The sequence below is a fragment of the Calonectris borealis genome, chromosome 7, assembly GCF_964195595.1.
Source record: "Calonectris borealis chromosome 7, bCalBor7.hap1.2, whole genome shotgun sequence".
NCBI classification, from domain to species: Eukaryota; Metazoa; Chordata; class Aves; order Procellariiformes; family Procellariidae; genus Calonectris; species Calonectris borealis.
The window spans coordinates 10,610,367-10,671,726 of NC_134318.1; the positions used below are offsets into that span (position 1 = coordinate 10,610,367).

Sequence of the window (61,360 nt, forward strand, 5' to 3'; positions counted from 1 at the left end):
CACCTCACCTGAGCGGCGGCGCGCGGCACCACAGAGCGCAGCACCGCCCCGCCCCCGCCCCCTCCCTCCCCTCTTCCCGCCGTCGCCGCGCGCGGCTGTAACGGCTGCAACCGCCGCAACGGCACCGCGTGCTCGAGCGCGCTCACGTGACGGCCCGGCGCAGCCCGCCCCGGGGGGCTGGTTGGCTGGCTGGGGCGCGCCGGCTGCTCCGCTCCCCGCCGGCCGGGCCGGGCCGGGCAGGGCAGGGCGGGCCGCACACCACCGCACCGCACTGCTGAGGAGGCGGGCCGCGCCGGGCAGAGGGCTGCGCGCGGCGGCGGCGGCGGCTGGCACTTCCACCTCCACCCTGTCCCCGGCGGGTCCCGCTCCGCGCTCAGGTGAGACGCGCGGCCCCGGGCGCGCTCCCGCGGGGCGGGCGGGCGGGCAGGCTAGGAGGCGGGCGCCGCCGCCGCCGCTGTCGGGCGCTGCCTGAGTCTCTTCGGGGCGCTTGCCGGGCCGGCGCGTCGGGGCGCGGGTGACCCAGCGGGGCCGGACGGGGCGGCAAGCTCCGCTGGACCCGAGGGGAGCGGGAAGCTGCCATGGGAGAAGTTGCGGCGGGCGGCTGAGGCACCGCGGGGCTCGGGGCGGCGCTGCGCAGCGGGCTTGGGGGCGCTGGCCGCCGCCACCCCTCTTCGGGGACAGATCCTGACAGGAGCCCCCGGCCCCTCTGGGCCGCTGAGCGGGGCCGCCGCCTCCCGCCCGTGGGGGAGACCCGGCACCTGCTCGGCCCGACCTGGTGTCCTGTTCCCTTCCCCGGTAAGGCTAAAAATGCTGACAGCTCCCTTGGGTGTGCAGGCGGTCACGCTGCAACACTATTGAGCTATTAAATACCGTTAGACATATTTATTATTTCTCTGGTTAAACACGCTGTAAATAGTGCACTGGGGTATTTATCACTACACCTGATGCGACTTTTACTTGCAGAGGGCTTCTTTATACGATTTATTCTGGCTACCCCCTCTTTTTGAAAACTCAATGGACAAAACTAAAATCTGTTTGTGTTTCTCTTTCTGGATATTGATCTGGCACATTTGCCATAAAAATTAAACTTTCCTCTCATATAGATTCTCCAGGTGCATTCTGAATGCACTTTGTTTGAAAAGCAATTTACTGAATTAACGTAGCATGTACAAAGATAACTTGAGTTGACGTACTAGCAAAGTAACATCTATCGCATGAGCAAAAATGGAATATTCCTGTCCTTAGGTTCCTTTTTAATCTTAAATTATTAATGGGTCTCTGCATTACATAAATGAAATTTGTAGTCGGTACAGAGTGCAAATGCATGTAGAGAACTGGATACAAGAGGAGCTGGTTATGAAGAAGGATGTGTCTCCAAAAAGACTAGCAGGAGGGTGAAGTTAGAGAGCCGCTTCTGTTCCTTACAGTTGTTGAGGACCTCTGGGGGAGAAGCAGTGGGCTGTACCCTGCCCAGCTCTTTTGTAGCTCTCAGAAAAGAGGAATGAGAAAAGAGCAAAACTTGTCCCTATTTGGGGAGCATAGGAAATTAGAGCTTTAGTACATACACTTTTGTTTAGCAGCTGTTTAACTGAGTCATTGTGGGTGCTCCTAAGCTAGGGTTAGCAGCAATCGTAGTATCCCGTCTTCTTTTAGAACCTGATTGTCAACTTCTCACCAAATGCCGTCATTTGTACTTAGTTAAATGAAAGTATTTACATCACGTCATCATTTACTTTTGTCTATGTTATCTATACAGGAAAAAATTCCTTTATCTCTAAGGGAGACCCCAGAAAAAAGCACACTTGTCTAAACTGAAGTAGGAAGGGCAAAACACTTGCATTTACTATGGATTCTGGAATATTAAAGGTTTGAAAATATGTTGAGAGCAAATGTTGGTTTAGGTGTCAATGGGAAGTAAAATTTCTACTGTCTGTTCAACCATGTAATGTACAGTAAGTGAGGTGTGTCGTAGTAAAGATTACAACAGTGAACTAAAGTTCTGCTTTCTTTTACTTGAACTTCTTCTAGTATTTGAACTTTTAAAGGCAAAAGTTTGAAGTAAGACCATATTAAACAAAGCAGTAACCTCATGCTTATAAGCAATCACTTTTCTTCCACATAATCCCTCAAAGTTTGTTGAAGAGATTTTGGGCAGATGTACTGAAAATGTGTTATGTTACAGAAACACGAAACCAATACGTAGAGGTGATAAGCTAGTAAAAGGAAGCTCTTAAGTAGATTGAAAGGATAAAATTCTGCAAAATTGTTAGTTTGGTAATAATCTTAAAAAAAAAACCAAAAAAAAACACCAAAAAACTGCAGGATAAAAAAAGACTGGATCAACTTAGGCTACTGAACAACCCAAAGGTGAAGCTGGCATGGATTTGAGGAGAAAATTGGGCTGTGTTTTCCTTGAGTTTTCTCTAGTGTCATTGTCTTAGAGGAGTGACTTGTCCGTAGCAGAAGAGGCTCCTAAGCCAGATCACACATGACCGGTTATGTGTTGGCTCTGAGGAGCCGTCTAGGGAGCCCAGCGTTCCACATGGTCTCATTTGCATTCCTTCTGGGCCTGGTTTGCCCTGCGATTGTATCGCCTGCCAACCTGCAGCAACAACCACCTGCTCCTTCCCTTCCCACCCGTTTAAAGGAAGTTCCCCACCTTGGAGAATTAGACCATATAAGTACATCCCCCACTGAATTACTCTTTGTTCCAGCTGGCTTTAGTTTCCCTCAGCTTACGGTGACCTTACTGCATGTCCTGCAGACAGCACTATAGTGCGCTTGCTGTGGTAGGTTAGCATTAGTTCAGGTAATACCTGCCTGGGTGAGGAGCGGATGGGGGAGAGAAGGAATTTTACTGCCACAGCCAGAACTGATGCTCTCTAGTGCAGGCACACAGGGTAAGAGTTGCATAAAGTCAGTTCTTTTTTCAGCTGTGAGCTTCTCAAGACTCAGATAAGGAAGTTGCACATAAGGTTTAGCTGCTCTATTCTTCTGAGTGCAGATCATCATCACAGAAATAGAAGATCTGCCTCCACTACCATGGTAGGGAAGATGTTTGGAGTTGTAATCAGGTAGCACAATGCTAATTAAGATTAGAACCTTTCTTTTGTGGTCCCAACTATCTTCAAAACCAGAAAGCGGAAGTAAGATTGAGGGGCAGGGGGATGGAGGCCAGAAACTTTTTTCTGTGAAGTGGAACTTTTAGGCTTATGCTTTAGTAATGACGAAAATCAGGTTTAACTACATTTCTATCTGTTTACACTCTTCAAACAACTGGTCTGACTTTACAGCATAACAATTAAAAAAAATCTCTCAGCAAGCAATACAGACTCAATGTAGCCTTTACTAGGACAATAATGTAAATAATTAATGATTTCTGAAAAAGAATTATGAATGAGCTGGTGGAAGGGCTTTGCATATCTGTTTGAGAGTGAGAAGGATCTCAATGTATCCTTGGAGGCCATGTCTGTGGATTTTAATGAGGGCAAAGCAGAGAAAGGCTGGTTGAAATCTCAGTGAAATAAAAACAGAAAGCTCTGAGTTTATAATCAGATAAACCAGATCCCTTCCCCCCCTCCCCCCCCCCCCAAAGGGATGTTCTGAAAGAAGCTGCAAATAACTTCTAATCTGCCATCAGTACTGAGGAAACAAATCAACAGTTATGAATGGCACAGTATCACATAAATAGGTGTTTAAACAGTTTGAGAGCCCTGTGTATGCTAATGCCACTGTTTAATTCATTATTTGGGGTTTTATTTCGTTGTGGGATAAGGCTGTTCTTTGTAGGGCTCACAAAAGGAGCTACATGTGGAGGCTGTAAAGGCCTGCCTTGGAGAAAGTCAGGGTGAAGACAATAGAAAAGATGGTGAGAAGATTCTCAACAGTCATAGCTGCATGAAACACGGCAGTTAAGGAAGACTGATATGGTCTTTGCCACTAAAATGTTTATGAATAAGTAGCAAAGGTGCTTCTAGGGAAGGGAAGGACTTTTAGAGGGATATAAAGATCATGCCTCTAGCTCTAGTGTCAATTCCAGTGGCTTGCCTATTCCACAAAGGTGGAGTGAGGTGTAACTTCATTTTCTATGTTTGCCCTCACTGTTGTCTTGTGCAGGATATCTACAAAAGATGGGAATTTCTGTGAGAGACTAACTTCAGTCCTAAATTCAACTCTGAAATGTTGCTGATAAGGAGGAAGAACTGCCTAGAAAAACTAAGCAGGCCACTAGTCTCTTCAGCTGAAGAATCTGCATTTCACTTCTGCTTTTCAAGCTAGCCATGAAACCTCTGAAAATTACTTGTGTCATGGAGTGTTGTTTTTAGGGCAGCATCTGAGGTGAAATCAATGTTGGTCCCACCTTAGTTCTTCGAAAACCTCGGCCTTGTCCTGGATGAGAACCAAGCCACAATAATGCAGACATTTACCAAACCCAACGAAGCACTTCTATAATTAATTCCATTTGGGACCAAAGGTGAAAGCAACACAGAAGTCGCAGTTCACATGTCATCAGGCTGTCAGCTCATATTTTAGAGTCTTGTCACCTTCTTGAGGGTGGGCAAAAAACCCCTCCTCAGAGTCTGTTAGCTAACCTATGAAGAGCTGGTTAACTGTGATAAAGCAGCATTTGGTTCTGACATGTAAGGTGATATTTTTTATCTAAATCCAGAGGAAAATTATTCAAGAACAAGCTTTATTTGACAGAGCTGTGTCAATCTCCGGTTATGCTCAAAAGCTCATCTATCTACCCATGATTTCTTCAGTGCTTTGGAGTGAACAGTTAGTATTTTAATGCAGGTATTCAATTTACCTGTTTGAAACTTTGAAAGACTGTTTTGTTGACCACGCAGACCTGTTTTACAATATAAAATGGATCATAAGAGGTGTCTTTAGTATTGCATGTGTTGTAATTTTAGGTTGAAAACAGTAAGGTTTATGATCTCTTTTTTTTTTTTTTCTTTTTTCTCCTTTCCCCTTCAGGACTGCCACAGTAAGAGAAAGACATGAAATATCTTTAATGGAATTCTGCTTTTGATCAAGCTGTTAAAAATGGATATGAACATTATTTTCTCCTGTGAGGTAAGTATTCCCAGGGATAAATAAAAAAAAAAAAAAAAAAAAAAAAAAGAAAAACTGAATCATTTCACTTAGTGTTGCCTGTGACTGCTGCTGTTCTGTCCAGCAGCTTTTGGTCAGGTATTTTAGTTATAGCATCTGTGACTTGGAGAACTTTGTACTGAAATTCTTAACTGAAAAGTCCTAGAATTAATCCTTTCACTTACCGGATTAGTCAGCTTTGTTCTCATATTCCAGTAGATAAAAACAAATGTATAAAGGATCTGCATTGTTGCAGAGTTAGTGTAATGGGCGGCTTCTGCACATAGTAGCTTTTGACCCAATGTCAAGCTTTTCTTCAAAGCATCAAAGAAACGGAAGCTGCTAAGTCTAATTTTCAAGAGTGAATACTTACACAGACTAACTGCAGATGCAGGAAATGAGTGAGATCCTGGGATGAAGAAAGAGCTTGTACCACAAATACGCAGGTACTCTTTCATGCAACCTGGCAGCTTTCTCTGTTCCTGCTCTGTGCAGCCTAGGGAAAAGGTGGGGCTGTTGCCAGCCTGAATTACAGGTGCATATTAATAATGCTTTTGCCAAGTCCCACACCCAGATCTTCAGAGGTTCATACAGTAAGCAGGTAAGTTATTAAAACCAAATACATTTCCTTAATTTAGGATCACAGGAAAATTCAGGTTGTAAGGAACCTCAGGAGGCCATATAGTCCAGCCCCCTGCTCAGATTTTGGAGTAGTCAATGGAATTAGGTCATTTTCACCCATTGGCCTTCCCAGTCTGTTATATGTTCAGAAACATTAACAAAAGGTGGATTTATATCTTGCCATATGTATTAAATGTACATTATAATAATGCAGATAGGAACATAACATGCTACTAAAATTTGTCAGAAGGGAAAATATTTTAATTAAGACAGGATTGTACAAGAATGGTCTGTTTCTCTGAACAAAGGAAACAATAAATCTCTGATGTATTCATTTCTTGCAATTACAAGTGAAACCTCTACAGGTCATCTAACACAGTGACATGCTGCCAATATTTTCAAGACGAGTTCCCTGCAAGAATGACCCCTTCCCAGGCATCTCTAGGGAATCTATTTATTTACTTTCTCATGTGAGCAAAATTGCTTTCTCATAATAAAGGGAAGTGAAGTGAACACATTGCTTATCCTGCCTGATATATGTTACTGAAACATTTCCTCTGAAGTATAAATATTTGTTCATGGGAAAACATAGTGACAATGTGAATAAAAATAAGCACTTTGTCAGGAAGCTTAGGGAGCAATCTCTCCCCCGGGCTCTCAAACTAAACACAAACCAAGTGTTCTCCCCCCATCACTATGTACGACCAAACAGAATGTTTCGTGAGCCCTCGGAATAACTACTTTGGTGTTTTGGCCAGGGAGGGTCATACAAAGAAGGGGTTAATGCTGTCAGGAGAAAGAGATTTCAGCATTCAGAGCCTCATAGGAGGGTCATTGAAGTGAAGAGACATTTGGTTTACTTTGGATTTATGCTTATCTCAATGTACTTTGAAATGATCCCTCAAAATTGGTAATTTAATAGCTTTAATAGTTACATTAGTAATTTAATGAGCCCCCTCCAGCACATTGTCAAAGACAAACATATACTTTGTGAACAAAAATAGAAGTAATTTTATAGGTAATGCAGTTCCTGAAAGCCAGTATATAATATTACATGTATGCAAGTTGTGATGCTATGAATTATTTAATATACACTAAGAGTGATCTCAGCATCACTAAGTACTTATTAAGGCACATGGCACACCTAAGAACCCCAATATCTCTCTTCACCCCTGCTTCCAGTGTCAAGTCTCAGTTCCCAGCCTGATTTTCTGTCTCTAAATGAATTTCTATGGGTGAGTAACACGCATAGCTTATGTAATTAAGTTACAGAATAATGTTCTTGGAAACTCACTGTTTCCACACCAGTTTCTATTGCTTCTGTGGTTGGGTCTCACTTCTTGAAGAGAACATATCTGCAGGTCTGGACGAAACTTAACTTACGTATTGTTATGCACTTGTAGCATGAGAAAATGCTACATCTGTGGAAGGCACGTCTTTGTAGAGGTGTTATTTGCTCCTTCATGTCCTGGTCACAGCTTATTTGCTTATGGGCTCCTGTGTCACTTGAGGCATTATGAGATGAGTAGTAGTAAATTTAGCTCACTGGTTGAAGAAGCTACTGCTTTCTCCACAGTCAGTGCAATAAAATAGGTACATGTGTGTTAGCCACTACAGCACCAAGTTTGGCAATTTAATTTAGCTGACAATTCAAATAGAGAGGTAAAAGCGAAGTTCTGGACTGTGCAAAACCAATAGAGGGGGTATGTGTGTGTGAAACAGTAACGTTCAGTAGAATTAAATGTAGCAGAGCAAATTTTAAATTTTAAAACTGCTTGAGCTAGTTCTTCAAAAGCTTATGGTTGCTTGTGACTAGAGATTAGAAAATTGGGGGACTGCTGTGTGTCATGGTTGGGGTGTGGGGGGAAGGGGCAGTGTTGCTGTTTGTTGCTTTTAATCTTTGTGATTAAATTTATGTTCTCTAGCACTGTCTATTACATACTTGAAATCCTGTATTAAGCACGTTTCTAACTTCATCACGGGATTTCCTGTGCTTTTGATAAAGGAGAATGATTGATTCTTACAAAACCTATGCAGAATCAGGAAACAATTCTTTGTTATTGTTAGGTAGGAAATGAAGAAAGAAACAATGCAGTTCTGAAATGTCCGTTAATTCAGGGAGCTTAAGCAACAAGGTACCCAACATAAGAAATCCAAGTTGTGATACAAAAGCAGTGCTGTCACCCCAGAGCATCCTCCTGCCAACTGGAGTTACCTGTGTCTCACACTTTTGGAAGCAGTGAGGATTTGCAGCAATAAAACACACTTAGTGTGGTAACAGTACCTGAGCTTTAGATACTTGCTTGTTTTCATCACTTTGTCAGTGGTGAAATGTGCTTCTGCGCAGGCTCCTAAATGAGCAGATGTTCCAATAATTGTCCTGAGCAACAGGTACCATTTACACCTGAGGCAGATATTTATGTTGCGACCCTTATGACTATCCACATTTCAGTTCTTGATTTATGGCTATTGCTTAACACTCAAACTCCTTAAATTTGGCTCTTCTGTTTCAGATACATGTTTTCGACTGTCATGTGCTTGGGCATATACGTAGATTATTGGTCACTAAATAAAGAGTAACGTTTCAAAAAATACTTCCCAGTCTTTTAAGGAAAATACCTGTGGGTCAGGCTTTTCTTGAGGCAATGCAACTGTCTCCATTGGAATTTCTCCAGGGGTGAATTTGGTTCTTTTAATCCTCCTTTTGTTGTGTGTTTGCAACAGTGGTTCCCACTGGCGACACTATAATTAAGGAACTCTCAACATTTCTCTTACAATAATAGTACAATAGTATTTTAGCTGTAGTCCTGAATTTCAGCTAGAAGTCTAATGTAAAAAATAAGTGCTGTTCACCTATTTTAAATTGGAATGGTGGAGAAATGTTTATCTTTTGTAACAGATATACTTTGACAAAATTTTATAGGTAGTTGCTTCTGTAAATAATTCATACTTTTTACTGCAAAAATATTTTGGAGGTGAGTTGGGGGAGGCATTCGGTTCACTAGAGGCTTCTATAATGCTACAAAGTGCACCCTGCTCGAGCACTTTTGCCAATATGTATGGGAGCAAGTAAGATTAATACCTTTGTAGTTCTTCTCTTCTACCCTTACCCAGGAAAAGGACTCTTGCCTGACTCAGAAAAGACTGGAAAGGGTTCTTTAAAAATAAAAAGCTGCATGCCTTGCTACTTTATTGAAAAAGAAAAAAAAAACCTGTTAGTAGAATTCATGATGCTTTGGCAATATGACTTTGAAGCAATGAGTGCATGAGAGATTTCAAGGCACTGGAATATTTTTTTATTTTGTTAAAGCTCCCTAAGTGCCTGATTAAGTTCAAACCCACTCCTGGCTGATCTAGTTTGGTTTTAATTTTACAAAGGGAAATTCTGCTCCTGACATATTTAAATGCTGCAGTTATCTTTTTGTGTATGTGTAATTGGAAAGTGATGTTTTTTTCTCCATACTTTGCAAATCACAGGATACATAGTAGCTTGAATCCTTTAAGTTCTCTGTCTTTTGCCTAAACTGTATTTCAAGCCTATAACAATGATACTTTGACAGCTGCTGGAGGTAGTGTGTTCCACACCTTCTATAAAAACTGCAAATATGTGCAAGAAAGATGTGCTTTTACAGTTGATGGCTTTTGAATGATAGCATTAAAAAAGAACAGAAGCCGTTTTGGTAACTATTCCTAATAAACATAATTTGGGAGAGTCTCATCAAACAGCCTGCGGTGAAACATGTAAACTGCTTCTTAGACTTGGAGTACTTGTGTGCATTCGCTTGTATGGATCACTTGTGTGCATTCCTCTGCAATTTCTGCAATTACCATTATCCTTCAGCTACACAGTTTTGCTAGAATTTATACAAAGTGTTTCAGGGGGAGAAAGATGTCCATCAGAACCAACCCTGGGTAATATTCTTTCTGCATATGATCTAAGGCCTTGACTCATTGGGGAAACAAAAAAGTGGTAACTAGATTTGCTTAGACATATTGAAGTAAACTGCTAAAATAGATGAGCAGTGTTTGGACAGTAGAAACCTTGTGTTGATATAATCCAGTCTAACCTGCTGAATTTAAGTTTGTGTTGCAGAAATGCAGTCTTTGCAAGGCAATCTGTGCTAGTGTAGCTAAATCATATCATTAAGCTGATGTAAATGGTTTTAAGAGGCACAAGGTCTTACCTTCCTGGAAAAGCTTTCTCTTTCAAAAAAAGTATGGTTCAAAAGTAGAGAATGTGCAGAATGTAACAGGAGTTTCAGACTTTGAATTTGGATCTTGAATGATTAATGCCACAGTGTTGTTACTGTGCAGAATTACACTATTCAAAATAAATGAAGAATTGTACTGTAATCTTGCAGTGGAGGTGGAATTGTAATCCAAACCAGTACATTCTTTGAACAACCTAGTGGAAAAAGTATTAAAGTGATAGGTGTTTCATTCAGTGCTGTTTTCTTTCAGCTACTTTAAGTTACATATCTTCATCTTTCTAAGACAGGAATGTTGCAACTAATTCTATGGACTTTTTCTTCTTGAATTATCACCTGAATTGAAGCCCAGAGGAGCCAATGGAAGCTTTACCCCATCAGTTTCAGTAGGATTTATCTCAGGCTCTTAAACCATAATTGGGGTCTTTTACTTTCGTGTCTAGCTAACTATGGGACAGAGGTGCAGAAGAGTAAGTTGTAGTTAATAAGGCTGTTTCTCAAAGATTAACGATGGTGAGATTAAGCTGCCCTTGATTCTACTATTTAATCCTGCTCTGTTCGTTTGACAGCCTATAAAGATCAGAATATGGCTGTTGGCTGCTGTTCTTGTATATAAGCAGTGATTCAGAGACCAATAATACTAGTCTTTGGCAACTGTGAAAAAGGAGAGAAAATCCACTTTGCTTCTCTTCCCCTCACCACCCCTACCTTACACCTTCCAGTTCATGTAACTAAAGATCTGTGTTCAAGACTTGTCCTCGTGATCTCTTTATAGCACCAGTATAAGCAACTCAGAGCAGTAATGGCGTGTCGTTGCAGAGATCTCTATTTGTGTATTGCTCCTGTAGAATTTATGCAATCTTTGACCAATATTTCAGCTTCTAAAATTTGGTCTACATTTTGTATCCTTCTGCATATAAAACTACTAGGCTTTTGATACATTAGGTTATTTTTACAAGCCTCAAAAGGCAGGGAGAGCATTTATAATACTTTAAAGAATGAGAGCTGATCCATTTATATATGGCTTTTAAAGCTCAATAGCTCAGATCAAGAGTGAGAAGCAGAGACTGTTTGCCATTGAAAACCTCCTCTTGTAGTATAAAGGCATTCCAAGATATCACTGTCTCTTTGAAACTCAATACTCAGGCGGAAGTGCATTTTGACTGATCTACATAGAGGAGGGATGGAGACTGACAGCTAGCCAGAAGGTCAGACAGACAGAAAATCTTCCCCAGCTAACTGTTTGCTATGACTCTCATTTCATTCCACAAAGAAGTTCTTTCCATTCCATTCCATTAACATCTGATTAGATGGCAAAAAAAAGTTTTAAGAAACTCTGAACAGTTATGCAGATGCCAGCACTACAGGTGAGATAATTGGATAACATAGTACAGACATTAAATCAGTTCTTCAAGGTGAGGATTTGCTCCTGGGATTAGCATTTCATATATGGGTGAATGTTGTCCTGCGAAGTGGCAATAAAGAGTTATTCTGGGCTGAAAATGTATTTCTGATATGTCCCAGTCTGCAACAAAGGCAGTAGCTAGGGACAGAATTTTCAAGAAATTAGAATAATTCTTCTCATATTAGTCAAACTTTCACTGCTGCATTAAGCATAGCATTACCCTTGATTTTGTTCAGTGAGCTTTATAAAATATAACGCTCCAATAGATTGCCGTAGAGGGCAAACCATTGATTTTGAAGATCCCCTGTACCTTGGAAAACCCATTAAATACTGGAAATAGCTGATAAAGCAGACATGCTTTGGATAGTTGGGAAAGAGTCTTATGACACTTTGGTGCAATCACTTCCAGTTTCATTCCCTTGCCATACACATTCAAGAAGAAATCCCATTTAGCTTCTGTTTGGAACTGTTTTTATAAGCTGATTAAATCTTTCTTACCCATGTTGTAGTTCTGAGGATCTAGAAGCAGGGAATATAGCAAATACAAGCTGTTGCAAACTTGTTACCATTAAAAAAAGTTACACATCTAATACAAACCTGTGCTGTATAACAAATTCTTAATACAGCCTCATCCTCTCTGGGTTGTGAATGCAGCAAGCCATAACTCTGCCACTTCTTCCCTTAGGAGACTCTTATATAACCGCTCAGCTGTTTCTCTTGCTGTTCTTCATATTAAGCCAAAATTTTGTTTTGCTTAATTGTATGCTGGTACACCTAGCTTTGCAAACTGGGACTATTCAAATGAATGGACTCCCTTTTAAGAACAGACTATGCAGCCTGTAGAAAGAGAAGTGCAGCAGCAAAGGCAGTAATAGAGTTCTGTAAGGTTTCATGAGAGAGACTCTGACAGCGCAAGTGAAAGGCTGAGACATACCTGAGTCAGCACAGCGCCCTTCCAACAGCGAAGGCTAACCACATACTGGGCTGCGCTAGGACGAGTGTGGCGAGGAGGTAAATGGCAGTGATTATTCCCCTCTACTCAGCACTCTGAGGCTGTATCTGAAGTACTGTGTCCAGTTTCAGGCTTCACGGTACTGAAGAGAGATTGACCAACTGAAGAGAGCGCAATGAAGGGCCACTAATACGCTTAGGGGACTGAAACACAAGATGTACACAGAGAGACTGAGGGAGCTGTTTATCTGGCCTGGAAAAGAGAATGCTAAGAGGGCATCTAATTACAAAAAAAAGGGCAAGAGGCAGCAGTCACAAGTAGCAGCAAGGTAAATTCTCATATATTCATAGTGAGTGACTGAACAATGGAACAGGTAGGTTGGAAACTTACCATCATTGACCTGATCAAGCTTTGAAGTTAGCTGTGCACTGAGGAGGAGGTTGGACTAGGTGACCTCTGGAGGCCTCTTCCCACCTAAACTGCGATTCTGTTGTGGGGTCAGGTGGGGAGAGCAGGGTCTTACAATTAACAGATTAAATGTGGAAGCAGGGGAAGGCAAAAGCCAACATCCTACACATGATTAGACTAAAAACTAAAGCATTGTTGAAATATAACCCTCTGAAAAAGTGATAGGTATCTAATTTTTATTCCAAATTATAAGTATTGGCATTTTCCTTCTTTAAATAGTCCCTTTCTTGTTTACCCAGCTGTTTAAAATGTATGCATATATTAAGCATTTTATATCCCTCTGCTAGTGAAAAAGAATGTGGAAATAAAATTCATAAGGCAAACAACTGGTGCTATATATCATTCATAGAATGCTCTAATAAAATCTGGTGCATTGCAGGCTTCTTAAATGATGATGGTCTTGCACTATATTTAGCATTCAGTAAATAACTGAAAAAAAACCTAACAAAGAAATACATAGTGGTCTATGTTAGTGTCTAATGCACACAGTGAAGATATCATTGTATACATTGCATGTCTCCATCCCAGAGAATTGAGACAATTGTGTGAGATAGTATGAAAAGGGATGCAACTGGCCTAATCAATTTGCACAGTTGGCCGAGAATAGATGTTGACATCACTAAATAGAAGCACCTTACGTCAAATACTAAACTCTGTCCTTATTACACCAAAGAGAAAAAAGGACTGCATACAATATATAACAGTTTTGAAAAGAAAGCTAATTGTGAATGCAAAAGGATTTGACATGGGTACATTACAGTTCTGAATGCAAACCCATTAATACAAAATTGTATTGACAGGAAATAACTTGAATTTTATTTCAGTGTGTATAGAATATGCATTTACGTAGTTTTTTCAAGGCATTTATTCTCTTTATGAATTTTTTATGGATAAAATCTAATGGAATATATATGCTAATCCATTACAGAAGTAGTTAGAAATTATTTTGATCTACCCACATAATTAAACCCTAATAATTAAGCCTAATTGTGGGGAAAAAGTAGACTTCAATGACAGGAGCTGGGTAATTCTGGTATTTTAATTCATATGCTGCCAGTTGGCTGAGATTGCGTATATGACATACAATGGGTGGATGGTGAAGTCCATAACTGAAGGACCACATGTCTCCTTATTTTGGTTGTACATCATTCATTCATGTTCTTTTGTATTGTTGAAAGCAGGTTTCATGGATTGTAGAGAGCACCTTCTGTCCCTGTGAGATTGCCGAATGCAACATGGAGCCCATAGGGGATAATTTAACTTACTTTGTTTTCCTTAATTCCTTGTGCATTTAAACTTATTTCCACTAACAATCTTCTAATCTTAACATGCTCTTAAAGTCTTCTAATATGGAGGGCCCCTGCATTCAGAGTTAAGGGAGAGAGAGGAACTCTAGTTTGTCCTGTAGTATTGAGTTTCGGTTTTGGACTGTCCCAGGCTGCCTCTGCAACGTCAGATCCGCCCTTTCTCAGTGCACATGCAAGCCCAGTCCTGTAACTGTCCATGCTGACTGTTGTCAGTGTGTGTAACTTCTCTTAGGAAACTGCGTTCATGCTTGGGTGTTACTACCTAAAACAGAGGGGAAATAATCTCAGTTGTCTTAAATTAAAAGCTTGAGTGGGTCCTCAGAGGGAGCAAGGGGCCACATCACTAGATTTTTTTTTTTTTTTTTAAGCAGGCATCTGTGATAGACCCTACCTAGACCCCTAATACAGGGAAGAACCCCTTGCTTCCACATGGCCTCGAGTCTGGATGGGTCTGGGATGTAGACTTTCTCGGAAGGCTGGTAAATGGTATTATAAAAACTAAACCCCAGACTTACTATGCTTAGACTATGAGTCTTTTGCAGATACAGCAGACTTAGATTATGATGGGGTGGTAAGAAGCATGGGCTAGTCCATTTCCTCCTCTTCCAGAAGAGTTTTGACAGAGAAACTGAAGTAAGTGCTTGTAGTCCCCTCTTCCTGCACCTCCTGTTATCCTTGACTGGTATTTTTTCAACCTGTCTACTCCTGAGCCTTTCTCTGGTGTCTCAGGAGTGCAGAGGATGGAAGGGCCTGAGGGCACTGAGCTTCAGCATTTCTGAGCTGGTAGAAAGCTCCCTAAAGAGTTCTGCTAACACTGCATGTTGGAGCAGCCTCTGAAGTTAAACTAACTCTCCAGATCCAGGAGTAGAAAGGTTATTTGTAAATTCAGTTACGGTTTATGCACAACTGATGGTCTCTCCTGATGTTTTTTAATCATCTGAGAAATATATTCTCAAAAACAAAAGGTTAATTTAGCCCCAGAGTAACAAATAAGATGTTGGAGCATATGGGAATATACCTTTACATTTGCACTTCCAAATGCATTTTGTGATTTAGCAAAACTAAAATAATTCCAAGTAAGTAGAATTCTCTATGGGTGTGAATGCATTTTTTAATTATTATTTTATTCTTTTTTATCCAATTATTCTCTAAGTTGTGTGGTAGTGTTAAAACCACCTAGTGGAGATGCAGTGATGGGGCACACTTGGAAGCCCATAATCACATTTTGGAAAGCTGTATGGACTTGGCAAAAGCAGACTCTATAGTTAAATGCCAGCCATGGTCCAATGCCATGTCCTTTAGGATTGCTTACGAAGATGGAATGAACTTCCTTCTCCTTTTCCCTCTAGCTGTTACTCTCCCCTGAAAACAAACAAATAAAAAGAACAATCCAAGCTGGCTACCTGGAATACTTAAACATCTAATTGAGTAAAGCTTTACCACTCATATATTTTTAATGCTTGTGCAGTGGGAATACTTGCAGTTTATTACTGTGCTTTCTTGTATCAAAGCCTAGAAACTGTCGGTTGCCCTACACCCTATTAAGGTGCATTCCAGCCACTTCTCAAGGTGTGTCACTCCAGTTTATGGTCAAAACTCAACTGTTTGTTTAAAAGTTTGGAAAAATGTAAATGTGGTTCAATAGGATTATGTATCAGAGAACAGAAAGCTGCTAGCTGTCCTGGAGTTTTATTTTATACTTTGCTGGAAAAGCTGCAATCCAAATTATATAAGAAGTTATATGTTTGTGGTGAGAAAGCACTGAATGGTAAAAGTTGCTGTAGATGGTCATTAAAATGGAAACTACATAGTAGCATGTAGCTGTTTCCACAGCTGCAGAAGCCTTCAGGCTCTGGGTACACTTTGATGAAACAAAAAAAAAAAAGAGAGAAACTTGAGACCTTTACTTTATCCCCATCAAAAGCAAAGCCCTGTTTCTCTTTTTCCCATTTTAACCACCTGACTAATCTTTGTCATTGCTGTATTCTGCTAAATTTACTGTTGTGCACTAAAAATAACACTTTCTCCCTTCTTCCTGCCCTCTTCCTTTATTCCTGTAGAAAAGCTTTGTAACGAGCTTGCAAGCAGATCTAAAGGGTTTTTTTTTAATTGCAATCCAGTACTTCTTGAGTCAGTATCAGAGCAAGTCTTGTTGCTTTGTATCAATTTTCTCCCACATGATGCTACCTTACCTGTTCTGGCGACAACATTCACTGTGTTTGCAGCAGTGATAGTCTAGGTGTGTTTAATAGAGACATGGGGTTCTAGCTCTGTGATTTGTCTTCAGAAATTGATCATTTAGACTGTAAAACAAAGGTACCAATAAGGAATTAAGATTTGCCATACTGAAACAGTCCAGTAAAATGAATACCCTTTTTATCACCCTGCCATTTTTTTACCACCCTGCTTTGCTCAGCCCCCTGAATTAAATGGGATGAACCTGGCCTTATTTTTTTCCTAAAAGTTGCATGTCCTAGAAACAAGTGAATACACAGGGATTGTTTTTCTTGCATGGAATGAAAATTTTTAGCTCTCATTTGTGGAGAAAAAATAGTTCATGTAGAGCTTGAAACTTAAAAAATGGAAGGTAATTATACTATAAATTTTAAATCTGTTCATTTTTTTACTTTTTGTTGCCTGCATTATCAATTCGATATTTCTTTGATTGCAAGCAGATGTCTGAGTAAGAGTTGTTTTAGTTTCTGATGCATTTATCTTGTCCATCCAAACTCCGTGCAAAGCTAGGAAAGTAACGATATTTGCAATGATGCACGTTGTTGTTCTGCACCTAATAGCCTCCAGTGATATGAGGTTGCAAACTGTAATTTTTCCTGATGTAGATGTACTCATTTGAGTCTGAGGTCAGACTGCAAGTTAATGTAAGTTTGGCTTCCGGGTATTTGAAAAATGTAAGTAATTGACTATAACCAAATGCAGTTGGATGCTGTTAACCTGTTATTGTTAACTGTTATTGGACGTGGTGTTTTTAAAACAACTTTGTAACATGTTTTCCAAAAAATGACTGTATTATTGCTACAAGGCTGTGCAACGTGTAAGTCCAGGTTGCTGTAAGAGAATATTTTCTTTCCAACAGTCACAACTATTCAAAAAAGTTCCCTTAGCTGCAGCAGTTGTGCCCATGCCCCTTACTGGTTAGTTACGGTTTTGTTGATGTCAAGTGGTAATAGAAGAGCCGGAGAACGGTGTTTTAGCAGGGAGCCTGGTCTGAGTCGTGAGTGCTTTTCCCAGTTACAGACAGGGCCTTGAGCCATTTTCATTGGTTAGAAAACTCCAAGTCTAGATTGTCAGCTGAAGAGAGGGGGGGTCTTGGTTTAATTATGCATGTCTGTTTTACATGAAGGGTTCAATTATTAGTGAAAATGGAGAGCAGTAATTTCAAAACATAACAGCAGCACCTGCACTAAGAAATTGCGCACCCAGTTCGGAGGATTATCCAGGGAGGCCTTCAGGACCTTTGCATTGTTTATGCATACACAGTATTTATAGAGTGTGTATGTATGCCTGTGTTGGGGGGGTATTCATTTATTTTTGACTCGTTTCGTGCCCGACCTTTTCCCGTGCGAGGCCGTGGCAGACAGCCGCCCCGCTGTGCCAGTGCCGGGAAGGAGGAGGAGGGTGCGCCCCTGGGCTGACCCCGCTTGCGGTTGCGCGCTGTTTGCGCTGCCGGCGGGCGCCGAGAGACGGGCCGGGCCGGGCCGGGCGGAGGCGGCGGGCGCGGCTCCAGCCGCCACCGCCCCTTTACGCGCGGCCCCGGTTTCATGAATGAAATCCAATCGCCGCGCTAAAAATAGAACGCAGGGCTACAGACGTCACAATGCGCGCGGCTCCCGCCGGCCCTGCCGCCGCCCGGCCGCCCGAGTCAGCGCCGCGGGGCGGGCCGGGGCGGGCGGGGAGCCGGCCGCACGCCGCGGGGCCGGGCGGGCCGAGCAGCGCCGGCGGCATGCTGCCTCCCTGCCAAGTCGGGCTGGCTCCCGGCGCTGCCCCGCCACTGTAAGGAGCAGCGGGAAGGGGGCGCGGCGGCGGCTGCCACCCCTCTCCCGTCCCGCCGGGGCCGGCGGGCCAGCCCCGCTGCGTGCACCCCGGCTGCCGGCTGCCGGGCATCCCGCCCTCCCGGGTAGGTCCCGCGTCGCCCGGGCGCGATCGTGCTCCGACCTGCCGGCGCAGCCTCCGCGGCTGCGTGTGCGGGGCCGGGTCGGGCTGGCGGCCAGCGGCTCCGCAGAGCGCAGGTGGCGGCGCCCGGCGCGTCCCGTCTCCCCGCAGGTGCGCTCCCGCCTCTCGGGAGAGAGAGGAGGAGGCGTCCTCCCCTCCCCCGAGGACAGAGAGGGCTGAGTCCTTGATGAAGCAGATCTGTCTGGCTTCCTTTTCCAGCGAGGCCACAAGGTGCAAGGCAAAAATAGAGGGGTACGATGTGTACGGGAAGCAGAAACCTCCTGGCACTTGGTACTTCTGAGTGTCATTTACTAAAAACCTGAAGGATTTCTCTTTCTCCCTCTTTCCACCCCCCCGCTTCTTTTCCCCTGCTGTGTCTGTGGAGTCTGTTGTGGGTTGCTGTGACAACGGTAGGAGGCTGCTGGGGGGTCTTGCAGCACACAGATTATCAGGTGTCTGTGTCGGTACCTGTTTGGGGGCCATAGAAAGGGGCTGTAGAGACGAACAGTAGTAGACTTTAATTTGTTAAGTCAACCTTTAGTGGGTATTGTGGCATCCAACACCTAGAGCAAAGAGAAACCAGTCACTGGAGAGACTGAGGTGGACTAGTCAGAGAGCTCCGAGTTGCCTTCTATTGGTCAAGGCACTACTCAGGCTTCTGAAGGCAGCAATACACTTGTTTAAAAAATGATAATAATAAAAGAAAGCCCTTGAAGCTCTGCATATGGTCACAGCGAGAGCAAGGAAGTGGTGCCAGAATATTCTCAATGACTTTGTTCATCCTCAGTTTGTGTACTATTTCAGGACACGCAGCTGACTCAAAGCCAAATGTTCAGCTTGAGCTGTAATAGAAACTGAGGTGGAAATTAGTTTGTTCAGTGTGCTCAAGGGGAGTTCTTAAGCTACCGGTCTTTCTAGGCAAAAATAAAACATGGGGAGAAAAACACTGTTGTTAGGACTACATTAAAGAGTTGCCATATGACTGCTCAGTGTAAGTATCAATTGAATGGCACATATCTCTGTACAGGTTGTATTTCAGGATTGGGAGTCACAGTACATGGAAACAGAACAGCTTAATTTCTTTTCAATATTTTTCTGAGGTCCTTTCCCATTAGGTTATGCTTTTCTTTTATATGCACATTGGATTTGTATGCCTGATTCTCTCTCTCAGGTATATGATGTATGTATACACTATTAACCGAAAAAAAAACCCCAACTTAGTGAGTTCAATATTTGTACTATGGTTCTTTATCTAAGTGACATAATACTTAAGGAGCGTAAGATCTGGGGCAGGCTCAGATGCGTAGAAGTATTTTCATCCAAGAAAAAATAAACATCAGTTTTAGCTCTGGGGAGCTTTCTAAAACTCCTGCCCTTCTGAAACTCCAAGCTTCACAAATACTGTAGAGCATTATGCTGAGGGGAAGAGCTGATCACTTGCCCAGTAAATCCCGATATTTGATTCTTTGCTAATACATTTTATTTGCTGGAAAAATGCTTCAAGTCCTGCATCCAGATGTTGCCCTGTGCTGAAGGAGATGAAGGGACAGAGAAACCTTGAAGGAGGAGAAGCAAAGGAGCAACAGGTGTTTGACGTGCTCCTCCCTTGCTCCCATCTATCCTGCCAGAAAAGTACGCAAATGTTGTAGAACGAAGTATGTGCTTGGGAGGGGGGGAAAGGAAAAGCTGAGCAGTCCTTGCTGCATAGAGCAGCCTTGCAGAGCAGCTTATAGCAAGACTAGTCAGACTGGTGTGAATGTACTCTTGGATCATTGATTGGGTTTTCATAAAAGAGCTCAAAACCTTGTGCTGAAGGAGTCAACGGTGGCACGGTGTGTTGAGCTAGAATTGGTGCAGCCTGCAGTACGTGTGGTGGTAGCTGAGCCCTTTGTTACTAGGGGTAGGTTCATGACATAAAAGTATGGATTCCCTTTGGTTCCCATCCAACACCATTCTACTCTTCTGTTTTCCTCTCCTTTCTGTCTGACAGGAATGACACAAGATGGCAATTTCTCTCTTCTTTTTTAATTTTTTTTTTCTTTGCAAATGAGTCTCTGTGTGGCACTACACATTATAAGTAAACTCCACATCTAGTCACCTCCTGCACAATTCAGTTAATGTCGCTGGATTTGCATTTGAGACATAAATGCAGAACTTGACCCAAGATCTGAAAGTAGCATTTATCTGAAGTATTTACTATTCTAGTCAGTGTTTAGGTCTTTGGGGGGTTTTTACCTGCTGTCATTGTGAGGTCTCACTCTCCTTGTGTAGTTTCCTTGTAGCAATCACATGTGGGAGTGAATAAAATCACATATAATATCTTTCTAACATCACTGATTAACAAAGAGGAGAATGCATGAGAAATGTCACATAAAGTTCAAGAAACAGGAGCCTGATTCTGTCTTTTAGAAGGAAAACAAGCAGAGAAAGTAAATTCAACAGCTCTCTATGCTAGAAGGTCACCAGTGTCTCTGGAATATTTTTCTTTGTTTGTAGCTCTAGCAAAACTTGATAAATATTTTCCCCACAGAAATGCGCAAGAGTTGGGAGAATGCCTTGTTTAGTGGTTATTTTGGGGTTTTTTCCTTCTGTACTGTTGGGAACACTGCTCAGAATAATGTCCTTACCAAACAGAGCATACAATGTCAACACCTGTCTTTACAAATGGGTAAAATCAGTAACAACCGATGCTACAGTATCAGTAGTTTAATGCCATACAAGCTTCTGATGTTCTTAATTACATGAGTAAAATCAGGGATTTTATGGAGTTTCTCCCCATGAAACCCTGTAGTGTTGAACCAGGCTTTTCCAATGATCCTTCTTCCTTTAATCTTGAGTTTTATATGTTATCCCAGATACTCTTGAACATCGCAGTCACTAAGGGTTCAGCTGCAGCTTTGTCCCAGTTATGTTGATCCAAAAAAAAAAAACAAGAGCCAGAGCATCTGATGCTCTATCTACATTAGTGGGTCGTGTGATGCAGTGGCAGGGGATCCGGGGATTAAAAAGTTGGTGCTGAGGATCCAGTGTCCACACTGCACACATTTCACGGGCAAAGGGCGTTACTTCAGAGTACCTTTAATCTGGTCCTATGGACTGAATGCTCGCTCATTAGTGATGGGTGGCACATCTTTCACTTCAGATTCATCTGAAAGGAATTCAGTTTGTGCACTCTGTGGCTGCACCCGATGTGAACCAAAGCATGGTAAGTGGTGACGACTGGGATATTTGCTTCAAAAATGTGTTCTTGATCTAAACTAAAATGCAAGTAGAGGTGCACCCTTAATCTGCTCCTGCAGTGTAATCTTTTGTTGCAGAGGGAGGACTAATCTAAGGACTCAGTGCACAATGGCATCTTATGAGTGGCTGCTTTATAAAGTACCAGCTGTTTGGTTCTGGTTATCACCATCAATGGGTATTGTCCGTTCTTCAGTTACTTGGTTCTCAGCCACTTTTATTAATGTCAGCCACAGTTAATTTCAGTTTGTGATGATATGACAGATGTTGACCCACAGCAATGCCAGGTCTTGGTCACTGCCTAGTCCCCTGTGTCTGCTGTGGTCATCTCTGGTAAATGGAAAGAGCAGTCAGTTGTAGCCAGGTGTATCTGGAATTCTAGCAAAATGAATCTGCAAAGCCAAGGTGTGAGCCTTAATTCAGTCACATACCAGCTATGATTATTTCCCTCTTTCCAGAGGTGGGTCCAGTGTGGTCACCCTTCCTCACATCTCTCTGCACAGCAAGAAAGAAGAAACAAAAGGACGCACAAGGGACTGCCCTGTCTTGTGGCCTATTCTTGAGGTAGACTCTGAAGAATTGGTGAAGGGAGGGGTGGCAGTGTTGCAGGCTCTCCCACCATATAGAAAACACTCTTCCCAGATTCTCACAGACGAGGTTCTGTTAAATGTCCTTCACCTGCTGTATGGATTAATTTCTAGAGAGATGATCTTAACACAAAGGACATGGCAAGGTATGTCACAGGTCAAAATAACGTGTAAGCTGCTCAGTGTAATCAGCTTGTTGATTTCTGCCCTTCAGGTCTTCCAGAACTTGTCAGAAAATTGACATAGTTCAAGTCTAATGCTGAGCTTTGCATTTGGATCTCTATTTGGTCTGATAGACTGTGACAGGTCCTTGTGGACTGCACATTTTCAGGAGGCTCAGAAGAATCAGTTATTGTACCTAAAATTGGATGTTTTCTTGCTCAGCTATTGAGCTTCAGGGCAGTCTGGTTATACAGTAATGTGGGAAGAATTTGTATTTTGCTAGTATCTCTGATTTTTGGTCATCTAAGGAAGTGCTCATTCTTACTGATCAAAAGATGTTCTGTCATCACAGAGGTAGGTTGGGCTTGACGAAGGGTCCTAATAACCAGCCTTTAGAAACAAACAAATCTGGAGTCAAGCATGCTGAGAAAGAGCAGACTGACAGGTGTCTGATACTACAAGCCATGAATTATTATTCCCTGTCTCTACAGTTTCTACAAGGGTTGTGACGATGATTTGACTGAGAAGTTTTCTAGGCAAACATAGAGACATCTGTTCTGTCTTCAACTTCACATCTTCCTTAGAGGCTGCTCTTTTCATTTCTGTGTGTGGCTATGGTCAATTTTTTGCTCCCTTTTAAACTTGAGGGATAGAGCAGGGATTATGGCAGCTGAATGGAGGCTTCTGAGAGCTTCTTTCTTCCAGCAGGTAATACAAACTAAGGCATAGCATCCAGGATTAAATCTGATGGCTTGTTGGCCAAAAGCTGTCATGAAAGAAGCTGGTTCAGGCAAGCCAAGTGGAGTCTGTCTTGATGACAACCTCAGTACTTACCTTCTCCAGCTGTATCAAATTTTAGCAGCGTTCTGTGGGATTTATTTCTTTGTCGATACTGGCCCTAAGCTGAAACACCCCAGCTATCCCAGAACAGCTGAGAAAAGGTAGAACCTGGTTCTGTTCTTGTAGAAGATAAAGGCGTTTCTGCTGACCTGCGCTCTCCTTTTGTGGGCAGCAACAGCCAGGGTTATCTCATTTATCACCTCATGCAGTGAAGCAACATTTCAGTCAGCTACCCTTCTCTTTCTACCCATGGTAGATCCAAGGATCTCATGTTTGAGATCAGGTTAACTTTAGAATATAAAGGCTTTTCTCCATTCCCAATCATTGGCTGTATCTCTTGTCATCTTCTGTAGGCCAGGTAGGGCAACTAGTTGATAAATTCCAGAGTTAATCTTGTATTTCTTCCTCCCGTGTCAGTCTCTTCCTTTTCAGTCTTTCCATGTAAACTCCCAGAACTTTAAATAATGGCAATAGGGCAATGCCTCTTCATCCTGGATGAGAATCCAGCCTGATACGCATCATGCCCATGTTTGTCCCCTGGTGACCTAGTGATCTGATCCCACCTTGAGTCTTATTATGCTTTGTCACCAGCTGGTTCTTTGATGCTGACAAGGAATAGTTTTTCTTTTTAAAGCAATCTCCCCATCGGCCCTCCTGCAATTTAATAAAATACTAGTATTAATTTATAACTTGTGAAAAATGTTTTATGATGGTCTTTCAGCAGCTGGTATAGTTTATCTGTTACTTGATACCGTGTTGTGATTTATTTCACAAATATACTTGGTGGGGCCCTAAATTCATTGATTAAATTGAGCCAAACCACAAAACAGCCTTTTGGCCCTTAACCTTTCCTCAAATCAGAGCTGTCTATGCTCTTGCACAAATGAACAGTACGTCCCCCTGCTTTTTCCCCTGGCATATATGTATTAATCCATTAAGATTCTGAAACAACGCATGGCAGGTTATATATTGAGAAAGAACATTTCACACGCTTGTTCTGGCTCATGTGCTCCTTGGTCCTTGCCAGCGTGCTGGTGCTTGGGATTCTGCAGTGTAAGGTAGTGACTTCAGTTCCTGAAGAACTTGTCATTTTACATCTTCTTTTCCAGTTTCCATGGTTGCAAGCAGTAATTTTGTAACTTGGGGATGGAGGTAAGAGCATTGTGTCGTCTTGTAAATTTTTTTATACTCCTTTTGATATGTTGTTGCGTAATGGCTCTCTGAAGGAGTCACTCCAAACGTATACTGAAAAATACAGCTCCAGAATAGATTGAAATATGGAGTACCTACAAATGCTTTTTCATGTAGTTTCAAAAGAGTGTTTTTCAGGGAAAAACGTTGATGGTCTTACTACCTTACTGGTGGTCTGAGTTTTTCAAATAATTCCCACTCACACCTTTCATATTAAGTGGTGGTAGATTTTGGTGTTTCTTGCCATTAGATTCCTTTAATAAAATTGTGACATTGTAGTTGTGGTTGGTAACCTGTTTGTTTGAAGGACTTCCTGGTTTGCATGTTTGGTCAGATTACTTGAGACAGGCTGGAATTATTAATTTTTTTTTCCATGGAATATCTTAAAGAAAAACTTTACTGAGCAGGCAAGGTTCTTACATGCTGTCACTCTGAACCTTCAGCTGAAGAGTTTGCTCTTAACACAAGAACTAAGTAACATGCTTGCTTGTTTTCATGCTAAGAAGTGCCATCTCAGTCTTACGGGACGTGTTTAAGCACTGAGCTAAGAAGTAAATGCCTGCAGGATCACTCCATAATCACTGATTAATGTAGACACTCTTAGTGATTTGTTTGTGGTGTTTTGCTGAAGAGGAAAGGGTTGATAATTAGCTACTGCTCTTTGAAAAAAATCTTGGTTATGTTTTGTATATGCTAAGTGATGATTTAAAATATCTGGAAATTTCAAAATGGGCAGTTAGCTGCATAGGCAGTGAGATCCATAGGGTGGATTCTTGATCCTGCACAGGGAACTCACTGTTGGGTTTGGATCTTCATCCACTTTCTTTCCAGCAGAGAAAAATGCAATTATAGCTTTAAATATATTAAACTGCATTCTTAAGACAAGTTCATGGTTAGGATGTGGTTATCGTTTGTGTATGAGTACACCTACATCAATACAGAGAGAGAGAGATTGTGTCTATTTAATCTGTGTACCGGTGGACAAGTTATATGCTTCATCTACAGATCTTTTGGAAAATTTCTCTAGAAAGGCAGTGTTTCATTACTGAGGCTGATTAACCAGAAGAATCTGCATGCTATGGCAACCACAACTGTTTATTAGTGATAATAATAACAACTCATTCAGCAGTCAGGAAAAACTAAACAAAAAAACCAAGCACCCTACAGCAATTTGAGGTGAAGCAACAGAGAAAGAAATTAGTGACTGTAACCATCTGCAAGCCATGGTTCAGAACAGTAACCTTATAATTCTTTGGAAATAAATCAGCTTTATTTGGAATAGTTCTTTTCTGCTAATCAAATGAATTAATTAAATGGCTTTATCTTAGATCTTGAGTCTACTCACATCTCCTGATTTTTGGCTGCCTCTGTCTCCTTTCCATCTGCAAACAATCACAGGTGACAATGTAAAATAGAAACATCCTAAGAGATTTTTGAGATCCTGTGTTATTCTTGTGGGTATCTTTTTTCATTTCCATCCATCTGCTTATCTTTCTTTAGAACTGGATTAAGCAGCTGAATCTTTCGCTGCTTTCTTTTGGGAACAGCCATATTTGATCAGATCTTTCCCCTAGTAGGTTTGTGGCTGCTCCTCATTTGATGGCTTTTCTTTCTCTGGCTTTTTGGCAGTGTCCTTTCTCAGACTGGTCACACTTCCAGTAACTTTCCCCTTACTTTATCCTATTTTGTTTTGTTGATAAACTAAACTATTGCAGGTTGTAGGTTGGTTTTAGCAAGTTTTTCAATGGTCTTGGAATTTTATGCTGTTTTTTTTTAATTAAGCTTTATATACCCTGGTTTGCTCTTATCTAACCAGTTTTGTTTCAGTTCCAGTTGGTCTTCCCAGATGTTACCAGACTTTCAGAGCTCAAATATAGGTTTTTCGTTTTTTAAATTTAAGTTTTGTAAATACATGTTTAGCATTTTAAATCAATGTGATTATGTAATAGGTTTAGCACAAGCTTAACTTAGAGGCTACCTTAAAAAAACTAACCGTGGCTGTATTTTTAAGATCTTGTGGATATTCCTGGCTTTAATCATTCCCAGTAGTCAGAAGGCTTCTGGCTATATTTGTAAGCATTTAATTCACACGTTTTGCTAATTGTTTATACCGTAATTTGTTGTTAGCATCTGGGTTTTTTTGAGGTGTCTAAATATCTGTCCAGGCTTCTGTCTGTCAGTCTCTTCAGGAGCTATTTCTGTTTTAATCCCTTTCTGAAAACTAGTGAACAATATTAAAATGATCTGCATTTTTAATACATAGATACTCTATATATACTGAAGTGGATTTAAGAACTTTCCTTAACATAGCCACAAAGCTATAGTTTTGTTTTTATTCCCAGCTTATTTTAATCTCTGTCCTGTGCAGTATTGAGCCACGCTAAAAATATCTTCATTAGACTGCCATTGATCTACAACAGGGCATTCGGGCATGCTGTGTCTGAGTTCTGTGATAACTTTGCTTTAATTAAGTTAGTAAGTATATTGGAAATTTTAAAAAAGAATAATTTTAAAATTTTATTTTCATGTGTTCCTTTTCTGGGATTCTCAAATAATTGCATTGATTTCTCTCGTTACCTTTATTTAGATTTGCCTATTAATTTTAAACTCACTGTTATTCTCTTGGAAATTTTTTTAAGATTCCAGACTCTGTACTTAATACATATTTTGTGACTGACTGAAGTGCATTTTTGCAGAACTACCATTTAAGAACTTTTGAAGAATTTTAAAATCAGATTGTTATATAAAACCTCAGCTAATCTGTGTAACAGCATTTTAATGGAATATTGGGTTGGAAGAAAAATTGGTTTGGCATCTCTCTGCTTGGTAGTTTAAAACCAACCAGACACACTGGCTAGCCACGCTCCTTCATTTTGTTTTCCAGCCTTGTAAACATTTCCACATTCCATCTGTGATGTCTAGTCCATGCATGAATAAAATATGAAGTAATTTAATACCACATATTATGTCAGGGAGTTGCTGTTTATTCTCAGACTTGAAATGAAACTTTTTTAGATCACATACTGAAACCTCTTGGGTTTTTGCTACTCATTCAGGGCCCTGCCTTTGAGGCCGTGGTGTACAAATATGTCTCATTCCCTGTAATGCGGGAAAAAATATACTGGTTTTGTACTTTTATTTATACCCATTCTTGGAAAGGATGCGGAGGAGGAAAGAGGAGTTAGCTCTCATTTCTCTTCTTGTGTTTGAACTCATGGAGATGGTATAGAGCCCATGGGCCATCCCAGGTATCAGCCTCATGGGAGCTTGCATCCAACAAGCAGCTGTGGTTGGATCACAGACAGGTGACTGGAAGTCTCTGTAGTCCTTTAGCTCAAGACTAGTAATCTTTCAGGGTGCAGGTTACAACTCAGATGAAGGGATACAGGCAATATCTTAATAGCTTTGTTTCCTTATCAGCTAAAACCTCTGTGCCGACAGCAGCTTGGAATCACAAGGCCATTAGGATTTACATACAGTAGATATTGTGCATGTATGTTTGAAGCCATGTTATTTGCTCTACATTTGGCAGATTGCAAAGCTCTAGTTGTGCAACAATGTACTTGTGCCAGGATAAAGAGTTTCTGGGCCCATGTTTCAGTCTAGTGTAGGACAACTCTCTGAAATGTATTCTTACATGCTAGTCTGCGCTGTAGCATTTCCAGAAGGATTCAATGTCTGTGAAAACATATCAGTGTGACACAGTAGTGGCACAAACTCACCCTTGCACCTTGCTGTCTTTGTGGTCCCTAACTCCTCCTGTCCACACGTAAATAAAGATTATAACTGTCCCTTAGCCCACTATAGCTATTAGCATGCAGTCCATGCTCAAAATTTGAAATAAATGGGTAACATTTAGTTCTAACACTGACTTTTGTTTCTTGGTTTATATTACTTTAAATAATGAAAGAATGCAGTTAAAATTAGTGTTTGGCTAGTAATTACTAAACATGCTTTTTCTTAAATCAGAATATAGTGCCTCTGACAGTGAAAAATGGACACCAAAATAGCTTGTATCTATTATTTTGAACAACCTGACAGTTAATATATATTCTATATTTATGTATGAATGATATGTGAATATTAAAAAAGGTATTAAAACAAATCATTTGGTTTCTTTATCTGTAGTGCTTTCTTCTCAGGAAAAAGGACACTATCGCTCCAGATGATGTGTTTTGTCAATTAAATTGCTGTAGGTTTCCTTGCTGAAATAATTATTAGGCAAGCCTTCCTGAACATGTTTGTGCCTTGCATTTTCCCTTTTCTCCCTCCTTGATTACAATTCCCTGGCAGAGGCCAGATTGCTCAGCAGACTACTAGACATTAGAAAACCAAAATCAGACATATGAAACTATGATCCCACGTTCTTTTATATGAAAATCCCACATTCCTTTACATGAAAATGACAGACTGTAGTAAACATAGAAGAGCTGTTTTTAGTTTTTCAAATATCCATTTTTTCCAGCTTACATTCGTATCCAGGCATTTGTTCAATATGTTGCCATAGAATATTTAAGTAAGTATTTTCAATAATAACTTTCCATGAGGATAGTATCTTCAAAAATCTCCTTCACTTTACTTTCTATTTTCATGTGAAAAAGAATTTGTAGGTATAGATAAGTATATTTGCAAGTTCCTGCTGGGCTGTTTTGTTTCATTTTAGTCCATGATCTGTACAAACTTCTCCTTGGAAAATTAAGAGTGTGTGATACATGCAGGATATAATGGGAGTTTTGGTTTGTAGAGAACAGAGTCTCTGGAGTCATCTTACAAGTCAGTTTTATTGTGTGCATATAACTAAAACCATCTGTGTAATTTGCTGTTAGCAATATTGTTTGGACAGCCCTAAATCAAATCCTGAATGGGCAAGATTACAGAAGGCAGGTTTATACTGGTATCCTTCAAGTTAAACCCACTGATGTCCAGTCTTTTCTCCTTTTTGGCATAAAAAGTATTAGCAAGAGGTAAGTTTGTGCTAGCTGTCCTTGTTTCACCAAGATCTGTCTTCTGCAAACAGGCTTGTGTTTACAGAAACCAAAGTGAAAATAGCATGGGAACAGCATAAACCGACTGTGGTCAAAATAGTTGTGCATTTGCATAACTGTACGGTATTTAAAGGAACGGCTATCTTACTTTGGTACAGTTTACTACAAGTTTTTCCTTAAGAGTTTGTCACCTTCAGGCATCTCTCAAGAAGTGGAAGTAGAAGGCTGTGATTCTAAATAGCATTGTTTTTGCACAGTAGTAGAAAACAGGTTTAACTGTCTTGTTACAGTTTTTGATAAATGGACACTGACATGGACTACGAAAGACCCAACGTTGAAACTATCAAGTGTGTGGTGGTTGGAGATAATGCAGTGGGAAAGACTCGTCTAATTTGTGCAAGAGCATGCAATACAACCTTGACTCAGTATCAGCTGCTGGCAACTCACGTACCAACTGTCTGGGCCATTGATCAGTACCGTGTCTGCCAAGAGGTAAGGACTGCAGGTGTACAAAATATGGAGCACATGCTGTGAGGTTGTACTATTATTTATTGGCAAGCCTTTCTTTGTCAGGATGCAGCAATGAGCTCACAAGAATTTTAGCGCGGTCTCTACTGCAGCCATGGTCTGATACGCATCTCCCCGAGTCTCTCATTCGAAAGTAATTATCAAACCTATTTTTAGGAAGATGCATATTCTGCCTGTTTTATAAAATACAGCATTGGCTGAAAATTGTATGTGATAGACTCTTGGTTCAGTATGCTTTGGACCTTCTTACGGGGCGAATTAGAAATGTACGTGTTTGATGGAGGGAAAGAGAATGTTATGTGTGTTCTGTTCTAGGTCCTTGAACGCTCAAGAGATGTTGTGGATGAAGTGAGTGTTTCTCTCAGGCTGTGGGATACGTTTGGGGACCACCACAAAGACAGGCGCTTTGCTTATGGAAGGTAAATTGATCCAAGCAAAATTTTAAGTAATACTTGTAAAATTTTAGGGCAGAAAAAAATTGCAAATCTTAATTTTGAAAAGCAAGGACTTCAAAACAATCAAGGGTATTCCTGCCTACTGCAAAGAGGATTATCTGCTGCAAGGATTAAAAAGATATAAATATTTTAAAAGCAGCATAGTTCTACAATGCTACATTTCCTTGAACAGCCTGCTAAGCTCTGTCAACAACTGTTGTCCTATTTCGAATTTTAAAGAACATTCCCCAAAACGAGATTGTAGTTTACAAAATTGAACATCAGCATTCCTTGCCTGTATAAGCAGTATATGATATAATTGCCGAACAAGCAACTAACAAGGAGAGATGTTGGGAAACATCACTCTTACTCAATGAAATATTTATTTTACTAAAACCTGTGATGTTGAATGGGCAGCTAACCTCTTGAGAGCAGGGCCAATTTCATGAAAGATGAGGCTTTTCTGTATTTTCTTAATTAAAGCTGAGAAAAGGAAAGGTTTTTCTTCTATAAATATCAAGTGTCTGCTAGTGAATTGATTAACCCTGGAAATTCTAAAAAAAAAAAAAAATTAAATTAATGTAATCTAGATTTTTCCAGCATGTATAATATAACTTCAGCATAGTTTCAAAAAGAACTGAAGCCAGTGGTAGTCTTTCTGTTTTGTTTAATGGTAATTAGATCTCGCCTTGTGGCAGTACAGACAGCAGAACAGCTGAGTAACAGGCATTTGATTACACGTATAATGAGAACAGATTACCTGTATTGGGTAAATACTGAGCTGAAGATGGATTTTGGACAGATCTTTTCATAAACTACATTTGAGTGAGGTCTCGGTCCTTGCACATTTTTTCACCTCCTTGAACTGTTTCATATCCTTTTCATATCTGCTTCAGTTACTGCAGATGATCAAACTCCCATAGACAGATTTCCCCCCCCCCCCAGCTGGGAATACCCTTTGTAGAGTGTCTGTGCCAGCTTTGGATTCCATGTTGCCAAAATGTACTGTCTTACTCTTTTCTTTCTCTCTTTGCTACCTGATGAAACAAGTGACTTTGAAGGATGACAGCCTTTTCTATTCTCTACCCCTTAGGACCGCTGGTGAGGGTTCTGTTGGTTGAATCCACCAATTAAATTTTTGCACTGTAAAACTCCATATGGCAGTTTGTACAAGCCCTCCTTTGTATATAGCACTGTGTTAGTTGTGTTTTCACAGAGTCATGAATTACCTTGAAGTTTGTGTCAGGAGCTAAAGTAGCAACACATCTGGGCTACACAACCTGTACCATTTGTAAATAAGCTTTGTGAGTGAGGGAAGTTACTGACTTTAAGGTAATATTGACCTTAATATTTAGTGCTACTTGAGTATATGAACAGATATTGTTTTACCTTTTGGCAGCATATGGAGCCTACTTTGATAAATATGGATGTAACTTAACGTTTCCACTAATTGTTCCTCTTTCATGTGGCCTCCTGATATTCTTGCAACAGATACTGTGTCACTGAGAAGATTACCAGAGATTAGGAAAATAAAATCAGGCATGTTCTGAACTCTGATCCCACGTTTACTGACAGGATGGGAGAGGGGGGAAACAACATACTTAGATTCTAATCCTGCAAACGCCAAGGAGGACGTGAATAACTTGAGATCTCGTGGGATTAAGCATATGATTCATTTGTGATGTTAGCAGAACTGAACCTGTGTAGAATCAGGTTTGCTATACCCTGATTAACTTAAAAAGACTGTTCTGGAAACCTGCTTTTCTGTTAGTGGTTTTTCTGCAAGTCTGTTAATGCAGAAAGCAACTGGAAAGTCTAAACAAACTATTTTATAAATAGAATTTCAGTTGTAAAATTTCCTAATTGTAAGCACTGATTAGGTACTTCATTGTTTTGAAAGGTTAATGTTTAGTATTTTATCTATTTTAGCATTTTAAAAAGAAATTTCCAATATTGAATGTTCACATTTATAGGAACTGATTTTAAATCACCTCTGTACATTGAACTACAGTCTACGCATAGCTGAGTCAAATCTTGCAGTACAGTGAAAGACGTATTTTATGCCAAACTGCTCAAGACTACGCCTACAAGTGCCCCATGTTTCTGATTGTCTGAAGGATCATATAATAATATAACCCTTTGGTTCCCTTCAGAATTTTTTTATGCATATGCACCTTGTGCAGGGGAAGGCTTATTTCAGCCAAACACTCAGCCAAGACCTCTAATTGTCCTAAATGTGGTGCAACAAGAACCAGCAGGTCATTAATTCACCTGCTGCTCCTTGGAAAAGGTTTTCTATACAGTTTTACAAAATGTTACATAAATAGATTATGCTATAGATGACAGGGTGAACAGTTAATAGGACTTGCAGCAAAGATAAATCCTTCTTAATTCTTTATTTTTCACAGATAGAAACAGGAAAGGAGAATGACAAAAGGAATGTGTTTTCCACTATTTGTGTGTGACAGAAAGAGGGAAACATATTTGAATGCCACTGAGGATGGAACAGTTAATGTTTCTACTGCCATCCTTTAAAATGGGAGTATGGAGAGTGAGATCCAGCTTGCATTCTGCTGTGTGGTGTTTAGTTTAATAATCACAATCCTCCGGGAGCTTTAGGAAACAGTTTCTGACAGCTTAAGGGAGGGAGGGGGATGTGGCTGGAAGGACTTGCGGAAATATTTGCTGCAGTTTTATAGCATGACATGTTTTTTTTTCCTTAAACTAGTGTGCTTTGGTTTTGGAAGTATCCTGTTCAGTTCAGCTTAGGCACTATGTGATGCCAAACAGTCATTTGTTGCTATTGTCCCATAGGATTTCATTTGATGCAAAATCACTCCAAAATGCTGTAAAATTACAATGTCTTTGTTATGATTAGCGTATTGATTTCCAGCTCCTAGTCACCTCTTTGTCTAATAACAATCTAGTCTCAGTGCTATTGTATTCTCTAAGCCTGCAAATAAGGTGGGAACTTCATATAAAGCTCAAGTTGTTATTATGTACCAGTTTCCCTGGGAGGCACACAATTGCATGTGTAAAGACATGAAAAAAATCTTAATTTACATTTCAACTTGTCAGGATTCACTATCCTCTTCCTCCTGTCCAATCTGGTTTTGAATGAGTGTCAACGTATTATCGTGTTCAAACTAATTCTAAAAGCAAAATGGGAAAAAGACTGCCTTGCACTTTTTTTTTCCCTTTTGCATCCTTTTTTATTTTTTTCAGGTAAACCTGTTTGACTACAATTTGATTAATATCCTATGTATCCTGTTTTTTCATACATGCAACTCTGGTATGTGTAAACATTAGCACAAATCTGCAAAGAGTTAATTCAGTCCCAATAAAATATTTATTCTCAATACCATGGATGTGGTTTGTCAGCTGATTCAGCCAGGATGATTTATTTACTTGCAACTTAAATATGAGCTGTAGACCAAACAAAATCTGTTCATACAGCATGGACAGAAAACAGCTTTTTCCTCGTGACTTACAAATGTGAATGAGCCTTGCTGTGAGACTGCTGACAGAGCCTCTTAAAATATGTTTAGAGTATTTCCTCTGTTGTGAATGGATTTCATAAGCCTTGTGGATATTGTATGTACACAGAGGAACACATGCATTTGTCTTTTTCTGTGTGATTACAGTTCCCTTAACCAGTTACTTCAATGTAATTGAATCCATAGAAGTATACCTTCTGAATGCTGCTGAAAAGGGTCCATGAGAATAGGAGTTTATCGCTTATATTTGAAGACTTCCACTGATCTCTTTAGGGTTGTTTTGTTTCTGTTTCTTTTTCTTAAAGGACAGTGATGATCATATTTCTATAAAACAAAACCCAGGTAGCTTTGATGTTAAATGGTATTTGCATTCAGCAAAATCAGTGAGATTAGGGTGAGGTGGGTGTCTTCACAGAGTTACTCGGTTTGCCTTTAGTTAGATCAGTGCCCTCTGTCACTCACCGCCTGTGCCGAAGCTGAGAATGGGCCAGCAGCTCTTCTCCTTTCTTCAGAGAAGGTCCAAGGTTTCAGAAGTGCTTTGAATGAAAGGCCACACTTTCCCCTGCAGTCTTGCTATCCTTGTTTTTGTGTTACGATAATTCTCCACCTTCCACATGCCTTACGAGCCGTTTACTGGCGTGGGTTGGGGGGGGTCATCAGAGATGTGTCTTCACAGCAGTAGCACTTAACAGACACAAGAGAGTCTTTTGCTTTGTTAGCAAAGGGTCAGCTGATGGGGAATCCAGTTGTTTTCAGATGTCTTTCACCTTGGTTGCTTCCTTTTCCATGTTTTGCTGCCACAAAGAGTGATATGCAATATCTTCAAATCATCTTCAAATACGAAAATCTGTGAGCCTCCCCATCTACTTTACAATGGTTTATAAGCTATTCAGGTTCTTCATCAAGCAATCCTGAAGAACTACTGTAAAAAACATTTTTTTTATATTTGTTATGATTTTTTTTCTCTTTTGAGTTTGACTCAGATCAGCCCAAAGAAAGACCAGAATAAGCAGAGAGGTTCACAGAGAGATAGCTTTCTCAAGTAATTTTGTTCTGATATGGTGTGTGTATGCACTAGTTTTTTCTTCTTTTGTTATCTACATTAACATTTGAGGCTTTTTCACTCAGTCGATGGGAAAGTATACGCTTTATATACTTAAACCAGTGAAATTAATGCAGATCATCTACTTTTCTTTGCATCCCATTGTGGTTCTATATTGTGAGTAGAAAGAGGTTGCTATGGAATTGCTGTTAGGAATCCTTCCTTCTTTAAAAAGGTATGTACCAAATGACTCTTGGTGGGGTCTGAGGCTCGACTTGATGTATATGTAATCTATCTATGATAGAGAGACACCTGTAATACTTTTAGGCTTTCTTGACTGGAGTGGAAAAGTATGTATCAAATGTTATTTGTGGTATTACATAATTTTCCATTTTTCATTGCTCTTCTAAATCAGTGGCTGAGTCGCTGGGTGGAAAGAGGGCATTTGGGTTCTATCCTAAAAGACTGCAAGGCAACATCAAAACCTTTTGGAAATGCTAAACCTGGGAAGTGACTTTCCATCAAAATCTTGACCTTAGTGAATTATTTCTTTGTGAACAGGTGCTGGGTGGATTTCTTGAGCTGTTTTCTATTCCAAGGGTCTCAGAATCTCAGTCTGGATTTCTTCATATATATGTCAGAATATGGAAACCACTCTGCACAACCAGATATAACTGTTTTAAACTGAGTTCTTATCAATAACTTTGTGACATCAACTTGCCAGTTAAAATTTCTTGACAGTTTTTTTAAAATAAAAAAAAAGGAGGAGGCTGGTTTTGGTGATAGCCCAAAAAAAGCAAAAAATATGAAAGTCCATATTTTCTCCTCAGAGGAAGAGATGCACCTAGCATCTGTTAATGTTCAGTTTTCATGTCTTCTTTGACTTCAGAAGTCACTCTTGTACTGGATGCAAACCAAACCCTATCATTCTTTCATCTTCTCTGGGTTTTTACCTCCCTCTTTGTCTTGTCCCTGGCTTCCTATCTGTTCTTCATCAGTACTTATAAGGAGTTTTACTGTATTTTGGAACCTAGCTTTGGATCTTCCTTTTTCTTTTTTTTTTTTTTTCTTCCTTTTCCTTACAGCCCTCCCCTACCTTGGAATAATTTTTTTTTTTCTAAACATATTGCTTCAAATGATGTTTTAACTAAATCTCTTCTTCTTTTAAACTCAATATGTTTTTCTGATTGATCATTGCTTCCTGTTTTTTTTAAGAGGATGGGGCTGGGAGTAAGGAAAGGGTTCATTTCTTCTTTCGTTTATTCTTCTGCAGTATCTTTGATGAAAGTTAGTTGGTTCTCTGTAGAGAGATAGCATGTAGTTCTCATCTGTAAGCTGCCTTCTTACAATAACAGAAAATAAGCTCAAAAATCCCACCTTTCCCTATGTTTCTGGTTTCTCCATTGTTTTGTGAATTTATTTCTCATTTTATTTTCTGACTGCTGTCTAGAAACAGCAGTCAGCTGATATGTCTTACAAAAGCATTTTTAGCTATATTCTTATCAGTCCCTTTGTATGATATTTTGAGTTTTGGTGTTTGCCCCAGGTTGATCAGACATGTTCCAGCTAGCCCTGTACCTTGTCTTGCTCTATCATTTTCTTTTATCCTTCTCCATTGATTTGGTGTTCAGGCTTTGTGTCTTACTTTTATAAACCCCGACTTCACATGTAATACACAAAATATTTCAGTATTTCAGCCTCAATTAACTATCTGTAGAATTCTGTTTATCATAGAATTTTTGTTCCTGCATTAGAAATGCAGTAATCAAGATCTCTGCTCCAGGGAAGGGAAAAAGGCATGTATTGGTATGTTATGGTGGATGTGTATACTGCAAACATACCTGATTCCAAAGAGAGTTCTACTGAGTCTACCGGCAAAATTTGGCCCAGAATCATGCTAGGCTACCTTGCAGGCAGCCTGTTTCAACTGCAAAGCTCTATTTAGCACTATGATGGAATTTTTCATATGTAAATGCTGGACCAGAATTATGGGTGAATTTACTTCTTATAGCCAGCAATAAAATGAACCAAATTCCAAGACTGTGTAAGCAGTCCTTTAAATTGAAAATAAAATTGTTTTCCTCTTGTTACATTGTTCCACGTGACTTTGCCATTCTTTTTAGCACTATTGCTGGTCAGGCATTTGTACAATAAGAGTAGCTCTTACACGTTTCTGCAATGGAAAATGAGATATTTTAATCATTCTTTGTGATATCAAAACATTTTTTGTCACACTCTGTAAATGCACCACTGTTTTCCCATGAGTACTTCAAAGGAAATAGAAGAGATTTCAAAATGCTTAACATTTAAGAATGATGTATTGTTTGTAAGGAATGTATGGGAAAACTCTTTCCACTTTTGAAGCACAGTCTTGAAATATGCAATTTTCTTAAAGGTAGCTTTATCTTCTTTTTATTACTGTTATTTCCTACTAAAAATGACGTTACAGAAATTTTAGAAATAAATCTGCATGCTACTCACCACAAAATCTGAATATATTTCAGGGCATTTTGACAGTTTCGCACACCAGTGCTTAAGAAGCTTCACTGCTGTCGGTAAAGTATAGACCTAATTGATTCTCCTGCTCACATCCAGGGCACTGCATGGTCTTGCCCTGCCTTACCTGGATATCTTCAGTTCTTCACATGCCAGGCACCCCCTGCATTTTAGTTTTCCTAGCCTGCCATCTGTTTTTGAGTCCTGTGTCTTCAGGTCATTTTGTTATGCTCACCAGTTACTTAATGAATTTCTTCTCATTCCATGTGATGGCTGCAACTGCATTTACTAAAAACTGAGTCCACTTAAAATGTTATCAGCCTTGCTTATCTGCACAATTTTTTTTTCGGCTCAGTGAGATGCATGCATGAAAAATGTTGTATAACTGAGTGAATCTCTTTCTTCAAAATGTATCTGGATTGACATGGAGATGTAGCAGGGTTTTATTCAGCCATAAATGAGATTCTCAGTTTAATTCTTAGATGGTCGCCTACTGCCTGAACCTACTCTGTTTGGGAAGTTGGGAGCTGGTATTTGCACTCAGGCTGCGTCCCTACACAATCTTTACTTTCAGGTGGTTGAAGGACTATGCAAGTGGACACTAGAGATAGCTCTTGTCAAATTCTGGTCTCAAGTGGGATAAGTTCAGCTATGAGCACGTGTCTGAGGAATCTTGGGAAAATTATAGGAAGTGTATAGGGGAAAAAAAATGACGGCAGAAGGATTAAAAGCAAAACAACTTTTTATTGATAGGTAAATGTCTAAGGATTAGCTATTCTGCTAAAGTCAAGAGAGTCTAACAATTTCGATGAGCCTCTACCAAATTTTTTGCTCTGTAAAATTCTAATAGACTTCCTTACTTCAATCTTGCTTCTCGGAGAAAGCTGATATCTGAAAAGAGGGAAAAATAAAGACTGTAATAGGAGAAATTCACTGTTTTTTTTTTCCCCTCCCCCCATGTCTATTCTTAAAGTTTTATTTGATTAAATATATGCAACAGACATCTTGTCAACCAAAACATGATTAGTCTATCCTTAAAATGATTCTGTCAGATTTAACCCTTGGGTCTCGTTTAGGCTCTCTAAAACAAAATATGTACTTTTGACTTGTCCTCTAGAAAGATGAGAAGATAGCATGGCAATACAGTTCAGTCTTCCTCCTTTTCCTCTTTCCCACTCCCTGCATTGATTTCCAGATCAGAGACATCTCTTCACATTCTGTATTCCCCACAGCTTTATTTCTTCCCCTTTCCAAACCCAACAGTTATTCCATGACTGTATGGCAAATGACATCCCTTACACATGACCAGCAATTCTTGCATGCAGCAATTTTTCCCAGTAACTTGTAAATTATAAACTAGAGGGAACAAATTCTTCCTAGGTAATGCAGTGTGTACATTTCAGAAGGCAGCCTGTTTCTTTAATGAGACATAAACCCATGTTAGCGTATCTGCAGCCAGCACTACAGTTTATAACTCTGGATTCAGACTGTGAAGCATTAAACATTTAAACACACTTGCCACGGAATATATATCATTTAATATTGCTGTTTCCTTGAAGTTCTGTCTAAAATAAGAGTATTAGTGAAGATGGAAAATATGTAGCAGTTTCTCATTGAGAGACGGATCAGCAGTGTGGTGTGTAGGTACATCTGCAGTGCAGCTCGTTACACCAGCTCTGGAACACACATAGCATGTAAGCAGATGAGTCTTTCAAAATCTCAGTCCTAAAACAATGGAGTGCTCTGTTACACAAAACAGCTCTAGTTAGAAAACTTTAACTTTTCTGCTGCTTCTAACAGCTCCATCAGCTTGTTACATAGCTGATATACTGGTTTTTCTCCCCGACCTCATGAGTTTCTCATTGTAGTGATTGCACAGTAACTTCCAGATGGTTACAATGGTTGCCTGTAGCTTGACTACTGCTGAAACCTGAGGTTGATAATTTAAAGTTGTCTTGTCTTTGTCAGTGCTATACTGTTTGCTTTTCGGCAGTGACTTGGGCTGCTCTCTATACATCTGATACAGTTCATAACTCACAGACTAGGAGCTCACAGGATGGCTGTTTGTGGTGGCATGTGCTGATTTCTGCCAGAGATTTGGTTGTCTAGAGGGTTTCGTTTAATTCTCTGAAGTCTAAAAAGAGGTAGTTGCTTCCATCAAAAGTTCCTCTTACCCAAGTTTGGGAAAATATTGCTGAATGCCTTGAGGTAATACCTACGTTAGGTAGATGGGTTGCTTCTCGAAATGGTGGTAAGGTTCTTTCTTTGTCCACAGGAGCCTCCTATAGGAAGGCCATAGCTATGTTTAGACCAAGCTGGGCTGAATTCAGATGTGTATGTTTTGCATTAAGAATCAGTTCTGCGACTCCAAGGGGAGCATTTGAAGTGCCCTTACGCTGTTCTTGTGCTTTAATATGAGACACCAATGCAGGAGTCTAGTCAGCCAGGAAGTGACAGACATGTGAGTGGTGGTTGATTTGCCTACAGCTGAGAGAATCTGTTCCCCTTTTCCATCTGCCAAGTCCTACACATCTACATTGTGTTCTCCCCTCTTTGGAGTAGAAAGAAACCTGTTTTCTTACGTTGGTGATGCAGAGTGTTTCACTGGTTGTTGATCACACGCTAGAGCAAGTCACACAGAAGTTACGAGTTTTGGTGATAAACTTAAGTATGTTCACAGGTTTCAAATAATAAGAGTAGATGATTAACAATTTCTTTTGATAAACCTATGAAAAGCAGAATGTAAGAATAAATGAGTTATGCATTTCCAACATGTACCACTGAATCTACAAGACAATGTGTTGGATATCCAAGCTACCATTTCTCTTTGCTGAGTTATTTGTGATACTTATCTTTGTTTCTTGTGATACTTCAGTATCAACATCAGTATATGCAGTAAGTGTAATCATACGCTTTTGTTGTATTTAACAAAGGTGGATGCACACAGTGCCTTATTGCCCATCTCAATTGGATGGTGCTCTAGGAGGAATGTGATGGAGAAGTTCTAAAGCACTTTTTGATATTCAAGTCAGTGGAAATGTTTTTCAAATCATTCCTGAATTTTACTGGGAAATGGTTATAAAATTTCTTTTTAGAAAAAAACAGCTTGTATTTGTGAATATATTGCTGCAGAGAGAAAGAAGAAAGCAGAAGTAAACCTGATTCATCCTTTCTCGTTCTCCAAGTAACCAAACTGCACAAAAATGGCAATAAATTAGATTTTTTTTTAAAATCCTATCCCTTTATGTTCCCTGAGAGTATTAAAATAACATTGGTAAATTTTTAATGTTTTGGAAATATTAATGCATTATTTTAACCTGACAGGTTCTGGCTTTTATGAACAAATGTCAAACCAAACTTTATACAGAGGCATTAACAAGTTGTAAATGTGCCTTTGGCATGAAAAGGAATTGTAGGTATTTTAATTAAAGTTTCCAAAGGACGGTTTTCCCCAAATGTTCAGTCGTATGTAGGTAGTTAATCTTCCTCATACATTACTGTCTCCAGTTTGTACTAATAGTGCAAATCATGCTTATGACTTGAATGAAAACTCGATTTATTATGATAAGGTGGATGTATTTTGTGAGCTAGCAGACCCAGCTGTGGCACTGGTTCAGCGTGTGAACTCTTTCTCTACTCAGTGATTTCCCATCCGTCCTGTTTATGGCACAGGGCCATTTATTTCTCCCTGTTCAGTGCAGAACTCTCAGGATATTCATTTTATGGCAAAGTCCAGGTTTTAACACAGGATAAATAATATGCAAATCATATTTTTTTACCTCTTTATTCTGTTTTTCACTTCATTCAGAAGGCAGTAAGATGGAAATATCCTGTTAGTGGAACACTATGTGTGTTGTGAGTTATGGGTAAAGAAAGCAGCTCTCCCCAGCTCAGTTTTATGGTCACCCAGGGAAGGTCAGAGGTGATGAGTTGCTCAAGAACCACGTACAGCTCTGTGGCAAAAATGTGAGCCTCCCTTGGCAAGGGCTGTAACACATGCAGGGTTGTGCTGGGGCCAGTCTGCTGGATAGTCTGGGCCTGTCCTGTCCAAGAAACAAATCATCACTGGCTCTTCTCAGGAGCCCAGACCGTGGCCAGCCCAGCATTGGTCAGCAGCAGCTGTTGTCATCTCCTGCCTGTGAACTCCTGCTGGAGCTCTGTTTCCTTTTGGTTTTCTGAGAGATGTGATGTGTGTCTTGTGGTTTGTAGAGTCAGGAGGGTTGGATACTCGTGACTGCAATTACTTGGCTTAGGTATTAATTTCTGAAGGACGCAAGACAGTTTGTCTCTCTAAGATGCTTAGTTATAGTTAGGACCGGCCAGACAGCCAACGCTTACCTCTCCGGCAGTCCTGATGATCTTGAATTAATCAACAATTGACCAGATTAGAATATGTGTAACACAATTTTTTTTATCTTAGCAGTAGATTGATTTCTCCTTTCTGGGAGCTAAGCAAATGTCTGCTGGGACCTAGGTTTTACTCTTACGTGACCTTGAATAGAGCAAGTTTGAGTTTAAAGGTTGTTTGCCTCAGTTATGTAGGAGACCAGTGTATTAGCTGCTTACCACTTTGCTATTTAGTAGATAACTTTCCGGTTTGAAAAGGCCTTGTTTCTAGATATGACAGATGTGTTGCAGTTTATATAAGATACAAACTTGGAGCAGGAGCGTTTCTCTTGCACTAAATTTATGCTCACAGCAGTACCTGTATTGTATGCAGCTATCTTTAGAAACGGTCTCGCTGGCTACATCTGTGCCCTCAGTGAAATGTAGAAAGCAGCAGTACTGAGAAGGTATTTCATTATTTAAAGGGTGAATGTTAAGATTCACTGCTGCTGCTTTATACATTACACAAACTGCAGACACAACACATTTTTGCTAAATTAAAGAATAATAGAAGGAAATAGACATGGTATTGCTGAGCTTATCCTGCTGACAATTTTGTAGGAATAAGTTGCCTCCTCAAAATGTCCTTTCCCCTCAATTTTTCTTAAGAGTTTCAATTAAACTTTTTTTCTTCTTTTCTTTTTTCCCCATGAGAGACCCAAGAGCTTGAGAACTGTTTTGTAACATCCCATCCCAGTTTATAAATAATGAAATTGTCCCAAGTTAAGAATGCCCGGAGACAAGTATTCAAGCATTTCTCTGCCTTAGAGTGCTAACTCTGACAAGAGTTAGGTGGTGATTTAGTGGATGAACTGTCAACCTTAATCCTCATACTTACAATTTATAAAGCAAGTTTATTTAGTGAAGCACTTTTTGTTTTCTTAAAACCTTTAAAAGCCTGCAAATATTGTCATGCTTACTCCAATTTAAGCCACTGTCCTATTCTACACTTCACTGACCCTATTTTCATCATAATGTTTAGTATTGCTTATATTGTAGAAGTGGTCAGTCTGCAGTAATTTGCCCTTCTAACAGGTTATTTATTAAAGATGTTAGAGAATTGCTGTGCAAAGTGCATTGCAAAGGAGACCACCTTAGTATCTAAAACGGTGCAGTAAAGGTATTTCTCCATGACAAGTTCAGAAGTGATCTGTGTCTGCCTTCATGGCTGTTACAAAGTTTTACCCAACTCCTTTCTAATTGCTAAGTGCCAGTGATCTTTGAATTGCAATTTAGGTGTCCAGTCAGCAGAATTCTTTCTTGAGCAATGACGGCCTGTGAATAACTGCAGTGTGAAAGTAGAGAATAGCAAGCCCTAGCTCTCCTCTTAGTGCTCTGTTCATACAGGGATCATCTCTCGGCATAGAGGGGCAGTGCTTCCTGGGTATGTGGCTTTCTGCTCCCATGCTTTTGTGGTGAAACGTGTAGTTTCTATCAAACCTCTGCACGAACAACATGTATTCTGACATCTGGGTGTCAGCGCATTTTTCAAAGTATAGAGTAGAGTAGCTTTAAGCTGGAGTGATGAAAATAGGTGAAGCTGCAGTGGAAAGCATGTTTGTTGGATTTTAACTGGATATTTTCTTGTTGCCTTTCTAGGTCTGATGTAGTTGTTCTGTGTTTTTCAATTGCTAATCCTAACTCCCTGAATCATGTGAAAACGATGTGGTATCAAGAGATCAAGCACTTCTGTCCTCGCACACCTGTCATTCTGGTGGGCTGCCAACTAGATCTCCGCTATGCAGATCTTGAGGCTGTTAACAGAGCCAGACGGCCTTTGGCAAGGTAAAGTTTAAACAAGAATAAGAATTGAAAAAAAATCACCTTGGTAATCAGGTACAATACTTTAAAAAGAGAAATGATAGAGCCTAATTTCCTTTTTTTGTAAAATGAGAATATATGTGCTTTCTTCTTTTTAATTCTGTTGTCCGAGTTGGTTAGTTCTTCAACACATCCAGTTATTATATGTTTCCCACAATATTTTTGCACGTTGGACATCTAAACTTGTTTGGGTGCCTGAACACTATGATAATATAGAGATAATAATGGTTACTGGAGGTTTTCATATATGTCTTTCTCCATCTGAACTTCTGTATTGTGTCCTACCCTGTCACTACTGTCAGGTACTGTTTTAAACTGACAGATTCTACTCAAGTTTTTGTAATTCTCAAATATTATTTTTTTGTAGATGTAATCCTAGATCATGGCAGAAAATAAAGTGGTCGCAAATTAAATTTTTTAAAGTTTTGTGATTAAAAGAGAGTTTGGAGTCATTCTGGAGAAGCTTTGTTTTTCCCAGATTTGAAAGACAAGCATTCACATGTTTGGGCAAAACAGTCCCACAATTACCTGCTCACTTCTAATTTCGTCCTTTTATGTGAATTTGGATGAGATCAGATTCATGGAAATAATATCCGTGATCTTGTAATTAAAGACTGTATTGTAACAAATTTCCATAAAGGGATTGAATTAATATTTCATGGGCTCTTAGAAAACTTTGCATTGCATTGCATTCAAATTCTTGACTCGGCAATGAGATTTTCATAGGCTGGTTTGTTTATTAAACATTTCTTCATTGTGTGGATGGGGTGGGCTTTTTGGTTGACTCTTTAAAAGGAAATGTTTTTTCAAAACTCCACCATTAATAAAGTTTGAATCAGTACTCTGCATAGTACTCTAGCACAGACTTCTCCCACCCGAACTGATTATTATAGCTGGCAACTAAAGCAAGCTGTTGTCTGGAGTGTGTTAAGTCTGTGCCAGCTTGTGTCTGCCCAATATGGTATGCTCAGAGAACGCACTGTTGGGTCATGTCTTCTGGTGAGATGATTTTTTGTTGGGAAAATGGATCCTAGCCCAGACTTTTTTCTGGTTTGTTTACCCTACGTCGTGTATTAGAGCTGCTCTGGAAATTCACGAATTCCCACATAATGCTTCTATAGCCAAAACAGGCCCATCTCTTGAAGTGTGTGTTCAGTTACACTTTTGTCACAGGCTACTATGATTTTCTTTAAAACGCGTAACTTTAAGAAATATTTCTCATTTCATATTTAGCTATATTTGTGGCATTTCTGTGTTATGAGAATTCCCATTTGGGTTTAAATGATGGATACAAAGAAAGATACTGACAGAATATCTGAGTAGAAAGGGATGTTAGGAGGTTTTTTAAATAATGAAAGTTCTCAAGCATCCTATCAACCTTTTTACTGTGAATTTCCCTTTCACAGAGAGAAGGCTTGCTCCATTTTGTGCAAATGATTTCTACATATTCTTAGTAACATTGCAAAGACACCACCAAACTTAAACAAAATTACAAGTATGTGCTGTTGTAGAACTCTCTGGAGTTATGGTTGTAGATTTCCAAAGGGCTTTGTGGGCTTAATTTTATATTTTGTTTCATTTGAATGATATTTATCTCAGAATTGGTGCTGAGACACACCATTGTGTGTCCATGCTTTCTGGAGTAACTTTGTGATGATCGTTGTGTGTGAGAAGGTTTATTTTTTTTTAACCGTAGGCCGATAAAAAGAGGAGACATTTTGCCACCAGAAAGAGGCAGAGAGGTTGCCAAGGAACTTGGGATACCATACTATGAAACCAGTGTATTTGACCAGTTTGGGATTAAAGATGTGTTTGACAATGCAATTAGAGCTGCCCTGATCTCCAGAAGACACCTGCAGTTCTGGAAATCTCATTTGAAGAAGGTCCAAAAACCTTTGCTTCAGGCTCCATTCCTACCTCCAAAAGCCCCTCCTCCGGTTATCAAAATTCCTGAGTGTCCCATACCGAGCATGAATGAAGCTGGATATTTATTGGACAGCCCACTGTGTGCAGATGTTATGTTTGTTCTCCAGGAGCAGGACTACATTTTTGCTCACAAGATTTACCTAGCTACCTCCTCTTCAAAGTTTTATGACCTTTTCTTGATGGAATGTGAGGAAAGTCCAGATGAAACACAGTGTAATAAAGAAAATACAAATAAGGATGTTCTGACAAGTCACCTTGAGACAAATGGTGACAGTGATGAGACATCCTTGAAATCTGCTGATGTTAAAATTCCCCCCCTAGAAAGTACTGACTCTTTAAACATGCTAGAACCCGAACCTGGTGAAACAAATTCTGGAGCAAGATCTCTGTCATCCTGGGGTAAGGGGTTTGTTAGTGTGCATAAGGAAATGCAAGTGAATCCTGTCTCGAATAGGACGTGTCCTGTAACTGTGGTAAAAATGGATTCATCTGTGCAGGCTGGACCTTTTAAAACTGTTTTGCAGTTTTTATACACAGGGCAACTGGATGAAAATGAAAAAGATCTCACAAGACTGGCTCAGATTGCTGAAATCTTGGAAGTATTTGATTTGCGAATGATGGTGGAGAATATTATGAATAAAGAAGCCTTCATGAATCAAGAGATTACTAAAGCATTTCATGTCAGAAAAGCTAATCGGATAAAAGAGTGCCTTTGCAAAGGGACATTTTCTGGTTAGTAAATACATGCTTTAACAGGAAAAGCAATAATTCTTTTCTCATTCATGTTACTGTCGCTTCACAGGCTTCAAAAATTGTACAGCTTACATTGTTCTGAGAGGAGGGATGAGCCCAAAATTATAGTCCTACTCAGGGCCAACTGTTCCAACCTGGGATTCTGCAGTTTAATTTCTCAAAATCTACAGACAAGCTTTTAAATAAGTGACCGAATTTTCCAAAGTGTTGAACATCGAATATCCCCCTTTTAAGTGAGGCTTTTTGTTTAACTATATAAAACGCTAGAGTTATCTTTGGGATGGGGGTCGTAGGAAATGAAAGAAGTCCTTGGTTAACAATGTGCAAATGAAACATACATTCTTGAGACACAGTTTCACTTTAAACGCAGACTTGCAGCATGCCTGTTTCTTTGTTCCCATGGCAGATGTGACATTTAAATTGGATGATGGAACCATAAATGCCCACAAGCCACTGCTGATCTGTAGCTGTGAATGGATGTCTGCTATGTTTGGAGGATCATTTATTGAAAGCTCAAACAGTGAGGTATTTGTCCATTTTTGTCCGTTTTGCTTATTATATCTGATGGATTTAGGATGATGGAAGCATCATTTTGTATCTGTTTGAAGGGTTGCAATAATCCCTGGAATGATTCTTTATTCTTCCCTTGCAGACCTGGGATGCTTTTTTTCTTAAGGCATTCAATTAGAATGTCTAGGAGGATAACATGTTTTCTGCAAGGCATGAGACTTCCTCCAATGCTGGAGTGTGTGTTTAAACCTGAAATCCTTTAAAATATTAAATATGGGGGAAAAATTAAATATGGATTTGTGAATTTCTTTAAAATAAGTTTTAAAGTTGTGTGAATACGTATTTATACAATCAGAAGTATTACAAGGAATACTTGGAGCAGGGGCATTGAGGAAGGAATTAAAGGGGAAAAAAGGTTAAAGAACATGGAGTGTTAAACTAGAAAAGGGGGTTGGCTTCACAGTACTTCAGTAGAAACTAAGCTCAGATGCTCTAGTGCATCAGCTTGTCCTCTCAAGTAAAACAGGTATAAAGTACAGAATAAAAGATCTCAATGCTTTGAATTAAGATTTTGCAGCAGAAGCCTTGTATTTTCAGGTGCTTTCATGGTCTGTTTTTCAAATTCTGAACACTGTGCTAATATTTTTTTCTTGTGTCTTATCCATATCCAGGTTTTGATTTTTGTTTTGATTTTCTTGTTTCTTTCCGTACTTACGGGTCTTGTTTATATGAAGAGTTCAGGTTTTTTGTGTTTAATATTCTGGAAGATTGTGTTCTGCTTAGATTTTTCTTGCTTTTTCTAATACAGCTGTAAACATAATTCCTTGCCCAGAGGCATGCCTGACAAGTGATTCATTAAAAATACATAGTTTGATTCTAGTAAGCAACATTTGGCAATGAAGAATATACATTTATTTTCTATCAGCCTATTTTTAATGATTAACTTAACAGTCCTAGCTCATCTTCCCAATTTAAAATATTTAGCTTCCATTTTGTAGAGTTTAAAGCATTCAATAATGCTTTTGGAAGTTTTAAAATATAGGTAGATGTGAATTCAATGGTTTCCTTTGACTGGTTTACAAAAAATAAAACCATCTACTTTTTACTTATTACTTTTTCTGTATTTGGGACACAACATTTTATACACTCATTCACCGAATTTACAGTTCTCTGGACTAACAAAAATATATTAATAATGAATGAGTTTCACAACTAGCTCCTCTTACTTGGAGAACGGAGCTGCTTCCCAGAATGGCTGATATGCATGAGAGGTTCATGCTTTAGCACTAACTGATCTGGGTTTGAATCCCACCCATCCAGGCAGAGCTGAAAGAAAAATTCACAAGCCCTCAAAGGGTAACGACCAGCTACATTACAGCGATTAACCCCCTTCTAGCAGGAAGTATGTGCTGACTGCTTCCAAGCAGTCAGATTAAGTTGCGTGTGCATTTAATTCCTCATCATAATTTTATTATTATTTTTCTGCTCTGCCTTTTTTTTTTACTGGACGTTCTTCGGAACCATAGTGCATTCTTCAGTGCCAGCATCTCTTGAGTTATGAAGATGTACGTTACAAACTGCGGATTAATGAGATCGACTAGCTTGGGTATTGGAAGCAGACTTAACCTGCTGCAACCTTGAGCCCCGCAGGAATCCATTTTACCCTGTTCTATGGAGGACTGATCATGCGTGCAAACTGTAGTTGAGATGCTACAGTGATCGGTTACAGTGAGGCTTTCTAACTCTCCTTGCTCTTCTTTTAGGCTTCACTGCGGTGAAGTGGAGTTAGGGTTGTGCTGGCGAGAAATTAGATAGCTTTTGTCCTAGTCTTAGTAGTTTCATTACATGGTGGTTACACTTAATTACATGTGTATGGCAGAAATGGTTTAAATTTTCTTTACCTTGTTTTTTCAGTTTTCAGTCCCTTCCCATCATTTACTTGGATAATTTAGTTATTTATAAAGAGACTGAGGGGGTGGGGGTTTTGTTATCCTTTGGTTTTTGTTATTCTCAGAATCCCCAGAATATCCCTTGCCAGGAGCAGATAGATTGCATTCCTCAAGAAGTCTACCAAGGGAGGTTTGGCATGGGAAGTGCTCAGTTGCTTTATGTATCCCACCAAGCTGTCCATTTGCAGGCTAGAAAGCATTGAACAGATTCACTGATTGATGTGGATCCAATTCCAGTAACTTGGGAGAGTTGCTTGTATGTAAACTGGCAAAGGATCTGACTCCGGATGTATGCTTACCTGTTGGCAGCTTCTTGAACTTTAATGGGAAATTTCTTTTTTGAAAAATGTTTTCTCTGCATTTCTAAAATAACTTGAAGAGAAAAAGAGACAGTCCAGCGAAGTGGCAGTAGTGAAATACGGCCTCTATATGAAAATTCCTTAATTATTAGAGATTCTTTTCTTAAATATCTTTTCCAGGTAGTTCTTCCCAACATAAACAAGACTTCAATGCAAGCAGTTTTAGATTACTTGTATACCAAGCAACTGTCTTCCAGTCAGGAACTGGACACACTTGAGTTAATTGCATTGGCAAATAGGTTTTGCCTTCCTCACCTGGTTGCGCTAGCAGGTAAGAATTTGTGGCCTTGTCCAATGCAGTGTCTTCTGCAATGGCTGAAACATGTTTTAATGGTTTTGAAACACACAGAATTTTCTCAAGTGTCAGGGAAAAATTTTTTTTTTTTCCTGAAAGGGATATTGTAATACAAACTGATATTTTCACTTAGAAAAATGTATTTGCCTTTCTCCTGCCTTTTTCAGTTTTGTGCTAAAACAGCTCAGAACATTGAAGTATTCTGTGCTTTAAAAACAGAGAGAGTAAACCTTCTGGTTAGCATTGATATAATGTCTGTGGTTTGTAATATCCACTCTGTTGTTGTTAATTTACCTGAAAACAGGTTGGACCCCAGGCTTTCCATTACGTAATGAATGAAGTGCTCCATTATACATTTCTATTCAAAGAGAGTAACTAAGCCAATTCAAAACTTGTCTAGATTATCATGTTTTTTAGAAATGCTATCTGGATCCCTTTTCACTGCCTAGATGGGAATTGGATATTTTGGTATATACATAGAGATTCAACCCTCATTTCAGGAAGAAAAGCTTTTCAATCACATATTTAGAGAAAAAATTACAGGATAGGATATTACTTAGTTTTAAAATTAAATCCATACACAATGCAGACGTCTGGGATTTTTTGTTGTTGTTGTTGTTTATTTGTTTCTCTCTATGTATGTAACTTGGCATTGTTCTGAAGACGTGGCCAAGGCCAAAACTCAGAGACAGATGAAGCAAAGCTACATGTATTTACAGGACAACATTTAGGCAAAATTTAATCACATAGCAAATTCTAGCTCTCCTTCAGTTGTGCATCAGGACTGTGTACCTTGTTTTCACTGCTTCTGACAGACCAAATCTTTATTGCCTGATTTTATACGCACATTTTTACTGAAGTCTTGGTAATTTTTTAAGTAGTTGCAGCATAAACATACATATAGTATTAAGAATATTTCATTCCATTTAATTCTTGATGAAATAATTTTGAGTCCAAGGCGATTGCCAACAACTGAACCCAGTAGAATCAAATCAACTGACAACATTTCCCAAAAAACACTCAAACCTCTAAGATTCTAGGAAATGATTCTAGGAAAGGGTTAAGGAGACTCTTGAACTGAAGTGACTTTTAGAGGAGCTGGTCAGCCTTCATCTGGATGCCTAGGAATGACTACTCTGAGAATCTGAAGAGGGCCTGAAGTGAACTTTTCTGTATCAGTGCTGTGGGTATACTCATTAATAAATCCACAATGCAATGGCAAGTGCACTGTTGCCTAAAAACTTGGCTATTGCTTTTGTATTACCCAAAAGAGACAGCTGATCCATATTTCTAATTTATATTAAATATTGCATCCATCCATTCTGCCAGAAAGAGACTAGTGGCTGCTGAACTTTGTCCTTCTATAAGTGATTATTAATTGCAGGCTCACTCTCTGTAACAAAGAGGTAAGAATTGTGTGTGAAACCAGAAACAGATAGTTTGCAAAGGGGCAAATCCTCATATGGACTGTGCTCCACTGGAGCAAGACAGTTTACACCTGTGATGCAGAATCTCCAGCCAAACTCTAAAGGCCAGAATTTTACTTCACCCAAATATGAAGTTGCTCGGGATATCTAAGTGAATGTGCCACTTGCATAATGCTAGAGTTAACACTAGGAGGAGGGAGAACATGCAACACGCCTTCTTGGTTCTTTGTTACTTGTGGATGATCTGACCTTGAAATGTGACCATTTCCCATGTGAGTGATGAGTTTTCTCCTCTAACAGAACAGCATGCAGTACAAGAACTGACAAAAGCCTCCATGAGCGGCATTGCAATAGATGGAGAAGTACTATCTTATTTGGAATTGGCACAGGTCAGTGTGCACTGGTTTTTAAAGCTATTCTGGCTAACTGCAGGACTTGCTTTTAGCACCTTACTGGTTCTGAGCATTGCTTCTAAGTGGCTCAAAGTCTGCAGTTCTGAGAGTGACTGACAATAAAACTTAGTTTTATCTCCTATTTTAAAGAAGGTTTTCCATTAGTTCAAAGGTGAAACGTCTATTTAAGTAATCTTGGAGGAGTTGTCTTTCAAATACATATTTTAGTTTTTCTTGATTGTGGAGCTTGTAAGCTCCACGTTCTCATGGCCATGCTTCAGTAACATGAAATGCAATGTAATGAAGCTGTTCAGCTTTGTAATGGTGACCGATTCTTGAGTTCCTTTCAATTCAGTTCTTGTAGATATATTTAGACCTGTATTGGAAAGGCAACATTTTTTGTATTCTTAGACTTGACACTTAGACTGACTACTCAGAGCCAGTCATCTGGGTTCAGGGTGAGTGCAAATCCTACCATTTTATGTTCAAACACGTTTCAATGTTTCTTGAGGCCCAGAAACCATTAAAAGAGAGAGCCCCCAGCTCACAGTTAAACTGCACACTTCTGTTTTCCAAAAGGAGTGATACAGCAGTCTCCCAGATACAGTAGTACAAGCTAAAATATTGTTTAAATTTTATTATTCTTCATTTCACACTAATGATGAGTCTGGCTGCAGCTTAGCTTGAAGTCTGGGGTTTAAGTATCACTGCTGGCCACCATGCAAGATTTCCTCTAGCTGCTTTCAAGTGCCTCTCTTGCAATACCTATAATGCTATTGCAAAACCAGGACTGAACCCCTTCCAAGAAAAGGCAGCTCGCTTCACTTAATTTTGATTTTATGAAGGATTTTTTTCTTTTTTTTTCTCATGGTTGAAGACAGAAGTAATATGTTTAACTACTGTTAGGATATCCTCTGTGCCCAGTACCTACATCAATATTATGTGTTTATAACCTGAGAAGATCATAGTAGACAGTCAGAACACCAAAACAGATACATATGCTATACAATCTGACTTGCATTATAGCTATACTTCCTTCCGACCATGGGAAGCTTGTACAAGATTTTGTATTGAGCTTTCAGTAATGCTTGAATTCTGTCAACAAGCATAATTTTCCAGGGAGTTACTTCAGAGCACGGTTTGCAGTAACTGATAGGGATATGTGACTGGTATAATCACACCAGAAAATTCAGGTCCAGCATGCCTTGGGATCAGATCCTGTGTGGGACTGAATGCAGTTTTCCAGATGCTGTGCATACTACGCACCTATTCATGAGCCTTTTGGGCCACTGGTTTTTTCAGCAGAATTATGTGACAAGGTCTAGGGCATCTAGAGGCCACTTTAGCCTCAAAAGCTCCCCTGTATGCTTGGGAGAGTACTGCCAGATACAATCTACTGGGGACCATTCTAGCTTTAGTTGTTAATTGGGGCTGCAAAATGAATGATAACCTCAAGAAATGGAATAAGCTCTTTGTTTTTCTTTGTAGTTTCACAATGCTAACCAGCTGGCAGCTTGGTGCTTGCACTACATCTGCACCAATTACAACAGTGTTTGCTCCAAATTCCGCAAGGAAATCAAAGCTAAATCTTCAGGTATGGGCAACTTTCCTCCCCAGTTTTCGTGAGGTTTTCCTTTCTTTCTTCCCACCCAGTTGATTAATCATGAAGACAAAGATGAGCTCAGATAGCTAAGCCATGAGACTGAACCTCTGCACTATCTTGAGTAGCATTCATAAATTCTTCTTATCTGTAACGAAAGGTCATAATCATTAGCCTGATTCCTGGGCAAGCATTATGTTCTATACCTATTTCAATGATGCTAAAAGGAACAGAGCTATTTTCAGACTACACAATGAGAAATACACTCTGTAAAGGGCTTGCTTTTTTACACTCTTTGGTGACTAAGGCCTCTTGAGTGCAACCGTTTTCAAAGTCTTTTCACCCTGTAAGGAAGGCATATGAGGAAACTGGGGGAATCCCTGATAAGCCAGCTAACATAGAGACTGAATAAATGATTAGCGGCATAACTTCTTGCAGACATTTCTGGGATTTGTGTATCTTATTGGCTTGTTTGGGGGCTTTTTGATTGTTTCTTTTTAATCAGATAATCAAGAATATTTTGAGAGGCATCGCTGGCCGCCTGTGTGGTATTTAAAGGAAGAAGATCACTACCAGCGAGTTAAAAAAGAAAGAGAAAAGGAAGATGTTGCACTGAATAAACATCATTCAAAGCGGAAGTGGTGCTTCTGGAATTCCTCTGCTGTAGTTGCCTGAACAAAGCAAATAAGTGGAAATCCATAGCCAGTGTCAGAAATTAGTCTTATTGTTAGAAATAAGATGTAGTTCAGGTTTTCAGGAAACTTTGTTCCACATGTGCATTTATTATTGCTAGGGTCAAAAGCACAAGCTCACTGAAAGTGAGCCTGGAACAGCTCCTCGAAGTCATATGTATATTTTTGGCTAGTAAGCAGATAAATGTCTACCATTATTACATTTCTTTTTATACCAAAAAAAATCCAGCATTAATGTTTCAATCTCCAATTGGGAAATATTTTTATACTGTCTGGTGTATTTTGTTCAGAAAAAATTCTGGATACCATTTTATTTTACAGACCACAAAATAACCATGTAGCAGCTTTGTAATTAGATTTTAACTATTTTTACTATGCGAGTACAGTGAAATAGACAATCTTCAGTCATAAGAGACCGCTTTTAAAGTATCTCATAAAAAGTCATCTTAGGAAAAAATCTAGTTGCCTGGTATAGGTTGTCTTTTTTAGACTAAGTACTGTGCACTGGTAATATAATTAGATGGTTATTTCCCCTTTCTAAAGTAAAGGGTTAGAATAAGATCCAATAAATGCAAGATATAGAGTGCTTGATCTTTGCTCAGCTGAATAATAGGCAGTATAATTACCTGTTCAACTGCAGGCAAATGTATTTCTAATATTTGCCATGTAAGTGCAAATAATTATGACTATGTGGGCCATGTGAAATCTAGTGATTCTAAGTATTCAGAGGTTTTATATGTCTAGATCAAAGAGAATATTTCTAAAACCATTTAGAAGGGCTTATTAATTTATATCCTTATACAAGTATGGATCTGAATACAAAAAGCAGTTACACTGCTTGCATTTAAATTACTGCATGGCAGTTACCTTGTTCTGTGGGATCTTAACCATGCAGCCATTCCTCATGCCGAATTCCTTTTTGCTTCAGTGCAAGCAAATGAAAGGGCTGCAAAAACAAGTAGGAGTTATCTAGTGTTACAGCATTCTGTAAATGACGAAGGGTCTTCACACACAAGATCATTTCAGTTTGATCCAAATTGTTTTATAGCTTTTCCCAGGTAGAACTCAAAATGGTAGATTATTTTTATGTAGATTGTACATTTCCTCTGGAAGTAGGTATTCCCAGAAAGCTGGTGGCAAAATGATGGCAGAAAGGCAGAAATTCTGCACAAGTAGTGCAAGGAAAAAAAAAAGCCTCCAGTGTTTTCAAATAGCTTGTGTGTTTATGACTTTTTATCAACCATTACTCTAAAGCTGCAGTGTTATACTAGATTACATAAGGATGAAAGCATTTTTTAAAAGACCAAAACTAAAACATAGACTGTAGAACATACACATGCAATCCTGTACAGTGTCTCAGGCACAATTCTGTAACCAAGGTAGTATTGTGTATTAGGTTCATTAATATTGTTTTGTGCTGGCAGCTCAGCATACCAATGTGAAAAGCTGTTTGTTTGTGGTTTTTTCTGTATTCAAAGGCAAGGCAGTACAGTCAAACCCCAGTACTGTAGGTCAGGAAAGGCTTTGGACTGAAAGCCATATACACCTCTACATATTTGCGTTCTGAATGGACTAATTCTTGGCAGATGCTATCACAGGATGGTAGAAGCCATCCAACATGGAAGGAGATGCTGCTCTACAAACTCTTATAAGGAAAGCAAGTGACAGATTCCTACCCCTATAAGATTCACCACCGTATGGTGATAAAGAAGGGCTATAAATGATGGTTGCAAATAAGTCTCCTTAATTCTTGGTCAGTGATAACGTTTATTGTGGAGGAGAAGAATGAATGAGAGAAGACGTGTCAAGACTAAGATGAGATAAATACCTGTTGTCATAAAATGTAAACCAGTCACGTTTTTTAAGTAAGTATTGCTATTAGGTTTTACACAACCAAAGCTACTGTATGATTGTAATCTTGCCAAACTGTAATGGATATATAAATGAACCTGAGGTATATGCAATAATATCCAGTTGTGCTAGTTATCAGCTACTATAACCAAGTGGCTGGTTCATTTGGTTAATGCTGTCTATGGCCTTTAATCTTGGTGGTTATTTTGTGTTTTTTATTTTGCAAAAAAAAGTCAATAAAACTGTTTAGTTACAAATTGTCTCCCAGCTCTTTGAAGAAGCTTCCTAAATTTTGCATTAGGTGTCACCCTTTTTAGTGCTGCTTGTAAGCATTCAGTTGTGGTATCATTCATTGAATTTTACTGAACTGATACTTGCATGGCATATTAGGATTTATGGTTGGGAATGTCACAAGGAAATTCTAAGTGTTTATATACGGTGGTGGAAGAAGGTTGGTGCTTGTCACTTACTGTTAAACTGCATAGCAAAAAAATCTCTTGCTGCTTTTCCCCATGGTTTCTGATATTTAATTACCATGATATTACCCAAGGGACATGAAACTAATTAGTCATGACAGACATGGAGAGGAAAAATGCAGGTAAACAGCAGGAAGTCCATAAGGTTTTCAGTATGCTCTAAACTTTGTACAGACACTGTTTTCCCTGCTTTCTCACTGCTTTAGTTGTCAACCATTATACTGAATCTCTCATTACCTGTTAGTGGACTCTCAGCAACTACCTCCCTGAATATAGGTTGTTTGACAGAGGTAGAAAGTTGGTGCTTTTCTAGAGGATTTTTGCAAGATATCATGCAAAGAATGCTATGTTTGTGATTTTTTTAAAGCTCTTAAGCAATGCCAAGGACATTGAAAGTAAGTATATTCAGCACACAGTGTACATTTATTCAACATGCTGATTTATGAGAATGTTACATATCTCAGTGATTTATTTTTGGAAGCAAAATTTTATTTCTTTGATCTTACCATTAGAAAAGGTAGTGGGCTTAACAGAAGAAGTGGTGACATTAGATGTAAAAATGTTTCTCTTGATTGATTATGATAAAACCAGTAGCATGGGAGGAAGGAGCAAATTGGAAGCATTGCTCTTCAGGGCATTCTTTTTAAATATTATGATCATTTAGAAGAAGTTGCTTGTCCTTTGTTTCTGGGGAGTCTCATTCAGCTTATTTCTTAGAAACAGTGTTTTTCTATTTGTTCTTTAAGACAGAATTTCTGCGAGCAAGTTCCTCTGCATCACAACACAAACCAGTTTCTGTGGCTTCCAACCCACAAATAGCACACCAAAGCCAGAAATAGAAGTGTTTTGTGAGTAAGATGGGATTGGCCAGACTTCAGCCACAACTCACTAATTTCATTCACTGAAGACCTACTCATCACCATCTTTTAGTCAGATCAGGCCTCAAAGTGTGCAAAGGTAAGCTAGATAGTACTAAATAGTGGGTACATTAAGAAGGGTTGCCTAGTAGAAGAGACTAATCTGGACATCCCTTCTGAGCACTGAAAGCAGGATTGTGCCAGATCAAGTAAGGCAAGAGCAGCACAGTGCTTTATTGCCCTAATTCTTCAGCAGCTTACCCACAGATATCCCTCAGAATAACTTATGCCTAGAAGTGTTTGATTTGTAAAATCAGGGAGTTTTTTCCATGTTCCAGTAACAAGAACTGGGAGACCAGTTGAAGGCATCTTGGAAATCCTGCTCTGATGGCCAAGTCTTCCATCTTCTGTACAAAGAGGTTTAGGTAGAGATCTAATGTACTAAATAGAATTAACTTTGGTACCTAAACTCTAGGATGGTGAAATATTTCTGTTCTTCCAGACTTTTTAAGATTACAGTCTGGTAAAGAGATTTGCTTTGTCAGATGAAACTACAGTTTTGTCCCTGTTCTGTCCCTTCTTTTTCTAGATCACAGTCTTTATACTCTTGTCACTGGATAGGCCAGCATTTATTTACTCTGGCTTGGAATCCAAAGTGTGTACTATGCAGTGACGGGTCTTTAAGGTGGCTGCTTGCCACTCCTGAATCCCCTTAGATTTTTGGTCTATTAGAATGATCTAACAGCATTTGCATGAGTCTACTTCTCCTGCAGGCAAAATTCCTATTGAAATGGATGTGATACCCTCCCCACACACACTTTGGGCTTTGAGGTGCCACCTAATGAATTTACACATTACCAGTTGCCTGTGTTCTGAATCTGCTAACAGAAGTTTGCTCTATGTCCTGCATGCAGGATAAGAGAGTGTGTTAGCAGCAATAGTCCCCATCCTGCAGGCTCTACAGTGGATAATTCACTGTCAGTTAATGTATGCCTTTGCCTTCAGCTAAGAGAATATAACCCGTGTCATGGATTCACTTGGCACTAGCAGCTGGAGTCGTAAGACTATTGTATATTTATACATGCAGACTAAATCCCTCACTGCTGCTTACCTAAAAATCTTGATTTCTGGTAGAAATATTAAAAGCTTTTGGATCAAGACTGCAGGGGACTAAGAAGAATATTTGAACATCAGAGGATGCAAGAATGATTATACTAATGTATTCCAACTCTAAAGAAAGTAAAACCAAGATAAAGGTGTGATTCAGAGAGAGCAGTTAGCATGGGACAATAGAATTGTAATGGCTCCTTTATAATTGTTCAGCCTTTTTATTTCATTTGCAAGCAGGCCATATAGCTACAACATCCTGCTGGGCTGTTCTGCAGCAATAGATGTTCTCATCATGCAGGTCCTGCATCTTCCGTCCACAGGGTGGGGGAACACAGGTTACTGTGAAAACATTCTATTGCTGATTCATCTCAAGTCCTTTCCTGTATAGCACTGATACCCCACAATCTGTCCTTTAGCCTGCAGAGGGGCCCAGTACCACCTGCTGGACATGGTATATCTGTTTTTGTCTCATGTTGAAGGATATTCCAGAACAGCAAGGACCTTACCCCAATATATGAAGGATCTCCAGCCTGGGATTCATTCACTGGGACAGCACATAGTGGAAGAACAAAGCTCTGTGGCAGTCAGGTATCATCCTGTTTAGGGATTTCAAGATAAAAAATATAAATTAAAGAACTTTCAAAAAACACTCAGAAAGTCAAAAACCGAGTCACAGAACACACAGGCACACAGTGACAGCCTGGACTGCGGTATTTCAGGTACCATTTAAAGATGCTAAATTGCGGAGGGGTAGATTCCCTGTAGATAGCAGCTCTACTGCTTTAAAGAAAAGCAACCTTCACCACTACATAAAATTGGCAAGCTGGCTGCCATCCCTCCGTAATGCACAGGTCTAAGCAGCACACCAGAGGACTGTCTCTTCCCCCCACCCCGTTCTGGCTGCTCTGAAGTTTTAGATAAGCAGCCAGGTGACGACACTTCACGGGGAGAATTTTCTTAAGAAATTTTCTTGCTTTTAACATTTTAAAAAAAGGATCTTTATTCCCCATGGGGATTAATTTTTTTTTTTAAGTTATGGCTGTATAATAAGGATTACATGGCATTCCAGGTATTAGTGTTGAGTAGTCAAATTATCCTCACAGGTTAAAAAAACCCCCTACAATTAGCAGCAGTTTAAGATTTGCATCTTAGTCATTAAATATAAACTGGTCATTCTGACTGGATGATCAGATGTGATTGCCCCCACCTCCCAGCTATTATGAATATTAGTTGTACACTACATATTAAAAAGAAATTTCTTTAGATTTCTCTCCTGGGTCCTCAATTAGACTTACAGCCTGCTTGCAAAGTTCTGTGGATCCCTGTGCTGATTATATCACATCTACATTTTCAATTGTAGAGTGTCTGGGGTAAATGTTTAAACAATTAACAGATCTCATCATGTGATGAAAGTTTGTTAGATGATGATGCCGTTTCCCACAAGCAATATAAAGAAAGGGGGTTTCTAAGGAGCCCCCGGGGACTCTCTGAGGCCAGGGAAGCTCTGTGAATCCTCCCCGTTCCTGCACAGCAGAGCCCGTGGGAAGAACTGCATGGGCTTGCAGGGGATGGGATCGAGTGTCAGTAGTCCTGCGGTCTGTAAGACATCTGACAGCACTCTGTAAAACAACCTCAATCAAGCATAAGTACTCACACACTTACTACTCATCCTCAGAGATTAAGATTTGCCTCTACTTCGTAGCTGTCCGAGGGGTACACAGAGCTTTTCCTGCCTCCCTCAGGCTGGTCTGCTGAGGCAGGTCCTCCCCAGCTTTGTTCCCCCTTCCTTTTGGCTGGCCAAGGGCACTAAAGTTTGAGCACAGTGAAGTGATTTCTGCCCTGCAGGACAGAGTGCATCTTTCTGGCAGGTACTGCAGTCCTCCACTGACTGCAGTTCCCACAGCTGCACAGCCCTTCCTTTCTCAGGTTTCCAAGGCTAGAAGAGGAACAGTGGTAATGAGCTGTAGAGACTGATGTCTGCACTTAATGGGGTTTGTTATTGGCTCGGGGGGGTCTGTTTGTTTGTTTGCTGTAGTCACAGCGAGGTTTGTTTTTTGGAAGCTAATTTGTTAAGGAGATAGGAGGAATAAGAAATAAAAATGACTGCATCAAAATATAATTGGGTGATTATCAAAAGATAATTGGGTAATTAAGTTAAAGACTTGCTTTCCTTTCTTCTTAGGCCTCTCCAATATGTCTGAAGGTGAGGAGGGGACTGAAGGTCAGTGCAGGGGTTGCTGGGCAGAATTTTCCCAACCGTTGATAGAACTGATTGCTCCTCCATAGCTAAACAGAGGGGCAAGGACCTGGTGCCTCAGAGTTTGTTAGAAGCCATAAAATGATTCACCCACAATCTTTTCTGCTACCTATTGGTTAGACCGTTGGTCTAAGCTTGCTGTAGGACTCCAGGAAGGGTTCTGTGGCCTGCACTGAGTTGTGGTACATGGAGCACATGTGCCATGCACCTGTAAAAAGCAGGCACTTGTGGCATAAGCTGCAACTACAAGGACAGCATTTGATGACCTTGCTGTTCTCTTCTAGCTCCACAGCTTTTGTTTTTCTCTAGGAAAAGATACCAAGGAGACATTCCTCACCCTCCCAGTCCATTAACACAGGGTGAGACTTGGACCAGGGAGGTAATTTCTTAGTTAGATCTACGTTCTCCCCTCAGGCTTCAAAAGCTTGTTTCCTTAAGCCTGGGTACGCAGACACCAAAGAGAAATCCAGCAGTTCTGCCCATTGCACTTCCATTCCTTCTAAGCTGTTTTTCAGTCCTTGTCAGCCAGGCTGCCCACGCAGAGCAGCCGAGCTGCAGAACTTGCAACGTGACACTGGGGGTGTGAAGAGCTTGCACGAGTTCCCAGCTAATCTGGAAAGGTTCATGGATGACAAGTTTACTGGGAGTTAAGAAATACATAGAAAGTATACCTGACTGAGCAATTTCCAAAGTCAAACAAATAGCTGGGAGTTTTCAGGAGAAGTATCACTAACTGGTCGTGCTGTTCTTTGTTTCTCTGGGCATCAGGTTTTGGCCACTGTCAGCGTAAGAGGCAGATGAATCCTTGGTCTGACCCAGCAGTGCTGATATCTATGGTCCAAAAAAGTTGGAATGAAGGATTCGGTGCAGAGGGAAGCTTTTCCCACCTATCCATGTGCTCCTTTGCAATGAGCTTCTAATAGGGTTCTTTCTATGCCATTTTGCTGATCACCTTCCATCATTGGAAGTTCTCATGATGCTCTAATGCTGCTGCTCTAATGCTAATAATAAATCCAGATGGCATTGATGGTAGCATGCATAAAAAAAAAAATCAGTCACCTGTGCTTTTTGCAGGTTAACATGCAGCACTTCAATGTGCCTTTACTGCAACACCTGCACTTAACGGGGTTATTGCCCATTCACTAAGCCACATCTTGGCAGGCTGTCCACCATCCACAAGGGACCATAGCCACTCTAGCACACCTTACATCTCCTGGATGTTTATCCAAAAGTTGTACCATACTGGCTTTGGATTGTTATCTTTATTTTGCAGCAGAGTTGAAACAGAAGTGATTTTGCCAGGGTCACGCAAGTAATGAAGACCTGCCCCTGATCTCTCCCCTTTAAGTGCAAAGCTAACCATAATCGATTCTTGGATGGACTGTCATGTGTAAGCTACAGGTTCAACTAATTTGCTCTTTCACTGTTTCATCCACTGCTATTTTCTTTCAGGGGCACATCAGTGTAAGACA

General features: G+C 39.8%; 1 protein-coding gene across 1 annotated transcript; it reads left to right on the top strand.

Annotated features, from left to right (window-relative positions):
• Window positions 1-4,994: 4,994 nt before the first annotated feature.
• On the top strand, window positions 4,995-55,442 carry RHOBTB1 (Rho related BTB domain containing 1). The gene is made up of 10 exons (XM_075154274.1): window positions 4,995-5,079; window positions 29,521-29,722; window positions 30,074-30,177; window positions 43,213-43,398; window positions 45,131-46,092; window positions 46,520-46,638; window positions 49,052-49,202; window positions 50,954-51,042; window positions 52,534-52,639; window positions 53,151-55,442. The coding sequence occupies exons 2-10, from the start codon at window positions 29,531-29,533 to the stop codon at window positions 53,318-53,320; spliced, it is 2,079 nt and encodes a 692-aa protein (XP_075010375.1). The 5' UTR covers window positions 4,995-5,079; window positions 29,521-29,530; the 3' UTR covers window positions 53,321-55,442.
• The last annotated feature ends 5,918 nt before the right edge of the window (window positions 55,443-61,360 follow it).

Excerpts from the sequence above, each read along its gene's own strand:
- RHOBTB1 (XM_075154274.1), top strand. The coding sequence starts at position 29,531 with ATGGACACTGACATGGACTACGAAAGACCCAACGTTGAAACTATCAAG. Across the intron at positions 46,639-49,051 it reads TTGAAAGCTCAAACAGTGAG|GTAGTTCTTCCCAACATAAA; the intron begins GTATTTGTCCAT and ends TATCTTTTCCAG. Across the intron at positions 49,203-50,953 it reads TCACCTGGTTGCGCTAGCAG|AACAGCATGCAGTACAAGAA; the intron begins GTAAGAATTTGT and ends CTCCTCTAACAG.